The sequence below is a fragment of the Bufo bufo genome, chromosome 2 (assembly GCF_905171765.1).
Source record: "Bufo bufo chromosome 2, aBufBuf1.1, whole genome shotgun sequence".
In the NCBI taxonomy this organism is placed as follows: Eukaryota; Metazoa; Chordata; class Amphibia; order Anura; family Bufonidae; genus Bufo; species Bufo bufo.
The window spans coordinates 572,861,748-572,923,790 of NC_053390.1; the positions used below are offsets into that span (position 1 = coordinate 572,861,748).

Here is a 62,043-nt window from a genome sequence, read left to right on the forward strand (position 1 = left end):
AGGAACTCTATGATGTAATTGGTGATTGTGATGTCATCGTTAACAAGAGGTTGCCAGGTACTGGTTTGTGATGTCATCATATTTGCATATTCAGTGGATGGAAGCTGTCACTTGATTGTGATGTCATGAGATTTACATATTCAGTGGACAGAGGTCAGCAGTGAATTGTGATGTCCTGAACTCCATTTTGAAGGGAAGGGGAATGTACAAAGTCTGCGGATGAGGCAAACCAAAGCCCACTGCTAACATATCTGATCTTATGCCACTGGTTTCAAATAGGGGCAACATATAGTAACCACATGCTGGCTCACAAGACCCTGATCTTCTGAATTGATGTGTTGTAAGAGTACATAATTAACCCCTTCATCATCAGCCTGTTTTGGGCTCTATTGACCAATAGATTTTCATTTTTTTTCATTTTTCATCGTCGCTATAACTTTTTTACTTTTCTATCTATGTAGCCATATGAGTGTTTGGTTTTTGTGGGACAAGTTGCAGTTTTTAATGGCACCATTTTGAGGTACACATAACATTTACATCATAAATGTTTCTGCATTCACAAATAACATGATGCATTACACTGGCGGTAGAAGAGATGTCAGTTCTGGCAGCACAATGCATGGGCTCAAAATCTGCATCAAATCCTAATGTAACATGTGTGGATGTTGATGTCGATATAGCAGGGGTGCACTGCCAATGAGGCGAGGTGAGGCGATTGCACCAGGTAGGGACAAGATGGGGCAGCAGAAGGGCCATAGGCAATGAGCGCTTCCATTGTGAAAACACTCTCTACATATTCAACTGCATTGCTGTACTCAGGACAGCAAAACAGTTGAATTCTGCAATGGGGCACGGGAATGATGCTTCCCTGGCCCACCATCTCCTCTAATAGGCTTTAGTCCTAGTTCCTGTAGCCTATCAGAGGCCGGTGTCATCATTATTATGCTGCCTGGGGCGGGCTGCATAGCGCTCAGGGCACAAACCGTAAGAGGTCTGTGTTTTGAACTGCATCATTGACAGCAGAATGGAGTTAAGTATTTCAGTGTATTATTTTTATTTGGCAGCATGGTGTTAGGCCACAATGGGGTGGGGGGTCATTATTTTGTAACTGGAGAAAGCACTATGGAGACACTGCAGCTGTAAAAAGCAGCATTTTTGTACTGGCACACATAATAAGGGGGCCACTATGGGAACATTAGTTCCACTGGGGGCACTAAAAGGGGGTAGTTCTTTGCATTGACACATGTTATAAGGGAACATTTTTTGTTCTGGCACACATTCTGAGGTGACCACTATGGGAACATTTGTTCTACATGGGGCACTGAAAGTTTTTTTTGTACTAGCACACATCATAAGGGAACATTTTTGTATTGGCACACACAAGAGGGTATTTTTGTACTGCCACGCATTATAAGGGAGCATTTATGTACTGGCACACATTGCAAGGGAGAATTATTTTACTGGCAGACATTATAATGAGTAATTTTTTGTACTGGCACGCATTATAAGGGGGTATTTTTGTACAGGCAAACATTATAAGGGAATTATTACTAATGGGGGTACAATGGGGGCATTATTACTTCCGGGGGCAAAATGAGGGACATTATTACTATTGGGTGCACTATTATTACATAGTGCACTCTGGCAGAGAATTATTACTATTGGTGGGACTTTTGGGTGGACTGTTACATTGGGAGGCACCCTGGCACAGTATCAGCTTAGCACAATTATTTTTGGAGGACACTAAGTTTACGGCACTATAAGTTTCAGGGACACCATTTGCAGGGCACAGTTATTTTTTAGGCCACTGGGAAGAGGGGGCACAGTATTAGAGGTGGCATGATGGGGTGCTCAGAAGGTGGGGAGGAGGAAGTAAAAGTAGTTGTCAAACTCTGCAGAGACAAGAGATGACTGAAAGAAATCATCATGGCGGTCTGGTGTGAATGGAGAAGATAAAGAAAGAGAATGTCTACATCAGAGGAGACATCATTGGATGTAAGAGGTATGTGGTGCTGTATTCTCCAGTATGTTTTGAAGCACTGTATGTAATGTTTTTCAAGTATGTCTTTAACAGTAGGGCTGGAGGAAAGGGGTTAAGTTAAGAAATTGGCATGGGGGGGGGGGGGGGGGCACCGTTTCAGTTTTAGCCTCAGGGAGCAGAAAGGCTTGGGTGCACCCCTGGCCATCAATTCCAAAAATGTAGTGGCATTTATACCCTTACTCAAGGATTTCTGTGAGTTGGCCAAGCAAGTTGCACAGCTTCCTGTCAATGTAACATGGTTCAAGCTATCTCTCTGTTTGGATGGACACTTGGTTTTCTATTCCCCCAGCAGCCACTAATTTATTTTTTAAAGCGTTATTATTGTGCAAAAGTAGCAAAACAAAACAAATATATAAATTTGACATTGCTATAATAGTAAAAACCCGCAGAATAACATTAAAACAAATCCAAAAAACCCCAAAGTGGTGGCTTTCAAAATGAGGAGATGAAAAAAAATATATAACTGTGACCTAGTGGGAAAACAGAGGACCTTGTGGGAAAACTGTGGTGAATTAGGCATGATAGCAAAAGGGTTAATGAAATCTATGATTTTTAATGAATGTTGCTTGGCTAGTATTGGGGTTGTGGGTAGCTAATTCATTTGGAGAAACTACAATGCATATAAACATTTCCCTGCTGTAATGTGCTGTCAGCTATGTACATGTCAAATAGCCAGAAAATCTTAAGTCATTTTTAGTAATAAAAACTGATCTCCACATGACTATGTCAAAAGTTTCCCCAAAGTGGCTAAGTTCGGTCCTAGGAATAATTGCTGTAAATGACTGCATATTTCAGTACTTACCAGCATGAAATTCAAGGAGGAGGTGTAAAATATGAGTGATTGACACTTTAATGGTTGTACTTCTGCAACAATGAAGCAAAAGTATTGAACTGTTAAGACATGAAAGGTTACTCAGAGTCGATAGGATTTCACTTGTAGAAAGTAACATTTAAAATCACTCCCATTATCTCCAACGTTCTGAGCTCAGTGACGAAGCTGATTAATAAAGTGGTGGAAATCAACAGTAAGCCCAACCAATCAAGAGATATTACCATCACAGAGATTTATTGCATATGCTGCAAGGCCCGGAAGGAGCGGAGCGGAGGATGGGAATGGTAGTGTCTATGGCAGCAATAATTATTCACAGTGGCAATCCTCACACCGATGATCCCTATAGCCAGGTCATTGACAGGAGGGCGCACCCTTTCTTCCTTCGGGGAAAACCTTGATGTTGAGGCTGTTACCTGGTGGTAGTTTGAATACTCTTGGTGTTGTGGGTTTGGTATGGGTACAAGGCAGGAAATGAGGCAGTAACCAGGCCAGTTGTAGAAAACAGACAAGTCTCTCTTTACTAAAGTGCAGAATGGGAGTTGTAGTATATCCAATGGTATTAAACACAGTTCCAAATAATTCACAGTGGAAATCTTCCCAGATATCAATGTATGGATATAGGCCAGATGGGGATTGTAGTACTCCTTCCCTCTATCTCTCCAAAGTTTCTCTGTAGAATCTAAATCTGGCAATATTATACTTGCAATGGTGGTTGTACTTCCCAGCTGAGGGGTACACAAGATGGTTGGCTAGGGTTGTTTGTGAAATGGTGTTTTGGCAATGTTCATCTCACAGCAGTAAAGTCTCAGCCTTAACCGTCTTCCATCCCAGTGCTGTACATTAGAGATGAGCGAATCGAATTCGATTAGAATTTCAAGGAAAATTCGATTCGCAACAAATGCGAATTTCCTCTCACTTCGTGGTAACGAATCGCATTTTTTCTAAAATGCCAGCTATGCGTGTGACATGCGGCAAGGAACTCTGGGAAGGCGGGATCACTCTGATTGACATGCCTGCATGCAGCCAATCAGCAGCCAGCCAGCTCTGTATAAATACGCCAGCCATTTTAGATTCTGCCATTTTTCAGCGTTCAGAGTGCAGGGACAAATGTGTGAAGGCGCTAGGGACAGCAATTGGAAAAACCTTATTGTGGAAAAAAAAAGACAGAAAAAACTATTTATAAGGGAAAGGATAGGAAGGAATCATTTCACAGCATCTTAGTGCAGGGAGAGACGTCAGAATGTGCTAGGGACATGATAGGAAAGTGATTAACAAGTGCAGGGAACGATTATTTGGGGATCCAAATAGTCATTATACAGCTCTGTCATTCCAGCAATTTGTTCTTGGGCTGCAAGTGCTATGTTGAAAAGCCTTTAGAGGCTTATATCTTAGTATCTTATTCAGTATGACATGAAAAATATATACAGTTCAGACCAAAAGTTTGGACACACCTTCTCATTCAAAGAGTTTTCTTTATTTTCATGACTATGAAGGCATCAAAACTATGAATTAACACATGTGGAATTATATACATAACAAACAAGTGTGAAAAAACTGAAAATATGTCATATTCTAGGTTCTTCAAAGTAGCCACCTTTTGCTTTGATTACTGCTTTGCACACTCTTGGCATTCTCTTGATGAGCTTCAAGAGGTAGTCCCCTGAAATGGTTTTCACTTCACAGGTGTGCCCTGTCAGGTTTAATAAGTGGGATTTCTTGCCTTATAAATGGGGTTGGGACCATCAGTTGCGTTGAGGAGAAGTCAGGTGGATACACAGCTGATAGTCCTACTGAATAGACTGTTAGAATTTGTATTATGGCAAGAAAAAAGCAGCTAAGTAAAGAAAAACGAGTGGCCACCAAACTAAAGTTAAATAAGTAAATAAAGTAAATAAAAATTGAAAAAAATAGTGAAAAAAAGAAAAGTAGGCTCTATAAAAATATCACATGACCTAACCCCTCAGGTAAACACCGTTAAAAAAAACTAAAAAAACTTTGCTAAATAAAAAAAAAATTGGCACATTACATCACTAAAAGTGCAACACAAAGCAATCAAAACTGCGTATGACTCCCAAAATAGTACCAATGTAACCGTCACCTCATCCTGCAAAAAATGAGCACCTACCTAAGACAATCGCACAAAACATAAAACAAATATGGCTCTCAGAATATGGAGACATTAAAACCTGATTTATTTTAGTCAGTTTGAAGGGTCTCACAATCGGCCCCGAACGCAGCTGTCCGGCCCTAATGCATTCTCAGTGGAGGCGGATCCACTGAGAATGCATCAGTCTGCCAGCGTTCAGCCTCCGCTTCGCTCAGTGAGCGGACACCTGAACGCTGCTTGCAGCGTTCGGGTGTCCGCCTGGCCGTGCGGAGGCGAGCGGATCCGTCCAGACTTACAATGTAAGTCAATGGGGACGGATACGTTTGAAGATGACACTATATGGCTCAATCTTCAAACGGATCCGCCCCCATTGACTTTCAATGTAAAGTCTGAACGGATCCGCTCAGGCTACTTTCACACTTAGAAATTTTTCTAAGTTATAATGCAGACAGATCCGTTCTGAACGGATGCAAACGTCTGCATTATAGGAGCGGACCCGCTCCGAACGCTAGTGTGAAAGTAGCCTTATTGTGTAATAATAAAATACAAAAAAAAGTATACATATTAGGTATCTCCACGTCCATAATAACCAGCAGTATAAAGATATCACATGCCCTAACCCCTCAGATGAACACCGTAAAAAATTGAAAATAAAAACTGTCAAAAAAGCAATTTTTTTGACACCTTACATCACAAAATGTGTAATACCAAGTGATCAAATTTTTTGTAAATTTTATATTTTTTCAAACATGAAGTAGACATATGGGGAATGTAAAGTCATCACAATTTTTAGGGATATTACTATGTATTACATTATTGGTAAATTAGGTATTTTTTTATGCAAAAAAAAAATTTTTTTTTACTTCATTTTACCAGTGTCATGAAATACAATATGTGACGAGAAAACAATCTCATAATGGCCTGGATAAGTAAAAGCGTTTTAAAGTTACTACCACATAAGGTGACACATGTCAGATTTGCTCAAAATGGCCTGGGTAGAAAGGGGAAAAATGGCCCGGTCATTAACCCCTTAGGGACACAGCCTTATTTCACCTTAAGGACCGGCCATTTTTTTGCAAATCTGACCAGTGTCACTTTAAGTGGTGATCACTTTAAAACGCTTTGACTTATCCAGGCCATTCTGAGATTGTTTTTTTGTCACATATTGTACTTCATGACACTGGTAAAATGAAGTAAAAAAAAAATTTTTTTTTGCATAAAAAAATACCTAATTTACCAATAATTTGGAAAAATTTGCAAATTTCAAAGTTTCAGTTTCTCTACTTCTGCAATACATAGTAATATCCCTAAAAATTGTGATGACTTTACATTCCCCATATGTCTACTTCATGTTTGAATTATTTGGGGAATGATATTATTTTTTGGGGATGTTACAAGGCTTAGAAGTTTAGAAGCAAATCTTGAAATTTTTCAGAAATTTACAAAAACCCAATTTTTAGGGACCACTACAGCTCTGAAGTCACTTTGCGAGGCTTACATAATAGAAACCACCCAAAAATGACCCCATTCTATAAACTAAACCCCTCAAGGTATTCAAAACTGATTTTACAAACTTTGTTAACCCTTTAGGTGTTGCACAAGATTTAATGGAAAATAGAGATACAATTTCAAAAGTTCACTTTTTTGGCAGATTTTCTATTTTAATATTTTTTTTCCAGTTACAAAGCAAGGGTTAACAGCCAAACAAAACTCATTATTTATGGCCCTGATTCTGTAGTTTACAGAAACACCCCATATGTGGTCGTAAACTGCTGTACGGGCACACGGCAGGGCGCAGAAGGAAAGGAATGCCATACGGTTTTTGGAAGGCAGATTTTCCTGGACTGTTTTTTTTGACACCATGTCCCATTTGAAGCCCCCCTGATGCACCCCTAGAGTAGAAACTCCAAAAAAGTGACCCCATTTTAGAAACTACGGGATAGGGTGGCAGTTTTGTTGGTACTAGTTTAGGGTACATATGATTTTTGGTTGCTCTATATTACACTTTTTGTGCGGCAAGGTAACAAGAAATAGCTTTTTTGGCACAGTTTTTTTTTTGTTATTTACAACATTCATCTGACAGGTTAGATCATGTGGTAATTTTATAGAGCAGGTTGTCACGGACGCGGCGATACCTAATATGTATACAATTTCTTTTATTTATGTAAGTTTTACACAATGATTTCATTTTTAAAACAAAAAAAAGTTTTAGTGTCTCCATAGTCTAAGAGCCATAGTTTTTTCAGTTTTTAGGCGATTATCTTAAGTAGGGTCTCATTTTTTGCGGGATGAGATGATGGTTTGATTGGCACTATTTTGGGGTAAATATGACTTTTCTATCGCTTGTTTTTTCACTTTTTGTGACGTAAGATGACATAAAATGGCTTTTTTTACACCGTTTTTATTTTTATTTTTTTACGGTGGTCACCTGAGGGGTTAGGTCATGTAATATTTTTATAGAGCCGGTCGATATGGACGCGGCGATACCTAATATGTATACTTTTTTTTATTTATGTACGTTTTACACAATGATTTCATTTTTGAAACAAAAAAAATCATGTTTTAGTGTTTCCATAGTCTAAGAGCCATAGTTTTTTTCAGTTTTTGGGCGATTATCTTGGGTAGGGTATGATTTTTGCGGGATGAGATGACGGTTTGATTGTTACAATTTTGGCATACATGCAAAAAATTTTATCACTTTTATTACCTTTTTTGGGAAGTAAAGTGGGCAAAATTTCAATTTCATCATAGTTTTAAATTTTTTATTTTTATGGCGTTCACCGTTCTGGTAAAGTAACATGACCATTTTATAGATCAGGTCGTTACGGACGCGGCGATACCAAACATGTGTAGGGAATTTTATTTTTTTCATTTTTAATCAGTGATAAATGTGTTTTTTGACTTTTACTTTTTTTTCACTTTTTTTTGACCCAGACCCACTTGGTTCTTGAAGATCCAGTGGGTCTGATGTCTGTATAATACAGTACAGTATAATATATAGTGTACTGTACTGTATTTTACTTACACTTTGTCTGAACAGATCTATGCCTTTAGCACAGATCTGTTCAGCACCATGGACAGCAGGACGCCTTCTCATGGGAACCTTCCCCGTCTGCTCAGTAGTGGCCAGAACTGCGCAGACGGGGAAGGGTAAGGAGGCGGGCTGTCTGGGGGCTCTCTCCCTCTCCATCAGGGGGCTGCAAAGGCACAGCAGCCCCCGATGGGAGAGGGAGGGAGCTCCCTGAGCTGTTAACCTTTTCCATACAGCGGTCCATACGGACCGCGGTATGGAAAGGGTTAAACGGCTGACATCGCATCACAGATGTCAGCCGTTTATACCAGGGTGTCAGCAATGTGCTGACACCCTGGTATACCCACTGTACACCAACGATTATTCAAGGGGAGGCGGGCGGGGATCGCGATCACGCCTGCCGCACCGCCCGCCTCCCGCACCGCCCGCAACCCTTCCCCTGCACCTCCCGCCGCCATAAAATCATTCGGGGGTACAGGGGGGGTTGAATAAAACTATATTTTAGACATATAAAGTTTCTGATCCCCGCGGTCAGGGACCGCGGGGATCAGAAACTGCTGAAAGCGCAACAAACCGCAAGTCTGAATTGACCTGCTGTTTGTTGAGATCGCCGACATGGCGGGGTCACGGGACCCCCCCGCGCATTTAGCCGAGGTGCCTGCTCAATGATTTGAGCAGGCACCTTGTTCCGATCACAGCCGGCCGGGCGGCAGTGATCGGAACAACACATGACGTACCGGTACGTTATGTGTCCTTAAGTACCAGGACATCATGACGTACCGGTACGTCATGTGTCCTGAAGAGGTTAAGGGGTGAATTTGCATTTGTTATGAGTTCTGAGTTTTTTGTCTAAATTCTGAACATTGTGTAATTACAGGGGTTCCAGTTCCCTCTGTACGGTGCAGGCCTTCTACAGAGGATATGGTGGTGGTTGTGGTCTCAGCATTGGAGGAGGAGGAGGAGGAGGAGGGAGAGCATGCTGGACCCTAGTGGAGGTGGAGGCCGAAGAGGCTGGTCCCTCTCAGCATCCGCATTCCCCCCCCAGCTCCTAATTAGGAAGAAGAGGAGGAGTTTGTCACCAGCCCCCGCCAGGAGGGTAAATATGTGCACACAGCAATATAATTCTGTATCCATAACATGTACAGAAATAAAGGGCCAAAAATTAGGGGACATTAAAACCATTAACTAACCAACTAAATAACATTATACTCTACATAACTATCACAAACTAACCAACTAAATACAGTTATACTCTACTGAACTAGCACTAACTAACCAACTAAATAACATTATACTATACTGAACAATCACTAACTAACCAACTATATAATCATCATAAATATCATTAACCAACGCATTGTAATGTAAGATGACCGAAAGGAGTGAGTCAAATCTATTACAAATAACACTAATAGTACTATAATAGTTCAAAAATAGCATAATTTTATTCGAAAAACACAAGAGGACACTTAATTAGCACAAGTCACACAAAGACAATTAATACAAGTCACAATACATGTTAAAAACCAAGGGGACCGATGGTCAACTGCCGGTACATATGAATAAAGTGCATGTGCATAAGACTTTCCAATTGGTCATCAATAAAAGGACATGTAATAATAATGTAATTGGATATTACATGTCCTTTTATTGATGACCAATTGGAAAGTCTTATGCACATGCACTTTATTTATATGTACCGGCAGTCCACCATCGGTCCCCTTGGTTTTTAACAGGTATTGTGACCTGTATTAATTGTCTTTGTGTGACTTGTGCTAATTATGTGTCCTCTTGTGTTTTTCTAATAAAATTATGCTATTTTTGAACTATTATAGTACTATTAGTGTTATTTGTAACAGATTTGACTCACTCCTTTTGGTCGGTTTTCTATGCTTTAATTAGGGGTGGGCCCTGAACTTTGCTTGGGCTATATATAGGTTCCGCATTGTAATGTAAATCGTCAGTGCTTTAACAAATACTCCGCACAATGCACTAATTCCCTCTTAATCTTAATTGAAAGTAATTTATTATTTTTTTTAATCCTAACAGTACTCGGTAAATAAATAAAAAAATGTATGCAGCTGCAGCAGGACGACCAAAGGGCAATGCTGGAGATCAGAGCCCAGCAAAAAATAATACAGGAGCAGCAAAGGAGGTTACATCAGCAGCAGCAGCAGCATCTGGATAAGAAGGTGCATCAGCTGGAGGAGCTGCACCGTAAGGGGATCCATGAGTTGCTGGACCTCCATAATTAACTAAAAAAGTTGCCTTAAAGGCATATTTGTTCCTCAACATTGTTAATAAATATTTCTTTACATAATTTCTAACGTGTAATTTCGTTTTTAGATATTGTTATGTTTATGATTAATTCTAACCTATAAGGTTGCAGAAAGGCCCCTTTAGTCCTGGGGCAAACTCATCTGGATCAGGACAAACAGCAGCAGCAGGTAAAGGTAATAGTGGAGTAAACGGCCTACACAAAACTCAGCAGGATCAGGACAGACAGTAGCAGCAGCAGGTGCATGGTAATGGTGTAGTATAAGGCCTACACATAGCTCGTCCAAACTCATCAGGACAGACATCAGCAGGTAAATGGTAATGGTGTAGTATAAGGCCTACACATAGCTCCACCTCACTCATCAAGACAGACAACAGCAGGTAAATGGTAATAATGTACTATAAGGCCTACACATAGCTGGGCCAAACTCAGTCAGAACAGACTTGAGCCGGTTCTTTGTTTGTAGCAGAAATATGTTCCCAGGAATGGGCCCCCACCAGACCGGGGCAACCCAAAAAATAAATCTTATACACCTCTGACAGTAGTATGTTCTTTGTTGGCAGCAGGAATCTGTTCACATGCATACAAATTGCAATATATTCCTTTGACAATTTTTATTTAAAAGGATTTTTAAGATTGTAAAGCCCACAAGAAAAAAAAAAAGTTAATATACAGTTGCAAGAAAAAGTATGTGAACCCTTTGAAATGATATGGATTTCTGCACAAATTGGTCATAAAATGTGATCTGATCTTCATCTAAGTCACAACAATAGACAATCACAGTCTGCTTAAACTAATAACACACAAAGAATTAAATGCTACCATGTTTTTATTGAACACACCATGTAAACATTCACAGTGCAGGTGGAAAAAGTATGTGAACCCCTAGACTAATGACATCTCCAAGAGCTAATTGGAGTGAGGTGTCAGCCAACTGGAGTCCAATCAATGAGATAAGATTGGAGGTGTTGGTTACAGCTGCCCTGCCCTATAAAAAACACACAACAGTTCTGGGTTTGCTTTTCACAAGAAGCATTGCCTGATATGAATGATGCCTCGCACAAAGGAGCTCTCAGAAGACCTACAATTAAGAATTGTTGACTTGCATAAAGCTGGAAAGGGTTATAAAAGTAACTCCAAAAGCCTTGTTGTTCATCAGTCCACGGTAAGACAAATTGTCTATAAATGGAGAAAGCTCAGCACTGCTGCTACTCTCCCTAGGAGTGGCCGTCCTGTAAAGATGACTGCAAGAGCACAGCGCAGACGGCTCAATGAGGTGAAGAAGAATCCTAGAGTGTCAGCTAAAGACTTACAAAAGTCTCTGGCATATGCTAACATCCCTGTTAGCGAAGCTACGATACGTAAAACACTAAACAAGAATGGATTTCATGGGAGGATACCACAGAGGAAGCCACTGCTGTCCAAAAAAAACATTGCTGCACGTTTACAGTTTGCATAAGAGCACCTCGATGTTCCACATCAGTACTGGCAAAATATTCTGTGGACAGATGAAACCAAAGTTGAGTTGTTTAGAAGAAACACACAACACTATGTGTGGAGAAAAAGAGGCACAGCACACCAACATCAAAACCTCATCCCAACTGTGAAGTATGGTGGTGGGAGCATCATGGTTTGGGGCTGCTTTGCTGCGTCAGGGCCTGGACGGATTGCTATCATCGAAGGAAAAATGAATTCCCAAGTTTATCAAGACATTTTGCAGGAGAACTTAAGGCCACCTGTCCACCAGCTGAAGCTCAACAGAAGATTGGTGTTGCAACAGGACAACGACCCAAAGCATAGAAGTAAATCAACAACAGAATGGCTTAAACAGAAGAAAATACACCTTCTGGAGTGGCCCAGTCAAAGTCCTGACCTCAACCCGATTGAGATGCTGTGGCATGACCTCAAGAAAGCGATTCACACCAGACATCCCAAGAATATTGCTGAACTGAAACAGTTCTGTAAAGAGGAATGGTCAAGAACTACTCCTGACCGTTGTGCACGTCTGATCTGCAAATACAGGAAACATTTGCTTGAAGTTATTGCTGCCAAAGGAGGTTCAACCAGTTATTAAATCCAAGGGTTCACATACTTTTTCCACCTGCACTGTGAATGTTTACATGGTGTGTTCAATAAAAACATGGTACCATTTAATTATTTGTGTGTTATTAGTTTAAGCAGACTGTGATTGTCTATTGTTGTGACTTAGATGAAGATCAGATCACATTTTATGACCAATTTGTGCAGAAATCCATATCATTTCAAAGGGTTCACATACTTTTTCTTGCAACTGTATGTATATATATATATATATATCTTATATATATATATATATATATAGAAATTAGTTTTTGTCTGTCTGCGACCAAACTGGACCGATCTTCACCAAGTTTCAGCTCTCTAGGACGTACTATTTCTGAGATATTCCCAAAAAATGACCCACATTAGCCAATACAAGCCTGCAAGTCTTTCTCTTCAAATCCCAAATGCCATAAACACAGTTTTACTCCAGGTTTCCATAACAACCCAGCCATTTTTCTTTACTGCTTAAAGGGGCGGGCACTGTGGAGGTCACTGTTATTAAATGGGCGGGCACTGTGGAGGTCACGGTTATAAAAGGGGTGGTGCTATGAAGGTCCCTGTTAAAGGGGCAGGCACTGTGAAAGTCACAGTTAAAGGGGCGGTCACTATGAAAGTCACTGTTAAAGGGGCGGTTACTGTTAAAGGGGCAGTCATTGTGAAAGTCACTGTTAAAGGGGCGGTCACTGTGAAAGTCACTGTTAAAGGGGCGGTCACTGTGAAAGTCACTGTTAAAGGGGTGGTAAATGTTAAAGGGGCGGTCACTGTTGACCTCTTCAGGACACATGACGTACCGGTACGGCATGTTGTCCTGGTACTTAAGGACACATGACGTACCAGTACGTCATGTATAGTTCCGATCACTGCCGCGCGACGGGCGGTGATCGGAACCCGGTGCCTGCTCAAATCATTGAGCAGGTACCTTGACTAAATGCGCGAGGGGGGTTCGCGGCTTTTACATGTGGTTGCGGCGGCGATCGGCGGTGCCATCGGGTCCCCATGCGGCTGTAGGGGGGACCCGATGGCATGGAAGGCAGCGCAATGCCTAAGGAAGGCATTGTGCTGCCTTCCGGTGACGAGCCTGTGAGATCCAGCCCCCTGGATCTCACAGGCCGGAAGCTGTATGAGTAATACTCACTGTATTACTCATACAGCCAATGCATTCCAATACAGAAGTATTGGAATGCATTGTAAAGGATTAGACCCCCAAAAGTTCAAGTCCAAAGTGGGACAAAAAATAAAGTGGGAAAAAAAAGTTTTCCCCCAAAAAATTAAAAGTTTCAAGTAAAAATAAACAAAAACGTCATTTTCCCTAAATAAAGTAAAAAAAAAATTGGTAAAAAATAGGGGGGAAAAAAGTATACATACTGTGCTAAATAAACAATTTTTTTGTCACCTTACATCACAAAAAGTACAACAGCAAGCGATCAAAAAGGCGTTTGCCCACCAAAATAGTACCAATCTAACCGTCACCTCATCCCGCAAAAAATGAGCTCCTACCTGAGATAATCGCCCAAAAAAAAAAAAAATATGGCTCAGAATATGGAAACACTAAAACATCATTTTATTTGTTTTAAAAAAGCTGTTATTGTGTAAAACTTACATAAATAAAAAAAAGTATACATATTAGGTATCGTCGCGTCCGTATTGACCGGCTCTATAAAAATATCACATGACCTAACCCCTCAGATGAACACCGTAAAAAATAAAAAATTTAAAATTTAAAAACTGTGCTAAATAAACCATTTTTTGTCACCTTACATCACAAAAAGTGTAATAGCAAGCGATCAAAAAGTCACACGCACCCCAAAATAGTGCCAATAAAACCGTCATCTCATCCCGCAAAAATCATACCCTTCCCAAGGTAATCGCCCAAAAACTGAAAAAATTATGTCTCTCAGACTATGGAAACACTAAAACTAGTTTTTTTGTTTAAAAAAAGAAATTATTGTGTAAAACTTACATAAATTAAAAAAAAGTATACATATTAGGTATCGCCACGTCCGTGACAACCTGGTCTATAAAAATATCACATGATCTAACCTGTCAGATGAATGTTGTAAATAACAAAAAAAAAAAACGGTGCCAAAACAGCTATTTCTTGTTACCTTGCCTCACAAAAAGTGTAATATAGAGCAACCAAAAATCATATGTTCCCTAAACTAGTACCAACAAAACTTCCACCGTATCCCGTAGTTTCTAAAATGGGGTCACTTTTTTGGAGTTTCTTCTCTAGGGGTGCATCAGGGGGGCTTCAAATGGGACATGATGTAAAAAAAAATAGTCCAGCAAAACCTGCCTTCCAAAAACCGTATGGCATTCCTTTCCTTCTGCGCCCTGCAGTGTGCCTGTACAGCAGTTTACGACCACATATGGGGTGTTTCTGTAAACTACAGAATCGGGGCCATAAATATTGAGTTTTGTTTGGCTGTTAACCCTTGCTTTGTTACTGGGAAAAAAATATTTAAATGGAAAATCTGCCAAAAAAGTGAAATTTTGAAATGATATCTCTATTTTCCATTAATTCCTGTGGAACACCTAAAGGGTTAACGACGTTTGTAAAATCAGTTTTGAATACCTTGAGGGGTGTAGTTTCTAGAATGGGGTCATTTTTGGGTGGTTCCTATTATGTAAGCCTCGCAAAGTGACTTCAGACCTGTAGTGGTCCCTAAAAATTTGGTTTTTGAAAATTTCTAAAAAATTTCAAGATTTGCTTCTAAACTTCTAAGCCTTGTAACATTCCCAAAAAATAAAATATCATTCCCAAAATGATCCAAACATGAAGTAGACATATGGGGAATGTAAAGTAATACACTATTTTTGTAGGTATTACTATGTATTATAGAAGTAGAGAAATTGAAACTTGGAAATTTGCAATTTTTTTCTTTCACATTTTTGGTAAGTTTGGTATTTTTTTTATAAATAAAAATTATTTTTTTTTACTTCATTTTACCAATGTCATGAAGTACAATATGTGGCGAAAAAACAATCTCAGAACGGCCTAGATAAGTCAAAGCAATTTAAAGTTATCACCACTTAAATTGACACTGGTCAGATTTGCAAAACATGGCCTGGTCCTTAAGGTGAAATAGGGCTGTGTCCTGAAGGGGTTAATCAGTATTTTGTGGAAACAGGTATATAGAACACTACGGCCGTGCAGGGGTTCAATGCGCCGGCATCGGTGACTTCAGCAGGGGTTCCGGCTATCAGTGACTGCCGGACCCCTGCCGTGGATCGGGTGGGCGCAGCTCCTGCACCCGCCCGATCAGCGCGCTGTACATGTACATTGGTTGCTATGACGCCGTGCGCTTCCTGCTGCCGCCGCAGTACAGTAATACTCTGGTATAGATCATACCAGTGTACTATTGTACTGCGGCGGCAGCAGGAAGCGCACAGCGCCATAGCAACCAATGACGCCGTGCGCTCCTGCACTCAGAAGAAATACAGGCCGGTATCACACGGTCCGTGTTTCACGGACGTGTGCATGAGGCTTAACTCAGTGACTATAACACATTTTATGCACCTCTAGGTGCTGGTTTGAATACAGTAGAATATTATTTATGGGACAATCCCTTTAAAAAAAATAACCTCTAAATATTTCCCACCAATAACCCATCACTTATAAGCCACGCCCACGCCGCCCTAACCTTTCCAGTTGTACCACAGCAGCAGAAGGCCTGGGGGAAATGTCTGGCCTGTCAGCCACGCCCACCACGCAGCATGAGCCCGGCTACCTGCAGCCGCCCACGCAGCCCCGCCCCCTCGCGCTGCCGCCTATCGGAGGAGACCTGTGGGAGCTGTTCCCTTTCCTGTTGTCGCCGCGCGTCACTCCCTGCCTTTTCCCCAGACAGGCCGGTCACAGCGCCGCCACACGCCTAACTCTCGTCTCCTCCCCGCCGTCCTGTGGGTGCTGCCCGGTGAAGCATGGCGGCGGTGGAGAGAAGAGTGTGTGAGACGGAGCACTGCACCAGCGAGGCCAAGCTGCAATGCCCGACCTGCCTCAAGCTGGGCATCCACGGCTCGTACTTCTGCTCGCAGGTACCGCTCATTCACTGGGGCCTATGCCATCTTGTCCTGTGTGATGAATGGGTGAAGTGCCAGGCTCTCCTCCCATGTTCCCTGGTGTTGTGGGCAGAAGCACATGTCGGGTCTATAATGTATTACCGGGTAGTGGCCCAGTGTGAATGCGGTTCTGCATGATTCATATGTGGAGGATTTGGGTGTTTGGTGCAGAGGTCATCAGATCAGCTGTAAGCATCCAGTGTATGGTGGAAAGGGCTTATTGGACCTCATTCACATGTTTGAAATCGTCACATGTGACCCGTAGCACGGAGATCCAGCCAAACTGCTGAGAATCGGCCGGACACCCACCATCATGTGCCAGGGATCTGGCCGGATCCTTGCCGGACCCCCTTATAGCATTGGAGGATTCTGGCCGCTGCAGATGATGGATCTGCGACCCATCCAGAAATCTGACACGTGTGAACATGCCCTGTATATGTTGGGTGAGTGTAGAAATCAGTGCCCAACTCCCGAGAAAAATCCCTGGCACACAGTTCTTTTTCTAACAAGTCCCTTTGGCCTGTCAGCCTGTAAAATGTAGGCAGGATTGCCTGCAGCGGCCGGTGGAGTGTGCACTCCATTCATCACTGGGAGAGTTCTGGAGACAGATGAGTGCAGCAGCACATGGCATGGGATTCAGCCGCTTCTTCAGATCCGGTTGTTAAAATTAGGCTCCATTCACATGTCCGTGGTGTGTTGCGGACGTGTGAATGGAGACTTACCGTGTTACCGGCTGAATCCCGATCCGGTGCAGCGGGAGATGAGCGCTTGCATTGTGGAAGCGCTCATCTCCATACATTCTTCTGTATCACCGCTGGCACATAAGGGACACTGTGGGCATCTACTGGGGGCATTGCTGGTCCATGGGGGCATTTTGGCACATGGGGGACACTATGGGGGTTATCTTATACTGGCACATTATGGGGACACTATGGTGTTGGAGGTGGGGAAGAACACTATGGGGCATATTATACACTGATAGTTTAGCTCCTTAGGCTTTTTAAAAGTTTTGTGGTATGTAGAGCTGAAACGATTATTCAATTTAATTAATTTGACACAAAAAAATCGATGCAAAAGAGGATTCGTTTGTGTTATGTGACCACGGAGTGGGAGTGAAACGCTTGCTATTACATACCACTTTGTGGTCACCCACCGGCGCGCTGCACTTCCTGACACATCGTCAGGGCGTAGTGCATGTAAGCGCGCACTATGACCCGACACTGTGATGTCAGTGCAGCGCGCAGATAAGAAGATGGAGGAGCTGTGGAGCGGCGCCCCTACAGAAAAGGTAAGTACTGTCGCTGGGGAGATGGTGGCACTGGGGGCACGGAGCTGATGGCAATGGGGGATAGTGGAGCTGATGGCACGGGGCGGGGGGGAAACTGATGCACTTGGGCTGATCACACAGTGGGGAATGATGGCAGAGGGTCTGAAGAGTTTTTATAAAGGAAAACAGTCAATTAATTCATGTTTTCTTAGATTACTCGATTATTCATAAAAAATAATCGATAGAAGTATGTATGTGTGTGTGTGTAGTGTATACATGGTGTATCTATGTATGTGTACCATGTATTTGGTGTATTTTTGTGTGTTGCATATTTATGGTGTATGTAAACATGTTTTGTGACGCCGCGTATCTGCAGTTGAGTGGGGAACCTGTTAAAAATTTGAATCCCACCCCTGGGTACACCTGCCGCTCTGTTCATTTTGGGGGTCTCTGAGGAGTATGGGTTACCCGTTTTCAGGATTGGTGGGGTTCCCAGCAGTAGAACCACCACCGATATAATAGGGGAAAACTTGTAACAACTGGAATACCCCTTTAAGCCTTGCCTGCAGCAGGGCTTAAAGGGGTATTCCGATTATAAGAAGTTATCCCCTATCCAGAAGATAGGGATAACTATCTGATTGGTGGCAGTCCTACCGCTAGGACCCCCACCGATCACAAGAGCAGGGGCCCTGTACTCTGTGGAGCCCCCCTCCTGAAATGGACAGAGCGGCAGCCAGTCAAGATCCTCTGTACTGTAGTACTATACTATTGCAGTCTAAGATTGAATGATTGCAGGCTCAAAAATTCTTTAAGGGGAATAAAAAATAAATAAAATAACATTAAATTCAGATCACACCAATTTTATAGATAAAAATAAACATAATTGGAATCGACACGTCCAAAAATGTCACAACTATTAAAATAATAGTAAGGGAAAATAAATGCGATTTTTGAACAAAAAGTGATGTATAGCCTGCACACAAATCTATTAGACGGAAATATAAAAAGGTTATGGGTCAGCATATGGTGATGTAAAGAGAGAAAATTTTTTTTTTTTTTTTTTTTTTCTTTTTAAGCAGTAAAGGATAGTAAAATTATATAAATGCAGTATTGCTATAATTATAGGAGGCTGCGCAGTAATTTGGTCATATCATTTTTAGTGACCAGTGAGCCCTTTAAAAACCAAACCTGTCACACCCGCCACGCCCCCCCATTTTCAGGGCACATGACTGTATTTTGGGCGTGAGTCCGATCCGCATTTTTTTGCGTATCACACATGGACCCATTCATTTCTGATGGGCCACAAATAATGTGGACAGCACATGATGGTCTTCAGTGTGCTGTTCACATCCTTGTTGCTATTCTGTAAATTTTAGAACATGTCCTATTTTTGTCTGTTTTGCGGACAGGAATAGGCAGTTCTATTAGGTAAATGCGGCATGAATATGGTTGCAAAATAAACACCGTAGTGTGCATGAGGCCTTACCCAACAAGTTTCTTTCCTGTCTTTCCATACAAGATGAGGTAAATTTGGGCCATTAAACAGGTCCTCATCCGGCTATGTGAATGCAAGAAACGAAAATACAAAAAACTAAATTCGCTCGGTTCTTGAGGGGTTAAGGACCCGACAAATTTTGTCTTTTTGTTTTCTCTTTCCCACATTCCAAGAGCCATAATTTTTTTACTTTTCTGTTCACTTAGCCGGATGAAGGGCTGTTTTTGGCAGGACAAGTTTGTATTTGACACCATTTAATTTATGTATTGGAAAACGGCCCAAATTTTTTTTGTGGGATGAGAGAAAAAATACAGTTCCAATGTGTTTTTTTTTAATTGTGCGAAGTTGATTTGCATAAAACTTTGATAGAATACTGTATGGAGCGAGCTCCATGCAGTATTAGAATGTATTGGGTCAGATGAGCCGAAGTTATTACTTCACAAAGTCTCGTGAGACTTCGGGTAATAACTTCAAAAATGTATTTCTACTGTTAAAAAACTTCTCCCAAACTCTGGTTCGGTTCCAAGTGGTACCCTAAACGGCCATTAAAAACAGTCCCATTGATTTCAGTGGGGTCCATCTGGCCATGAAAACGGCCAAAAATACTGGACATGCCCTATTTGTTTTTATGGTGTGTACTGTGTTCTAAAATGACAAGTACTACTTTATTTGGTTTCACTACTTAAAAAAAAAAAAAAAATTAAACCTTTGAAAAACATGCATTGCCATATTCTGACACCTATAACTTATTTTTGTTAACGTCTACAGAGCCATATGGGGGCTTGTTTTCTACGAAGAAAGCTGTATATTTTTTTTTATTTTTTCCTTCTTTCCCCGTTAGTGTTCACTGTGAACCAAAGCTGGATGTCTGTGTAATGTCACCGATCCGATATTAATGACCCATCTTGAGAGTGGATCATTATCAGGAGCCCGGAAAACCCCTTTAAGCCTTGCTACAGGCAGGGCTTAATAGACAGTGTGCTATAGCAAGTATGGGAGCCAAGACCTCAGGCTCTGACTGGACTGCGGCATCTGAGGGTCTAGATGACTGGGATCAGAGTTCTCAGATCCCGGTCATTGTGACAAGGTGTCAGCTGTATTACACTGCCGGCACCCGATGCATATTCAGCAGGTCAGCTTGTGAGCTGGTTCCATACGCTGTTCACACATCTCATACATACACAACTAACTTCTTCTCGGACAATGATGGTCTGCTCTCGGTCAATTTCGCCAGATGAATGATCGTTTTGGTTGAAATCGTCCATTCTGATCAACTTTAGACTAATGCATTGCTCACCAAGCACAGTGTTGTACATTGTATATCAGCTGTGCTTGGTATTGCAGCTCAGCCCCATTGACAAGGGATGAGTGAATCGACTTCAGATGAAACATCCGAAGTCGATTCACATAAAACTGTTAGAATACTGTACGGAGTGAGCTCCATACAGTATTAGAATGTATTGGCTCAGATGAGCCGAAGTTATTACTTCAAAAATTTGGGTAATAACCTCAAAAATGTATTTCTACTGTTAAAAAACCTTTTCCCAAAATTGTGTTCGGTTCCAAGTAGTACTTAAATTGGCCATTAAATACAGTCCCTTTTGGTTTCAATGGGTTCCATCTGGCCATGAAAACAGCCAAAAATAGGAAATGTCCTCTTTTCCGACAGCTGCTATTCACTGGCCATAAAAAAAGAAAAAGCCATGTGAATAGCCCCATAGACTTTAATTGGTGCTAAAAATGGCTTACACGTCCGTGTGCATGTAGCCTTAGACCTTTATTGCAGACTGCTGGCAATTCATAACTTCTGGTATTTTCATTTCTGCTGCAGCTCTCTCCCTGTAATTGTCACAGCTTCTAACAGTAGATATGCCTGGTGGCATTTGGAGGATGGAACTGAGCATGTGCGACCACCTCAGCGATAGTACTGAGGTGGACTGAGAAAAGGGGAAAAGTGTGAACCGTGGATGCTGCTATGCAAGTATATTTGATTGAATAACTCAAAATTCTAAAGAGGTTGTCAGAGGAATTTTTGATATTTATAGCCTATTCTCAGTAGTATAGGTCATTAATATAACATCGACCTCCTCACAGCTTACCAAGCATAGCGCTGTCTATTGGGTAGTGGCTGTGCTTGGCATTGCTGCTTAGCCCTATTCACTTAAAGGGAACCTGTCACCGGGATTTGGGGTATCGAGCTGAGGACATAGGTTGCTAGAAGGCCGCTAGTACATCCGCAATACCCAGTCCCCATAGCTCTGTGTGCTTTTATTGTGTATAAAAACCGATTTGATACATATGCAAATTAACCTGAGATGAGTCAGAGCTTGAATATATCATTCTTCTCTGTTCACACAAGCAAGATATGACTCTTTTATGTTAATTTGCATATGTATCAAATCTTTTTTTTTTTTACACAATAAAAGCACAGAGAGCTATGGGGATTGGATATTACGAGTGTGCTAGCGGCGATCTAGCAACCCATGTCCTCAGCTCTATACCCAAAATCCCGGTGACAGGTTCCCTTTAAAGAGCCTTAGTCAGCATTATCAACCCTATTAAAGCAGGCATACTGCCCGGCAGAGTTGATCATGCCAATTAAAACAATACCTATTGTTTGTATGTTAAACAGCTGTAGAAATATCTACATTTGTATTCATATGCAGATGAGCACGTTGGAACACCAGGAGTCGGGCTGAATCGTTGGAGCACTGGTTTTGTAACACCCCTGTGTACAAACCCATAATGAAAGGCTGTAGCCTTACTATATTCAGAATATAGGCTTTCTATGCTTAGAAAGCTAATACATTATTTAGAGGTACAGTATGGCACCAGTAATATGTATTAGCTTTCTAAGCATAGAAAACCTCTATTCTCAACATGGTAAGACTAGATCTGATAATGATGACCTATCCTGAGGCTGGGTCATCAATATGAAAATCCCAGAAAACCCCTTTAACCCTTTTTCATATGAATTAATGGCACTTTAACATTAATAATGAGAAATGTACTGATCTGTAAGAAGTGAAGGGATCTCTTAAAGTAGCGCTCTCAGAATACCAATTATTGGACCTCCACAAACCATAAAGTGATAGCCTGTCCTTTTCATATGCCGTCACTTTCAAATGGGAATACCCCTTTAAAGTATTGGTTTACTAAAGCATGCTGTATCGCTGTAATTCAGGGGGCTGCACGGTCGGTGTTATAGAGTTATTCACCATGCTATACAATGTTGTCATAGACATTTCAAATTCCCCTGTACATCATGAAACCCCTTTGGCATGTGCTTGCAGCCTTAGATTTTCCAGCTTTCCATCATAGAGGTGATTCCTTGCAGAAGTCCAACGTTCACTGCTTCTCGAAGACACCGATTACATCCAAGACGAGCACATTAAATATCATGGGACCAGAGTTCAGACACAGATAAAAATAGCTTACAGCATATTAAATATAAAAAATAAAAACAGCCCAAGTGCTAAACGTCATTCATCTTTTTGTGTGTTCTCACGTCTTCCCTGTGTGCTCTTAGCTAATATCACCTCCCTAGGCAAAAATCTGAAGTTTCACACAGATATTCAGTTACATTTCCCATCCCCAGTTGTTTCTGGTCCCCACAGGACAAGAAAGTAGCTTGGTCCCATGACCTCTATGGCCAATCACAAGCCCCACATCTGATCTGATGTTCCTTTCAAGCAGGTGTGACCACAGCAGTCATAGGACCAAGCCATTTCTTTATCCAGCAGGGACTGGAAGCAACCAGGGCGGTGGTGTGGGCACACAGCTTGACCATTTTTTTTTTTTAACAAGTTAGGACCATTAGGGGTTGTTGGATTATAGTCTGGGAAATCCTTTAAAGGGGTTATCTGGGAAATGGTAATGATGACCTATCCTTGGGATAGGTCATCATTATCACATAGGCGGGGGTTCGAGTCCTGGCATCTCCACCAATCAGCTGCTCCAGTGAGCGATGCAGGCTCCCAGCAGCTTTGAGTACAGTGCCGTACATCGTATAGTGGCAGTTCTTGGTATTTCAGCTCAGCCCCATTGACTTGAATAGGGCTGAGCTGCAACTAGGCCATGTGACCGTTGTACAGTGATGTCACTGGCCTAGGAATAAACTGCAGCACTCAAAGCCTAACAGCTGATCGGCTGGGGTCCCGGGTGTCGTACCCCCACAGATCTGACACTTATGACTAGGGATGAGCGAATCGACTTCGGATGAAACATCCAAAGTCGATTCGCATAAAATTTCGTTCTAATACTGTATGGAGCAGGAGCTCTGTACAGTATTAGAATGTATTGGCTCTGATGAGCCAAAGTTTTTGCTTCGCGAAGTTTCGTGAGACTTGGCGCAATAACTTCATAAATTGATTTGTACTGTAAAAAACAATTTCCCGAACTTTGGTTTGGTTCCAAGGTACCACAAAGTTTTATTCTGTTAAGGCATTCACCGCATAGGAGATATTTTTTTATATTTTAATAGTTTGGACTTTTCGGACGTGGCCATATTTATTTATTGTTTATATATTTTATATGTAAAATTGGGAAAGGGGGTGATTTATACTTAATATTTTGGTGTGTTTTGTAGGGATCGACCGATATTGATTTTTTAGGGCCGACACCGATAATTTGTGAACTTTCAGGCCGATAGCCGATAATTTATACCGATATTCTGGGAATTTTCATTTTTGAGAAAAAAAAAAATTCCTACACAAATCTGCTGAAAATTAATATGTTTATTGTTAATGTGTATTTTTTTGTTTGTTAATGTGTATTTTTTTTTTTATAAATCTTTTTCATTTATACTTAATATTTTTTATTTATTTTTTTTACTAACTTTTAGCCCCCTTAGGGACTAGAACCATTGTCCTATTCCCCCTGATAGATCTCTATCAGGGTGAATAGGAGCTCACACTGTCCCTGCTGCTCTGTGCATAGTGCACACAGCAGCATGGAGATTACCATGGCAGCCAGGGCTTCAATAGCGCCCTGGCTGCCATGGCAACCGATCGGAGCCCCAGGCTTACACAGCTGGGGCTCCGATCGGAGGAGCAGGGGAGAGGGGATCCTGTGGCCACTGCCACCAATGAGTAATACTGGGTGGGGGGGGGGGCGCACTGCGCCACCAATGTTTTTACTATTGGCCGGGATTGGGGTGGGGGGCGCACTGCGCCACCAATGTTTTTACTATTGGCCGGGATTGGGGTGGGGGGCGCACTGCGCCACCAATGAAGATAAGTCTCTCAATCATTCATATACAGGAGGCGGGAGCTGGCTGCAGAATCACATAGCCGGCTCCCGACCTCTATGAACGGAGCTGCGATCCGCGGCACCTGAGGAGTTAACTACCGCGGATCGCAGCTGCCGCTGATAGAGGTCGGGAGCCGGCTATGTGATTCTGCAGCCAGCTCCCGCCTCCTGTATATGAATTAATGAAAGACTCATCTTCATTGGTGGCGCAGCGGCCACAGCCCCTCCCCTCCTCTTGTCTTCCGTCCTGTCATTGGCGGCAGCAGCAGCACAGGGGGAGGAGACACTGCTTCCTTCTCCCCTGTGCTGTGGAGGGAACACAGAAAGCGCTGAGAGCAGCGCGTTCTGTGTTCCCAATATGTTATCGGTATATCGGCAAAATAGATGCCGATACCGATAACGTTCAAAATCCTCAATATCGGCCGATAATATCGGCCAAACCGATAATCGGTCGATCCCTAGTGTTTTGTGTTTTTTCACTCATTATTTCATAACTATTTCCCCCCTTAGGGGCTAGAACCTTGGATCTTTTAATCCCTTGTCCTGTTCACCCTGATAGAGCTCTATTAGGGTGAATAGGACTTCACACTCTCCCTGCTGCCCTGTGCATTGTGCACACAGCATCAGGGATGTTACCATGGCAAAATAACTGAAATAAAGTGGCCTGAAATGCTCAAAAACCCCAAACACTGTGGCGTGTTTATAACCGGGGGAGCAATTCCTCCACATGTGATCCGTTGCTAGCGGCAATCCCCAGCAAAAATGCATACAATGGAGGATGTTGGCAGCGGACCACATGCACCACAATGGCATCCTTCACAAGATGGGATAATGTGTGGAAATATAAAAATACAGAAATCATTGCGAAAGATGCACCACAATGATATGTCACGTGGCCTGTTATAGGTGGGGCTTACAGCCTTCTCTCTCCCACTGCCTGAGTGATCTCACTATGGAGCTTGGCTGTAAGTTGTATCTTAGCACCTCTCAGACAGTGTTCACACACCGTAGGTAGTCTAGTGGTAGGAACCCATGCCACGCTGAGATACCTTGACGGTGGTGCAAAAGGGCTCCGATGTGTTCCTGACAGGAATACATTGGCTAAAGTCTCACCTCTTAACATCAGCTTGAGGGATTAGCCAGTGTTGTCAGTTGCATATCATTGTGCTGCACCTTTCGCAGTGATTTATAGATTACCATGGCAGCGAGGGCTTAATACTGGTGCTGTTAAGGGGGCTGCACTGTCACACCAATGTTTTTAAACTATTATTACTAATACAGGAGGCAGGTGCCGCCGGCAGAAACACATAGCCGGCACCCGACCTCTGTGACAGGGAGCTGCGATCGGTGGCAGTTAACCCCCTCAGGTGCGGCATCTGAGGAGTTTATTGCAGTGAGCTGCAATCAGCGGCAGTTGAGGTCGGGTGCCGGCTATGTGTTTCTGCAGCCGACACCCGCCGCCTGTATTTGTATTAATGAGTTACTTATATTCATTGGTGGCGCAGTGACCACAGCCCCTCCCCCGCCCCTCCTCCTCGGCGGCACAGTGGGGAGGGAGAGAGTGACTCCTTCTCTCCTGTGCTGCTGTGGTAACATGGAGCACGCTGAGAGCAGCGTGCTCCATGTTCTCTGATACTAGGCTGCGCAGTAGCGCAGCCTAGTATCGGTAAATGGCAAATCCTAGTTTCGAATCGATACCGGTACAAAAGTATCGATTGGGTATCGATAATTCGATACTCGGTGAAACCCTACTGTGATAAGGATATGACTTGTAAACGTGATCTAGACAAAATAGGAAGTGTCAGCCTGCCATGAGGTTTAGTGATCAGTGAAAAGTGCTTAATGTTAGGATTTTTATGTAGATAATGACATGATAAATCACCAGAAAGGTTTAAGAAATATATTTAACACAAAAACTTAATTTGAAAATGGGTCATTTTGTGATGCAAATTCCCTTTACTGCGCCAACACTTGTTAATTTTCTACTGAGTGCAAAATGTGATCATTCCCCCCATAGTGGCTTCCTGCTAATTACATTTCCATTATTTACTTACCATTCTATATGCTACCACAGTGGCTGCTCACTAGTTATTTTTGGCAGGCTACTATCCTAATTTGGACCCATCTCAAATAACAAATGCAGTAAGGTCCCATTTACCATCCCACGTCGTATCTGAATGAGATTGGCAAACCCCTGCCCGATAAGTGCCGTGTCGCATTTTTCAGAGGGAATTGATGAGGATTAGCCCCATTCAATGACAATGGGGCTTATCCTCATCAGGATTTGCTGCACGCTCATGGCAAATGCTGTGGATGACTTCTGAGGTTACAGCTGCTCACCAGCCATGGTTTATGAAGGCTAGGTTCACATCTGTGGCAGGGGTTTAGCCGGGGCCTCTGTGGCAGATTCCAGTAAAAAAAAAGCCGAATACCGCTGCATGTACCTGTAGTTTGCCTTGATGAAGATGACTGGTACTTCTGTAAATAAAGGTCTCTTGTCTCACAGAAGCAACGTTTTAGTATACAATCTCAGAAACCTGATGGGCCACCATTATATTTATTATGGCCCACCAGGCACAGTTCATGTCCGTCATCACTTCCATTTTTTATTTTTTTTTGGTTTCTGTACCGGAACAGGAAAACTAAAGCATAACCCTAGAAGTAAGCCTAGCCCTATTTATTCTCCTTGGCCACAGGGTTTCGTCCACAGTATAGTCCCTACATGTGGCTAGTCCCTACATATTTGTGTTGTCTATGGAAGTTGTAGTGTCTGGCTGGGAAACACTATTGGTGGATGATGGCAAACATCCTTTATACCCCTTCCCGCGTGTACAGAAGGTAATTCCTGCACTTTGAGCTCAATGTCCTACCGTCAGGGTGGCTGTGCCTCATTCACATGTCTTGTACTGTGCTTTCTCTTAGGAATGTTTCAGGGGAAGCTGGGCATCGCACAAGATGCTGCACAAGAAAGCAAGTAAGCAATTGTTCTTCTTCATCTGGAGCTGCTGTCTAATGTTTATTTTAGACTATATAGTAGATCTGAGCTTTCAAAGTCCAGTGTGAAATTTTGCTTTAGGAGCAAGGGTCTGTCAGCTGAAATGAGATTATATAGTTTTGGCCAGTGCAGCAGATAATACAGAGAGTGACCACTGTTATGTGCAGCACTAAGGACTTTTGTCACAGTTAAAAATATTTAACAAGCAGTCCGAGCTTTTGAGTCTTCCATTGGTGGTATAGGTGACGTGTACCTCTAAAAGCCTCCAGTTGGCATACGTTGCCTATAGCCTCCCATGTTAAAAGCGTATACGGTGCAGTTTTCTTTGTTGCTAGTTGCCTCCCCATGCAGTTTAAAAAACCAGCATGTGCAGCATATTTACGATTTTAGAGCTATTGGTGGGTAGTTACAGTAGAAACTAGTTAATGCAGTTAAATGTTTAACCACTTCAGCCCCCCTACCTTAAAGAGGACCTTTCATCAGAATCAAGTATGTAAACTGAATATACATACATGGAGAGCGGCGCCCAGGGACCCCCCTGCACTTACTATTATCCCCGGGCGCCGCTCCGTTCTCTGGTGATAGCCTCCGGTAAAGTCATAGTTAGGCTCCACCCATTTGAGCCTGCCGGAGTCTTTCTCCTATGCTGTAGCGCTGGCCAATCGCAGCGCTCAGCTCTTAGCAATTCTATGAGCTGAGCGCTGCGATTGGCCAGCGCTACAGCATAGGAGAAGGAGACGCCGGCAGGCTCAAATGGGTGGAGCCTAACTATGACTTTACCGGAGGCTATCACCGGAGAACGGAGCGGCGCCCGGGGATAATAGTAAGTGCAGGGGGGTCCCTGGGCGCCGCTCTCTATGTATGTATATTCAGTTTACATACTTGATTCTGATGAAAGGTCCTCTTTAAACACCCTTAATGACCAGGCCACTTTTTACACTTCTGCACTTCACTACTTTCACCGTTTATTGCTCGGTCATGCAACTTACCACCCAAATGAATTTTACCGCCTTTTCTTCTCACTAATAGAGCTTTCATTTGGTGGTATTTCATTGCTGCTGACATTTTTACTTTTTTTGTTATTAATCGCAATTTAACGATTTTTTTTGCAAAAAAATGTCATTTTTCACTTTCAGTTGTAAAATTTTGCAAAAAAACGACATCCATATATAAATTTTTCTCTAAATCTATTGTTCTACATGTCTTTGATAAAAAAAAAAGTTTGGGTAAAAAAAAAAAATGGTTTGGGTAAAAGTTATAGCGTTTACAAACTATGGTACAAAAATGTGAATTTCCGCTTTTTGAAGCAGCTCTGACTTTCTGAGCACCTGTCATGTTTCCTGAGGTTCTACAATGCCCAGACAGTACAAACACCCCACAAATGACCCAATTTTGCAAAGTAGACACCCTAAGGTATTCGCTGATGGGCATAGTGAGTTCATAGAACTTTTTATTTTTTGTCACAAGTTAGCGGAAAATGATTTTTTTTTTATTTTTTTTTTCTTACAAAGTCTCATATTCCACTAACTTGTGACAAAAAATAAAAACTTCCATGAACTCACTAAGCCCATCACGAAATACCTTGGGGTGTCTTCTTTCCAAAATGGGGTCACTTGTGGGGTAGTTATACTGCCCTGGCATTTTAGGGGCCCGAATGCGTGACAAGTAGTTTGAAATCAAAATCTGTAAAAAATGGCCGGTGAAATCCGAAAGGTGCTCTTTGGAATGTGGGCCCCTTTGCCCACCTAGGCTGCAAAAAAGTGTCACACATCTGGTATCCCCGTACTCAGGAGAAGTTGGGCAATGTGTTTTGGGGTGTCATTTTACATATACCCATGCTGGGTGAGATAAATATCTCGGTCAAATGCCAACTTTGTATAAAAAAATGGGAAAAGTTGTCTTTTGCCAAGATATTTCTCTCACCCAGCATGGGTATATGTAAAAAGACACCCCAAAACACATTGCCCAACTTCTCCTGAGTACGGGGATACCAGATGTGTGACACTTTTTTGCAGCCTAGGTGGGCAAAGGGGCCCACATTCTCAAAGAGCACCTTTCGGATTTCACCGGCCATTTTTTTTTACAGATTTTGATTTCAAACCACTTCTCACGCATTCGGCCCCTAAAATGCCAGGGCAGTATAACTACCCCACAAGTGACCCCATTTTAGAAAGAAGACACCCCAAGGTATTTCGTTATGGGCATAGTGAGTTCATGGAAGTTTTTATTTTTTGTCACAAGTTAGTGGAATATGAGACTTTGTAAGAAAAAATAAATAAATCAAAATCATCATTTTCCGCTAACTTGTAACAAAAAATAAAAAATTCGAGGAACTCGCCATGCCCCTCACGGAATACCTTGGGGTGTCTTCTTTCCAAAATGGGGTCACTTGTGGGGTAGTTATACTGCCCTGGCATTCTAGGGGCCCTAATGTGTGGTAAGTAGGTAAATGACCTGTGAAATCCGAAAGGTGCTCTTTGGAATGTGGGCCCCTTTGCCCACCTAGGCTGCAAAAAAGTGTCACACATGTGGTATCGCCGTATTCAGGAGAAGTTGTGGAATGTGTTTTGGGGTGTCATTTTACATATACCCATGCTGGGTGAGAGAAATATCTTGTTGGCATTTGACCAAGATATTTATCTCACCCAGCATGGGTATATGTAAAATGACACCCGAAAACACATTGCCCAACTTCTCCTGAGTACGGCGATACCAGATGTGTGACACTTTTTTGCAGCCTAGATGCGCATTTGGATCCCAGACTTCTTCTCACGCTTTAGGGCCCCTAAAATGCCAGGGCAGTATAAATACCCCACATGTGACCCCATTTTGGAAAGAAGACACCCCAAGGTATTCAATGAGGGGCATGGCGAGTTCATAGAATTTTTTTTTTTTTGGGCACAAGTTAGCGGAAATTTATATATATTTTTTTTCTCACAAAGTCTCCCTTTCCGCTAACTTGGGACAAAAATTTCAATCTTTCATGGACTCAATTTGCCCCTCAGCGAATACCTTGGGGTGTCTACCTTCCGAAATGGGGTCACATGTGGGGTATTTATACTGCCCTGGCATGCTAGGGGCCCTAAAGTGTGAGAAGAAGTCTGGAATATAAATGTCTAAAAAAATTTACGCATTTGGATTCCGTGAGGGGTATGGGGAGTTCATGTGAGATTTTATTTTTTGACACAAGTTAGTGGAATATGAGACTTTGTAAGAAAAAAAAAAAAAATTCTGCTAACTTGGGCCAAAAAAATGTCTGAATGGAGCCTTACAGGGGGGTGATCAATGACAGGGGGGTGATCAGGGAGTCTATATGGGGTGATCACCCTCCTGTCATTGATCACCCCCCTATAAGGCTCCATTCAGATGTCCGTATGTGTTTTGCGGATCCGATCCATGTATCAGTGGATCCGTAAAAATCATACGGACGTCTGAATGAAGCCTTACAAGGGGGTGATCAGGGAGTCTATATGGGGTGATCACCCCCCTGTAAGGCTCCATTCAGACGTCTGTATGTGTTTTGCGGATCCGATCCATGTATCCGTAAAAAACATACGGACATCTGAATGCAGCCTTACAGGGGGGTGATCAGGGAGTCTATATGGGGTGATCAGGGGTTAATAAGTGACGGGGGGGGGGGGGGTGTAGTGTGGTGATTGGTGCTACTTATTACTGAGCTACCTGTGTCCTCTGGTCGATCCAAACAAAAGGGACCACCAGAGGACCAGGTAGCAGGTATATTAGACGCTGTTATCAAAACAGCGTCTAATATACCTGTTAGGGGTTAAAAAAATCGCATCTCCAGCCTGCCAGCGAACGATCGCCACTGGCAGGTTTGAGATTCACTCGCTTACCTTCCGATCCTGTGTGCGCGTGTTCACAGGAAATCTCGCGTCTCGCGAGATGACGCATATATATGCGTGACTCTGCGCAGGGCTGCTGCCTCGAACGCGATCCTGCGTTAGGCGGTCCGGAGGCGGTTAAAGAGGTCCTTTCATCTGGAAAAACATTGTGAACGAAGTATCATGATCTGTAGAGCGGCGCCCAGGGATCTCACTGCACTTACTATTATCCCTGGGCGCCGCTCCGTTTTCCTACTATGCCCTCCGGTATGTTCGGTTACTGGGTTATAGTAGGCAGAGACTTAGGGGACTTGGTTATAGTAGGAGGAGTCTGCCCTTGTTCTCCTGGGTGTCTTCTTCTCCCAGGCTGTAGCGCTGGCCAATCGCAGCGCTCACAGCCTGGGAGTTTTTTTTTTCTCCCAGGCTGTGAGCTCTGCGCTGCGATTGGCCAGCGCTACAGCCTGGGAGAAGGAGATGCCCAGGAGAACAAGGGCATAGCAGAAGAACAGAGCGGCGCCCAGGGATAATAGTAAGTGCAGTGAGATCCCTGGGCGCCGCTGTACAGATCATGACACTTAGTTCACAATGTTTTGCCAGATGAAAGGTCCTCTTTAAGATCATATTTTAACATTTTTGGCAATGCATACTTTAATTGAAGACTCCAATTTCTCCTAGAAGATGAGAGAGTCAAAACTCAAGATTCACCATGGACAATGGAAGGAGAAATCAATACCGATCCTTGGCTAGGCTATCGGTATACTGGAAAACTCAGGCCACACTATCCATTGGTACGTATGAAGTCTCTGCAGAAGAAATGTGCTGTTAGAGTTGTGCTGACAGGACTACTGCTTTCATCTTGTCTCATCAGTCATTAATTTGTTGACCTGCTGTTTTGTGGATCATTCTTGCTGTATTTGTCTATTGTGCTGTTGACTGCGGACGTTCCACTGAGATTTCAGTTTGGTCGATTCTCCTTGTCGGCATTGTTCCCCGAGAATTAGCAGATAGGAGGATGTCACCACTGTCCATTTGTAAATAATATATTAAATTGGCCATACACATTAGATGGATGTCGGTCAAACCTGCTTCTTTGGAGGAACCACCTGGCCATCTACTATGAATAAGGCTTTCCCAACTCTTCCACCCACAATAAATGTTAGGTTCAGCATGCCTGATTTTTTGGGGGAGACTGGCATAAAAAAAGTAGCAAAGACCATGTTTGACACTTATGACAAATTTTGTCACAAGTGGCACTTTTCCACTGCCCTTGCCACTTTCCTGAAAAGGGGGTGTGGTGAGGCAGAGGCCAGCGGGCCAACACATTTCATCTTCATTTACTCCAGTTTTCTGGTGCAAATGAAGACAAACGTACGGCAGCTCCGAGCTGCTGTAAGTTTCATTCTGGCTCACGGACTGCCGGAGGATGCTCCTAATTCATGATGAACCTAGGGATGTATTACACCAACAGATTATCTGGCCAATTTCTGTCCAATCAGACCAATAGTTGGTATGAATAACCAAAGATCTGCATGTATAATTGGTCAGAAAATCTGTCAGTCCCTTAGGCACAGGTCTATTCTAAATCTCCCCTTTGTTCTCACAGGAGATAAGCCACCTGCAGGGGTAACTGGCATCAGCTTATTCCAAAACTTTCTATTAAGAGCACATGGTCCGAGCATGCCTGGGAGAAAGAGCTGCCAGCCAGCAGCTTTCTAAATTGGGCGGGTGGGAGACAGAGCTGCCAGCCAGCAGCTTTCTAAATTGGGCGGGTGGGAGACAGAGCTGCCAGCCAGCAGCTTTCTAAATTGGGCGGGTGGGAGACAGAGCTGCCAGCCAGCAGCTTTCTAAATTGGGCGGGTGGGAGACAGAGCTGCCAGCCAGCAGCTTTCTAAATTGGGCGGGTGGGAGACAGAGCTGCCAGCCAGCAGCTTTCTAAATTGGGCGGGTGGGAGACAGAGCTGCCAGCCAGCAGCTTTCTAAATTGGGCGGGTGGGAGACAGAGCTGCCAGCCAGCAGCTTTCTAAAGTTTATGGCATCCTTTATTTTACTAGCATCTGCTGTTAATCTTATGTGTGTGATCTTCAGTTGCTCTGCAGGTAAATATCTCATGTCTTTGGTCAGCTTTAAAGTCCTCTGCAGCAGAACTCGCTGCCAATACTCGGAAGAAAACAAAGTTTTGTAACCTATGGCGATATTGTCTGAATTTCTCTTGCAGATGCCAATGAGACCAGTACCAAGCTACATACAAAGGCCCGATTATGCAGATCACCCTTTAGGTAATGAGAAGCATTTCTACCAAATGTAACATTCCATCTTAATATAGAAGTACATTTTTGAGTTATGAGGTAAGCAAACTGGTTATTTGTATTTTAGGAATGTCACAATCTGAACAATCCTTGAAGGGAACCTCCCAAATTAAAGTGCTTTCTCCCGAAGAAATTGAGGGAATGCGGGTTGTATGTAAGGTAAGGCTTCATACAGAGGCCGTGCTAAATTTAAAGAGACTGTCCAATGAAAACACTTCATCTAGCCACAGGATAAGCAATAAAAAACAGATTGAGGGTGGTCTGACTGTCCACTTTCTGAGCGCTATCTACGTCATACCCATAGAAGTGAATGGAGCTGTAGACCGACGTGCTGTACTGTGCCATTCAGGGAGTGGGCTGATGCGTAACACCATAGTATAGCTGCAGCAGGAAGCTATATACTATAAATCACTGTTTCATGACTTATATAAAAAGCACTCCACCTGCTATTTTTATTTTTATTTTTCTGTCCTGGGAGTGCCTCATTGCTAATATTCTTTATAATTGACAGTAAAGTTTACATTATCCCATCGTACATACCTCAAAATGGAATCTATGAAAATGCAAGAAAAATGCAAAAATTGTCATATCGCTGTAAAAAAAAAAAAAAAACATAAAAAAATTGAAGAATTGTGGAGTTTTTCCCTTTTTTTTTTTTTTTTTTTTTAGCTTCCCTGTACATCATATGCAATAATGTTCCATTACAAAGTACAACTTGTCCCTCAAAAATAAGGCACTTAGGAAGGAAATTTGGTGTCATGATTATTTGTCCTGCCATTGACGGCCACCATTGCCTTTGTTTGCAATGGTGTCGTTAACAAGAAATCTGGCCCATTACAGACTGTAACTATATTGTGCCTAGCAAGAAATTCAGGTTCTGTTTGGAATCCGATGATGGTCTGATCCCAGCATTGGAGGCCTGGTGGTGAGCTCTTCAATCCTGCCTTTTCTATGGAGCAACAAACTGCCCGATCTCCTGGTGTGGTGATCTCAGGACCCATCACATACGACAGTCAGTCACCCTAGTATAATGGACACTAGCAGTTCAGCAATATATGCAGGACATCCTGCAGCCACACATGGTGCCTCTCACGGCAGGGCTTCCAGCTGGCATTACACACAGCAAGGGTTTTTCCAGGAATGTCTCCACAAGATTGCAACACTTCCCTGGCTGGCCCAGTCACCAGACTTACCATCTGGGATGTCAGCTTTGGCAGCCTATGAGTGTGCAGGATCTACAGGCCATCTGCAACATCTGTGGGCAAATGTTCCACAGGATACTATACGGGACCTGTGTCTTCATGTCCAACCGTATCTCATCTTGTATCCAGGCTACAGGCAGCCTAACAAGGTACTAGAGCCTCCTTTTACTTTTACAGTTTTCCCAATAAAAGTATCCCTTTACTCTAATATTCATAATCTAAAATTGATTCACGCATAGTTTCATTCGATTCCAACAACTTTCTTGGTGAGCATGTGAGGGGCTTCCTGGAAGACCAGGTGGTTGACCTATTGCCCACCCATAGAAGGGGAAGAAAGTCCCCCAGATAAGTAGATTAGTGAGTAAAAAAAGTTTTTTTAATTTGTGGGATAATGCCTTTTAAAGGAGTACTGCAGACAATTACTTTGAAGCTACTTATACATTGCGTTTTGCTATGTCTTTTGGAGGTACTGTATTTTTCGCCCTATAAGACACACTGGGCCATAAGACGCTTCTAGGTTTTAGAGGACAATAAGAAAAAAAAAATTTTCATTACACCTCAGCTCAGACCCCCAATGTTAATACCAATCTGACCTCCGATAAGAGCCCCATGCCTCTCATCAGCCCCCATATCAGCCTTTATTCCTCTCATCAGCCCCCATAATCAGCCATAATGCCTCTCATTAGCCCCCATAATCAGCCCCATTGCCTCAGATCAGCCTCATGCCAGATAAAATAAATAAACCTATTACCTCTCCTGCTCACGAACGCCGCAGCTCCTCACCTTTCTTCATCCTGCCTCCGGCTGTGCTGTGAAATGGTGCGCACAGCGTGAGGTCACAGAATGCCCTCGCGCTGTGCGCGCCAGTTCACAGCACAGCCGACTGCAGAGGACCAGGAAGCGGTGAGTACAGAGCCTTCACCGCTTCCTGGTCCTCCGGTACTAATGAGCGCTTCCATAATGGAAGAGCTCATTAGTATTCACCGAATAAGACGCACCGACATTTTTCACCCACTTTTGGGGGGGAAAATGCTTCTTATGAGGTGAAGAATACGGTATAAGTTGTGAAGATTTACTGATATCCATACAAGGACACCTGGCTCTATTGAAACAAAACATATATTGCCAATTTATTTTTATTTTTTTATAGTGGTTTATACTGAACTGATGAAGGCTAAAAGAACATAATTTTTTTTTACTTTCCTCAGGTGATTGGGGCCTACATTTGAAGAATGTGCTGAGAAAGTTAAAGGGGTTCTGCACTTTGTTTAAACTGATGATCTATCCTCTGGATAGATCAGCAGCATCTGATCGGCGGGGGTCCGACATCTGGGACCCCCGCCGATGAGCTGTTTGAGAAGGCAGCGGCGCTCCAGCAGCGCCGCGGCCTTCTCACTGTTTACCGCTGGCCCAGTGACATCGCGAATTGTATTAACTGGCCTGGGCGGGGCTAAGCCAGTGATACTAGTCATGACGTCACTGGGCCAGCGGTAAACAGTAAGAATGCCGCGGCGCTGCTGGAGCACCGCTGCCTTCTCAAACAGCTCATCGGCGGGGGTCCCCGGTGTCTGAACCCTGCCGATCAGAAGCTGATTATCTATCCAGAGGATAGATCATCAGTTTAAACAAAGTGCAGAACCCCTTTAAACGACCTTTGCAAGACAGTGAAAATAAAAACCAGTTTCACACGAGCCAGTACTTTATTCTAAGACTAACCTTCAGGCTAATTTCATGCAAGCTGGACTTCGCACTCAGTGATGGCTGCATTTCCTGGACTGAACTCTGCTCCTCTGACCGAATTCACAGCATTAAAATGACTTATGACGCTGGGAGTTCCTGCCCAACATTGAGTCTTTTGTACTGTACTTACAGAATTCAGGGAGTACAGTACAGACGACCGTCAGTCAGAGTTTATTCAGAGGAGCAGTGTTCAGCCTGGGACATGAAGCCATCACATGTAGTGTGTTTCCCAGACTGCACACTGGACCAAAGCTTATGAAAGTTTCAGAATAAGTTCAAACGATTTGTAGCTAACATAAGAATGGACCATGTTATTAACATTTTACCAGTAATAGAGGGGGTTTTCACAGTTTTGATCTGTTCCTTTTCACTTTTTAGCTAGCTAGAGAAGTGCTGGATGTGGCTGCTATGATGGTGAGGGCTGGAGTCACTACTGAAGAGATAGACCATGCTGTACATTTGGTGAGCACCCTTTGTGGAATCCTTCTTTTGCCTTGCTTTTTTCTCTGAGTGAGTAGTTCTGCAGTGTCTTTGTTCTGCTAAAACATGCACCATATGCCTTTTTAATGCTCCCCCTTATGGAACACGTTAACCGTACTGGATAACTCCGATCAGCCTCTCTTAGGCTGGCTTCACACTTGCGTTGTCCGGATCCGTCGTGCACTCCATTTGCCGGAGGTGCCCGCCGGATCCGGAAAAACGCAAGTGAACTGAAAGCATTTTAAGACTGATCCGTCTTCAAAATGCGTTCAGTGTTACTATGGCACCCAGGACGCTATTAAAGTCCTGGCTGCCATAGTAGTAGCGGGGAGCGGGGGAGCAGTATACTTACAGTCCGTGCGACTCCCGGGGCGCTCCAGAATGACGTCAGAGCGCCCCATGCGCATGGATGATGTGATCCATGCGATCACGTCATCCATGCGCGTGGGGCGCCCTGACTTCACTCTGGAGCGCCCGGGGAGCCGCTCGGACGGCAAGTATACTGCTCCCCCGCTCCCCACTACACTTTACCATGGCAAACAGGACTTTAGCGTCCTGGGAGCCATGGTAACCATTCAGAAAAAGCTAAACGTCGGATCCGGCAATGCGCCGAAACGACGTTTAGATTAAGGCCGGATCTGGATTAATGCCTTTCAATGGGCATTAATTCCGGATCCGGCCTTGCGGCAAGTCTTAAGGATTTTTGGCCGGAGCAAAAAGCGCAGCATGCTGCGGTATTTTCTCCGGCCAAAAAACGTTCCGGTCCGGAACTGAAGACATCCTGATGCATCCTGAACGGATTTCTCTCCATTCAGAATGCATTAGGATAAAACTGATCAGGATTCTTCCGGCATAGAGCCCCGACAACGGAACTCTATGCCAGAAGAAAAGAACGCAAGTGTGAAAGAGCCCTTAGTTTGTGTAGCTCTAGCGGTAGTGTTGAAGAGATCGATGAAAATCCCACCTATGGAGTGCGCAGTGTCTTATGGATATTGAAGTTCCAGTGTTTGTACTGGTATCTGTATTAAAGGGAGTCTGTCACCTACCTGACCGGTTTCAAACAGGAGACATTGTTCAGTGGGGCACAAAGACATGACACAGATGTTACCAGTGTTTAGTTCTCCAGATGCTTCAAATCGCCCAAAAAGTCGATTTTATCATATGCTATTGAGCCGTCGCAAGTGCCCAGGGGCGGAGAGTTTTCAGAAAGTGCCCAAGTTCCCCCGCCTCACTTTCGCCTAACTCCGCCCCTCAGTAAGCTCAGGCCAGCCCTGTGGCTCTGTGACATCATATTTCCCTATAGGCTGTTTGCGCATCACTGCCGGGCCCGGGCATGCGCAGTTTTCTGCCCACTGTGGGCAGAGGGACAGGGATATGGAGTGCGCATGCACCAGTTACTGGTGTGAAATTGGCGCATGCGCACTGCATATCTCTGTGCCTCTGACCACAGTGGGCAGAACAGTGTGCATGCCCGGGCCCGGCAGTGATGCGCGAACAGCCTATAGGGAAATATGATGTCACAGGGCTGGCCTGAGCTTACTGAGGGGCGGAGTTAGGCGCGAGTGAGGCGGGGGAACTTGGGCACTTTCAGAAAACTCTCCGCCCCTGGGCACTTGCGACAGCTTATTAGCATATTATAAAAACGAAACTAAACACGGGTAACATCTGTGTCCATGTCTGTGCCCCACTGAACAATGTCACCTGTTTGAAACCGGTCAGGTAGGTGACAGACTCCCTTTAAGTACAGAAGAATACATTCAGAAATACTGCAGCATATATTTAGTGCAACAGAAGTGCCAGCTGTTACATTCAGTTCAGAGCTTGGCATTCCCTTTCACCAGTTATCAAATACTTTTCATTCATATTAGCTAAAGTCATAGAGAGCCCTCTGAACACATTGGATCAGTCCTTGTATAATCCAGCCTGTCACCCTCTTTCCCTTACTACTTTCCGGTAACATTGTCCACCTTCATGTAGCCCTGCTTCCCTTCTTCCTTTTGACATTTCTCCTAATCCTCTCTTACCATCATGCTCCTTTTAATAGCAGCATGAAGACTGGGGAAGTACCTGAGCTACTACGGATTTGTATGCCAGCAATGGGATCTATACCCATCAAAAACTATAAAAGCAGCATATCAATAAAATGTTTCTTAAAAGGAACCTTATCCAATATAAGCTGCAGCAGATGCAGAGCAGATTCATTTAAAGTTTTTGGGGAAAAAGATTCAGTAAAACTTGTAATTTTCTCATTTATATTCCTGCTCATTCTGGGCTTTGAAGTCAAAGAGGAGGTCCTATCAGTGATTGACGGCTATCTCTGAATACACAGTCATAGAAGGAAGGTGGTCAATTACTGATAGGACCGCCTCCTTGACCTCAAAGCCCAGAATGAGCAGGAATTTAAGTGAATAAATGACATTTTAACAATCTTTTTCCCATAAAACTATATATCAATCTGCCCAGCTCCTCCTGCTCTAGTACATGCTGCCTTCTGCTTAGAGACCATGTTCAGTGTGACAGGTCTTTAAAAATGCCGTCCACTTGTGAGAGCAGCGGGCGCCGTAGCCTCTAGGTTTGTGCTGCTTTGTAAAGTAGACACCAGAGGCTAATTCTCTGCAATAACAGCGCCGATTGCAGGTATTTAACCCCTTAGATGCCGTGGTCAAATGTGACCATGGCATCTGAGAGTGCAAAACCCGCAAGAGCTGCACTTCCAGGCTTGGAACAGGTCCCATACGCGGTGATTGGGGAAGATGCCAGCTGGGGTCTCTGATTCCTTTCACAGTTCCATTCCAATACTCCTGCAGGTGGCAGCACTATATTACAGTATACTTAATCTTCTATTTATCAGTGGATTGGGGGCCAAAAAAGTATAAACAAGTGGAAAAAAAAAGTTTAAAAAAATATTAAAGCAAACATTTCCACTGAATAAAAATTAACAATCAAAAGATAACCATCATAGGCATTGCCATGTACGAAAATTTCCTTACTATTAAAATCTGAAAATTTGTCACATACACCTGTTTAATGGGGAAAAAACAAATCAGAAGGCCAATTCACCATATTTTATCACTTCACATACCAATTTTTTTTTTTTACGAAAAGTCATACAAACTCCAAAATGGTATAAATTAAAATTACAGATTGTCCCACAAAAAATGAGCCCTCACAAAGCTCCCTAGACGTAAAAAAGAATATAGCGATACAAAGAAAATAAAATAAAAAATTCCCCTCACCCCTGACAGCACCCATGCGTTTAGGACCTCTCATCCAGGACAGGAAACCTGAAGAGATAAAATGGTTCACACCCGCACCGCAGTTCAGGTTTACTGTCCTCCGGATAGGAGGTACCTGAGGAGTCTGGCTCCTACCGTTGCTTGGTTCTCACCTCGGGAGGCTGGGGAGATCCCGGTCTACTACACTGTAAAGGGACCTATCCTTGGCGGCGTCAGTCTCCTGGGGGAGCCGCTGCCTGAGCCTGCTCTTCCTCATGCCTTCTCCCAAGCCTCATTGGGGAGCCTCTGTGGCCGTGTTCAGGCGGCTCACGGTCCATTTCAGCGGGGTGCCCGGCGGCCTGCTTCCAAGATGGCGGCACGCGCTTCTTTGGCATCTGAGCATGCGTGCCGGGACGGCCCCTTCCGGCTCAATGATGTCAATTCCGGGCCGGAACAGGTGTGGGCATCCTCATGCTTTGGATTAGGCATTTTTGGGCCTGATGTTAAAAGGAGCCGAGGCGCGTTTTATAAATTGGCAGCAGGAGAAGGCAGCCAGCCTTGTGTGCACACAGTGCTGTACAGGATCTGGGTTTCCACCAGCATGTCAGAACCAGGTGATGCAGGATGTGCCGACCCCCTTGGAGCCCTCGAGGCTGATAAGCCTGGTATTGGTCCTGGGGAGTGGGGAAGCTTGACTCTACTACTGGTGAGATTTATCCTCTCCTAATTAATTTTGGGTGTTTTGCTTTATTGTTATAGGCAGCAACAACACCAAAGAAATCATTCGGAAAGACTAAACATAAAGAATGTGGAGGATGTAGAGTAGCCTTAGCAGCCTCTTATATTAAACCTATATGTCAAGCATGTATAGATAAGTTGGTTATGGAGGAGTCTCACAGCTTATCCAGAAATATTAAGGCCTTGGTACGGTCAGAAGTTAAATCTTCTATTAAATCACTCGGTTGGAGTCGCCCAAGGTCTACCTATAATAAGGACTCTGATTCAGATTTTTCTGGGGAGGACGAGGATAGAGAATCCAGCCAGGCCTCTTCAGATGATTTCTTCTCTTCAGATGTGGATTTAGCGGGGAGGGCTCTTTTTCCACCAGAAGATACCAAGCCTTTACTTAAAGCCGTTAAAACCACCATGCAATTAGAGGATATAAAACAACCTAAATCTATTGCTGACCAGGTTTTTGAGGGTCTCTGCCCTAAAAGGCATAGTTTTCCCCGTTCATAAAAATATGGAAGCCCTTATCAGAAAAAAATAGAAAAATCCTGATCGAAAATTTTTCATTCCTAATTCTGTAAAAAGAAAACATCCGTTTGAGGAGTCGGTAGCGGGTATCTGGGACAGAGCCCCCACGGTAGATGCCCTGGTAGCTAAAATGGCCAAAAAATCTGCTCTACCATTTGATCATTTAGGCTGCTTAGGAGATCCGTTAGATAAAAAAACAGGCGTCTATCTTAGATGTGCTTGGGAGTCTGCTTCAACAAGTCTTAGGCCGGCAATTGCCGCCTCTTAGGTCTTCAGGTCCTTAAGATATGATTAGATCAGCTGGAGTCGCATATTGAGGACAAAATACCTAGAGAGGAATTACTATCTTCCCACCCTACCTTTTCTAAAGCCGCAGACTTCCTGGCGGACTCCTCTACTGATGTGATCCGTTTTTCTGCCAGAGCAGCTGCCATGTCTAACGCAGCTAGACGAGCTATCTGGCTTAAATCATGGAAGGTGGATCAGGGTTCTAAGTCTAGACTTTGCTCTCTTCCATGTGAGGGTTCTAGGTTGTTTGGTTCCTTGCTTGATGACATCCTAGAGAGGGCCTTAGATAAGAAGAGGGGTTTCCCGATTCCTCAGATAAGAAGAGGGGTTTCCCGATTCCTCAGATAAGAAGAGGGGTTTCCCGATTCCTCAGATAAGAAGAGGGGTTTCCCGATTCCTCAGATAAGAAGGGTTTCCCGATTCCTCAGATAAGAAGAGGGGTTTCCCGATTCCTCAGATAAGAAGAGGGGTTTCCCGATTCCTCAGATAAGAAGAGGGGTTTCCCGATTCCTCAGATAAGAAGAGGGGTTTCCCGATTCCTCAGATAAGAAGAGGGGTTTCCCGATTCCTCAGAAAACTTTTTTTTTCCCGTAAATCCCAGTCCAGGTTTAAAAGACAAAGGATGCAGGGTGACAGGAGAGGCAGGGAGAAATATCCCAAAATATCTGGGGGGGGGGGGTTGTTCAAGCCTCAGGACAAAAGACCAAAGGACAAACAATAATGATGCCAGATCTCGGGTGTGGGGAAGACTGTCTCAGTTTCTCCCAGCCTGGAGGTCCATTTCCCAGAACAAATGGATCTTAAGTGTGATAGGAATTCCATCCAGAATCCATTTTCTTTCTCATCCACCAGATTTTTTTTGCCCAGACAGCTTGTCCCAAAAGTCCAGAAAGAAGAAATGCTTTGGAGTTAGGAGTTTTCTCCCTCTTGGACAAAGGGGTAGTTTGCCTGGTTCCCAAAACAGAGGGGCAAAGGGTTTTATTCTCCTCTATTCTTGGTGAAGAAACCCAATGGAACATTCAGAGTGATTTTTAAATCTAAAAAAATGAAACAAATCTCTGGTCTACAAATAATTTACTGTAAATCTCCTCTTCCAGGTTTGCTGGATGGCAAGCTTGGATCTGGAGGATGCATATTACCATGTTCCAATCCATGCTTCCTCCCAAAAGTTTTTAAGAACAGCAGTCTGGGTCCAGGGAGAGTTACTGCATCTCCAATACAAAGCGCAGCCCTTTGGGGTTTCTCAGGCTCCCAGAGTCTTTACTAAAGTAGTAGCAGAAGTAACTGCTTTTGTAAGACTGTTTGGAATTGAGTTAGTGCCCTATCTGGATGATTTTTTAATAGTCTCTCGATCAAAAGAGAGACTAGAAAAGGATATAAAATTCCTCTGCTCCAAATCTAGGATGGAAAATAAATTGAAAAAAATCATACATAATTCCTCCTCAAGCTTGCATTTTATTAGGAATTCAGCTGGACTCCCGTCTGCAATGAAGTTTTCTTCCGCTTTCAAGGAAAGAGTCAGTCAGGGAACAAGTATGGTCAGTCTTCCTTTCTTACCAGTGTACTTTCAGGGAAGCAATAGCGGCACTCGGGTAGATGACATCAGCAATTCCAGCAGTACCTTGTGCACAGATCTACTCCAGAGAGCTTCAAGCAAACATCCTAAAATGGCTCCCCTTATTCCTTGGATCAGAGTTTCCACCTTTCTTCAAAGACGAGACTCTCCCTGTTGTCGTGGACAATTCCAGAGAATCTATCGGCAGGGGTTACATAGACATTTGTAAACCCCACTATAATTACCACAGACGCCAGCCCTTGGGGTTGGGGGGCTCACTCCCAGAACAGGTGCTAGCAAGAGAGATGGGACTTGTACACGAGGAAAGCATCCTCCAATTTCAAGGAGTTAAAGGCAGTAGAGATGGCACTGAAGTTGGCTATACCGGAGGTAAAACACAGGAAGATTGTCTTCTATTCCGACAATTCTACAACAGTGGCCTACATAAACCGTCAAGGTGGAACGAGAGTCCCTTACCTTTCTCTTCTATGCCAGAAGATCTTTTATATAGCAGAGGAGAGAAGGCTTTTTCTGTCAGCAATGCATCTGAAGGGAAAGGAGAACGTCATAGCAGACTTCCTAAGTCGAGTCTCCTTAAAACAAGGAGAATGGTGTCTAAACAAAGACTTTTTTTGCAAATAGTCCAGAGGTACAGTCTTCCCACAGTGGACCTTTTTGCCTCAAGAGCCAACCGAAAATTAGAGAGGTTCTTCCCCCTCAACCATTTGGATGGCCTGTTAGCAATAGATGGGTTAGCACAGGACTGGAGCCAGGAATTAAGGGTATGCCTTCCCTCAATTTTGCCTTATTCCACAGGTATTGAAGAAAATAGAGAGAAGGCCTCTGTTATCCTGATCGCTCCAATGTGGCTAAAGAGGTCCAGGTACTCCAGTCTGCTAAAGTTGGCAGTAGAGCCTCCGTGGTCCCTTCTGTTGAGAGGATCTTCAATACCAGGGCCCGCTAGTGTTATTGCTAGATGGGTAAAGAATTCTATTTCCCTGGCTTATTCTTCCCTTAACCTGACTCCTCCTTCGAGGTTCGGGGCTCATTCCACCAGAGAGCGGATGATTCTCTGGCCCGGATATGCAGAGCTGCTACTTGGAGCTCTCCCCATACCTTTTTAGACATTACAGATAAAGATATTTTCTTTATCTTATAGTTTATTCTCACATGGGTGCCGTCATAGGTGAGGGGAAAACGAGAATTACTCTTACCATGATGGCACCCCCAAAAATTTCCCTCCGTTAAAAAAAAAAAAAACGCCAAAAAATGCCGCGTGCGTTCTGCATTTTATGGACTGTCCGGCCCATAATAGAACAGTCCGATCCTATTTTTGGGGGGGACAAGGTGACTAAACAAAATGGCGAATCGCACAGTTTTTCTTAAAATGTTTTTTTTCTGTTACGGCGTTCACCGCATAGGACTTATTTTTTGATGTTTTAATAGTTCGGACTTTTCGGACGTGGTGATATGTTTATTTATTTATTGTTTATATATTTTATATGTAAAATTGGGAAAGGGGGTGATTTATTTTGGTGTTTTTATTTTTATTTTTTTACTTTTTATGTAATAACCATTTCCCCCCTTAGGGACTAGAACTTGAGATCTTTTTTGATCCCTTGTCCTATTCACCCTTATAGAGCTCTATTAGGGTGAATAGGACTTTACACTCTCCCTGCTGCTTTGTGCGCACACAGCAGCAGGGAGCTTACCATGGCAGCCAGGGCTTCAATAGCGTCCTGGCTGCCATGGTAACCTATCGGAGCCCCAGGATTACACTGCTGGGGCTCCAATCAGAAGCTTCCACTGCACCACCAATTAGGAGGAGGGGAGGGGACCCTGTGGCCACTGCCACCAATGATTTTAATGAGGAAGGGGCGCACTGCGCCACCAATGATTTTAATACGGTGTGTTCGCACTTCCGGATCCGCACTTCCGTTCCTCAAAAAAATAGAACATGTCTTATTGTCCGCAATTGCCGACTATGTGCGGTCTGCAAAATGTGGAACGCACATTGCCGGTGTCAGTGTTTTGCGGATTCGCAAAACACATACGGACGTGTGAATGGACCCTTACGGCTATGTGAGTGGGAAAATAAAAAACATGTGGCTTCGGGAGTAAAAAATAAAAAAAAATTATCCTGGAGGGGTTAACAACATGCTAATTTTTTAATAACTTTTTTTTCCCCTCTAATTTTAGTTTGAGTTTTGAGAATTGGTTTGCTATTCTGTGCTCTTTTATTTGCCTTATTTTCTTAAGAACGGAATTGCGCTATCCTTCCCCTTGCGTTCGTGCAAGTGTCTGAGAATCGGCAGCTGTTTCAGACAGTGTGTACTTGGGTGGGATCTTGCCTACTGTGGCCAGCATGTGCTAATTTAGTGTGGAGACTCTTGCTGGAACTGCTCTCCACCCTTCCTTTAAAGTATGCAACAAAGTCAGAGGTCTGTAACTAAAGAAGGGCATTCAAATAACCAGTCCCCTACAATTAACCCTTAGCAGCCACTCTGCTAACTCCCAGTGTATTTTGACTCTGGCAGTACCACATGATGCACAAGTCTGTCCTTTACCCTTTCTCCTACTGATTGAATTTGGTCAGCCAGTTTTAAATGCCTTTCATAAATATGGAGTTTGTCACGTTTCTGGTGTATTTCATGTGATAATTCTGTCCCACAAAAGAACTATTGAGGCGTACTTACATTGCAGAATGGTGCAGCAAAGTGAAAAGAAAACTGCAATCACAAGTTTTGATTATTATTATTAAAATATGAGAGATTCTCTTTAGAGTTGTTGCGATACCAAATTTTTGATTCGGTTTCGAAACCATGAAAAAGTATTGCGATACTCGATACCATTCGATACCACGCGAAAAAAATAAACAAAAAAAGCCACGTGCATTCCTCATTTTTAAAAATGGCGAATCGCGCAGTTTTTATTTTATTTTTTCTGTTCCGGCATTCACCACCTAGATTTTTTTTTTATATTTTAATAGTTTGGACTTTTCTGACGTGGCGATGTAATATGTTTATTTATATATTTTATATGTGAAATTGGGAAAAGGGGGGTGATTTATACTTCATATTTTAGTGTTTTTTTTTTTTTTCACTTTTTATTTAATAACTATTTCCCCCCTTAGGGGCTAGAACCTGGGATCTTTCATCCCTTTTCCTATTCACCCTGATAGATCTCTATCAGGGTGAATAGGACTCCACACTGTCCCTGCTGCTCTGTGCTTTGTGCACACAGCATCAGGGAAGTTACCATGGCAACCAGGGCTTCTGTAGCGTCCTGGCTGCCATGGTAACCGATCGGAGCCCCAGGCTTACACAGCTGGGGCTCCGATCAGAAGCTGCCACTGCACCACCAATGAGGGGGAGTGGAGAGGTCCCTGTGGCCACTGCCACCAATGATTTTAATACTGGAGGGTTGAGAGGGGCCGGCGCACTGTGCCACCAATGATTTTAATGGGATGGGGGGATTGAGGGGGGGGGGCACACTGCACCACCAATGATTTTACCCCTTTATACAGGAGGCGGGTACTAGCAGATCAGCGGCAGTTAACTGCCGCTGATCGCAGCTCCCTGTCAGGGGCAGGGTGCCGGCAATGCGATTCTGCTGCCGGCACCCGCCTCCTGTATGTGTTAAAGACTGACTACTGTATATGAGTCCAGACTTTCACTATTAGGCCACACAGAGCGGCGCCCAGCGATGTCTCAGCACTCACCATTTAGTCCTGGGCGCCGCTCCGTTCGCCCGCAGTGCCCCATTACTGTCTCCTCTCCTGCTCCACATGCTGCTGATTACTATCGGAGCGATGGGAGGAGACATCAGCTTCACTAGTGGGCGTTCCTTCTCCCTGGCTGTAGCGCTGTCCAATCGCAGCGCAGGGAAAAGGAACGCCCACTAGTGAAGCTGATGTCTCCTCCCATCGCTCCGATAGTAATCCTATCATTGGTGGCGCAGTGCGCCCGCCCCTCCCCCGCCCCTCTCTTCTCATTGCCGCCCCTCCTCCGCCCCTCTCTTCTCATTGCCGCCCCTCCTCCGCCCCTCTCTTCTCATTGCCGCCCCTCCTCCGCCCCTCTCTTCTCATTGGTGGCAGCGGCAGCAGCACAGGGGGAGGGAGGACAGCTTCCTTCTCCCCGTGCTGCTGAGAGAGAACATGAGCGTGCCGATAGCAGCGCGCTCATGTTCAGAGATACTAGACTGCGCAGAAGCGCAGCCCAGTATCGAAAAAACGGAAATCCCGGTATCGTATCGATACCGGCACAAAAGTATCGATTGGGTATCGAAATTTCGATACCCGCAACAACCCTAATTCTCTTTATGTATTGTACTGGCTGGATATAGATACATTGCCATTGAGCATTACAGTACATATCCCTGATGTGCCTTTTTTTTGTATTTTTTTTCTTTTTCTGTGTTTATTTTACATGTAATTTATATTAAAGGCTACGTTTTATAACAGGAGGAACCCTGTGACTACATGGATATAGCTTTGGACAAGTCTGCTGGTCTTGAGATTCTCCCATGAAAAACCCTTACAAAGATTTGTGTGTTACAGGCGTGCATTTCAAGAAATTGCTACCCTTCCCCACTGAATTATTATAACTTCCCAAAGTCCTGCTGTACATCTGTGAATGAAGTGATCTGCCATGGGATTCCAGACAGGAGACCGCTGCAAGATGGAGACATTGTGAATGGTGGGCTATTGTTTCATGTTTTTAATTAAAGGCGCTGTCTGAGATGATTAAAAGTCTTACCCTTTCCTAAAATAAAAACTCATGTTATGCTCGCCCCTTTTTCCAGCACCTTTCTATGCAGTCTTGGTTTGGTACTGTTTGCAAGTAGCAGTGATATGCTGGTATATGGCATGCGACTGCTGCCGCCAATCACTGTCCTCAGTGCTGCTGCCTGTAAACCAGCAGCAGCAAGACGAGACCTGCACTGCAGAGAAAGGCGCTGGAGAAAGGGGTGAGTATAACCACAGAGCGATGACGTCCTCATGCTGTGTGCAGTCACAGCAGAGTTGACTATAGAGCACCCGAAGCGCTCATTAGTATTAACCCCATAAGACGCCCTGGCATTTTCCCCACATTTGGGGCGAGAAAATACGGTAATTGGCTTTTTTTTGTTTTTCTTCAGCCCTGCTGCTTCTTTACCAAGTACCTAACATAAAAAGGTCTATACACAGGTACTTTGCAGCCATTTACAGATCTTATGTACAGTGATGCTTGAAAGTTTGTGAATCCTTCAGATTTTTTTATATTTCTGCATAAATTTTGCCTAAAACTACAAGTCCTAAAAATAGGTAAAGATAACCAAATCAAACAAGAGTGGAAAACGTTAGACTTGGTTGTTCATTTTTTGAGGAAAATAATCCAGTATCACATGTCTGAGTTTGGCAAAAGTGTGTGAATCTTAGCTTTCAGTATCTGGTCATTCCAAGACTTTATTCTTTAACCATTCTTTGGTAGAACGACTTGTGTGCTAAGTCGTTGTCTGCTGCACGAATCATGCTCTCTTCAGAGTCAACTCCTTGACAGTCAACCTGATGTTTCCCTTTAGAATTTGATAGCCAGATGCAGCAAAACAGGCCCAAACCATGATACTACCCCACAGAGTTTCAAGATCAGATGAGGTTTTTAGGCTTTTCCTTCCTCCAAACTGAATGCTTCTCATTTGAATCAAAGTTATTTGGTGTCATCCATCCACAAAACATTGTTCCTGTAGCCTTCTGGTTTGTCCAGATGATCTTAAGCAAACTGCAGAAAGGTAGCTTTCTCCTTGTAACCATGCCATGCACAGCAGTATTGTTCTGTGGACTCATTAACATTATCTAATGTGAGAAAGGCCTTTAGTTGCTTAGAAGTTACCTTTGGGTTCCTTTGTGACCTTGTGAATTATTACATACCTTGCTCTTGGTGTGTTCTTTGTTGGTTTATCACTCCTGGGGAGGGTAAGAATGGTCTTAAATTTCCTCCATTTGTACACAATCTGTGGATTGGTGGAGTCTAAACTCTTTAAAGATGGGTTTTGTAACCTTTTCCAGCCTGATGAGCATCAACAACTCTACTCAGATCCTCAGACATTTCCTTTGTTTGTGCCATGATGCACTTCCACAAGCTTTAGTTGTGAAGATCAGACTCTGATAGATCCCGTTTTGTTGCATAAAACAAGCCGCCCACTCACACCTGACTCTAATTTCACCTTCAAATTATCTGCTAATCCTAAAGGTTCACGTACTTTTGCCACTCAGACATGTGATATTGAATACTGTTCCTCAAATAAATAACTAAGTCTCATATTTTTGACTCATTTGTTTGATTTGGTTATCTTTATCTACTGTTAGGACTTGTGTGAAAATCTGATGGAGTTTTAGGTCAAATTTATTCAGAAATATAGAAAAGGGTTCACAAACTGTCAAGCACCACTGTACCAGCTAACGATAGAGGTCAAGATAAAGTAAATATGGGTACCTTTATTTTCAGGAGTTAATGTAACAATGTATACAATGCACAGTTCCTATGGCTGCACACATGTGAGTGTATACAAGGCTACTTTCACACCTGCCTTAGGGTGGATCCGTCTGGTATCTACACAGACGGATCCGCACCTATAATGCAAACGCTTGTATCCGTTCAGAGCGGATCCGTTTGCATTACCATGAAGAAGAGAAAAATAAAACTTTTTTTTTTTTTTTTTTTTTTTCATGATGCAAACAGATCCGTTTTGATTTAGACTGAAAGTCAATGGGAGGCGGATCCATTTTCAATTGCACCATATTGTGTCAGTGAAAACTGATCCGTCCCCATTGACTTACATTGTGTGCCAGGATGGATCCGTTTGGCTCAGTTTCGTCTCCAAAGCGGAATGGAGACGGAACGGAGCCAAACTGATGCATTCTGAACGGATCCTTATCCATTCAGAATGCATTGGGGATAAACTGATTCGTTTTGGGCCGCTTGTGAGAGCCTTGAAACGGATCTCACAAGCGGACCCAGAAACGCCAGTATGAAAGTAGCCTAAGGCCTCATGCACTCGACACTATGTATTTTGTACTCTGCAAACAGCCGATCTGCAAAATATGGACTCTGGCCACGTGCATGCTACATTTAGAACTGCCTACTCTTGTCTTCAAAATGGACAAGAATAGGACATTTTCTATAACTTGTGAAACGGCCACAAGGTTGCGGACAGCACACGAATGACATCTGTATGCTGTCTGCATTTTTTATGGACTCCTAGAAATGGATTGGTCCATGTGCAATCTGCAAGAAATGCAGATTGGACGTGGACCCAAACAAAAAAAATAGATAGTGGTTTTGTTTTAAGACCTCATTAAAGCTGCAAAAAAGCAGATGGGACTAAAATTGAGATTTGATTTCCCTTCCTAAATTCAAACCTCAAAGGGTTTTCCAGGCTTTTTTTTTTTTTTTTTTTTAAACTACCTATTTTCAGGACAACCTAATGCTGTCAGTGTTATCCAATACATTCCAGCACTTTAAGGGTAACATAGCAGCATAAATTGATATAATGCAATGCGACCCCGTCAGTGCTGGGAGGTTAGGACGGAAGCTGCTGCATACTCGCGCATCAAGTCCGATGCGTGGAACTCGCTTGTTTGAAAGGGGCCATTGTATAGAGGCTATGCTTGGTATCGCGCTCAGCCCCATTCACTTGAATGGGACTGAGCTGCTCCTAGGCCACGTGACCGATGAACGTGACATCACTGGCCTAGGAAAAGCAGAGAGAATGCCGCGGTGCTCCTTGGAACACCACTACCTTCACAAACTGCTGATCAGCAGTGGTCCTGGGTGCCGGACTCTCACCGATCAGTGTGAGAGCCTCAAACCCCTTTAACATCTCTCTGTAGCTTACGCCACATGTATATGTTAATAAAAAAGCACTTGAAATATTTTATTCTTATGGTCTTTTTCAGTGGACATTACTGTTTACCACAATGGTTACCATGGAGATCTTAATGAATCCTTTTATGTTGGAGAAGTTGATGAGGGCGCAATACGGCTTGTTCAGACAACTTTCGAGTGTCTAATGCAAGCAATTGATGAAGGTAACTGACTGCATGTCAAAGTATTCTCTGCTACAAAATATTTGAGGTTCTCCGTCTAAACCCTGGGGCAATCTGATTTATACTGTGCCCTGAAACCCAAATCCAGCTTTATTTTTTATAATACATAATTTTTTATTTCTCAACTTAATCAAAATTTCTTAACACATTAGGCAGTATTTTAAACATTTTGATTTTACAATATTACAAAATACGACAACAAAAATAACATCCAACCAAGTATTAGAAATCAGAACAAATTTAGGTCTGCCCAACAGCTTAGCAGCGGTTTTTGTCTGGCCGATTCTTGGCATATTTGACAGGTTGCATCCGGATCTCTGCTGGTCCACATTATAGTTAATGGGGCCAGCAGGCATTCCAGTAGTGTATGGCAATTACGGATCCAGAGAGCTCTGGCAGGCTTTTCCTTCGCGGGAACAGTATGCTGGGTCACTTTACAGCTAGGGTGAAACTATACTTGGGGTACTTTCACACTAGCGTTGTTCGGATCCGGCAGGCAGTTCCGGCAACGGAACTTCCTGCCGGATCCAGCAAGCCGTATGCAAACAAATGTTTTTTCCGTATCATCCGGAATAATGGATCCGGTATTGAATATTTTTTCAAAGATCAAAAGCAAAAATAGCTCCTCCTATGGCCAGGCGCATGCGCAGACCGGAAAGCAGAATCCGGCAAAGCGGCAATTTCCGGTACACTTGGTATCGGATCCGGCATTTAATACATCGCTATGGAAAGTGCGGTAGTGTTCCGGGATTTTGTCCTGTCAAATACCGTGCAAAGGACTGAACGGAAGACATCCTGATGCATACGGATTGCTTTCCATTCAGAATGCTTTAGGACAAAACTGATGCGTTTTTTTCCCGGCGTTTAGACTCTTTACCGGATTTTAATAAAATAACGCTAGTGTGAAAGTACCCCAAGACGGGGATATTACTCTGCACGATCGGTCTTTTTCCAAGCCATTCCTTAGCAGCCAGTCAGTTCCTAGCTCATGGCTTAAAATGAGGTAAATACCTAACTGGTAGTCCAAGCCAGTATGGTAAGTAGCCTTTGTTCAGGTTCTGACTGATCGTGACTTGCCGAGGTTGTCTGGTATAGATAGACCCTTTTTTAAATCCTGTAGTTGAAAATTGAGTTAATAAACGGGGGTCCCCATTTAAGATTCTCCTCTAATAACCAGAGTACATCTTTCCTTCTCTTGTCAGACTGTTACAGCAGAGGAGATTGATTAGTAAGATACTTAAAAAGAAAAAGGCCAGCAAAGGGCTTTTGTAGACTCCTCCTCAGCTGACTCGGCCCAAAGGCTTTTTGCAGGATAAGACACAGAAATGCCTTTTATGTCTGGGAAGTAATGTGTATGAGAGGGAAGCTAAAATGGTGACCGTCTGGCCTATCTCTCTTGGTTTGATCAGCTTAGTTCAGCTACTTCACCCATTATGTTATGAAGATGGGGTTCTTGTCACATATTGGGGGTGTCTTTCCCCCCCCCCCCATTATTTTTTTCCTCCCCCATCTAAAGATATATTTATTGGTTACAGTAAAAAAAAAATGTAAAAGTGTTTTTTATTGTGCAAAAAGAGTATAACCTAAAAACCTATATAAGTTTGGTATCCTGTTAGAGATTGCAACTGTGGGAGCAGGGAACAATGCCGTCAGTGACAGCAGGGCTCCCTATAGAGAAGGCAGGGAAGACTTTTCACCATCCTTGTCTTCCACACCACTCAGAAAACGGCGCAATGCTGCTCTCTGCTCCAGTCCTGGCGGTCATGTGACTGCTGGGTGCCAGGACTCTGTGGAGCTGGCTGGGTCTTGGACCTAAATCAGCTCCGCAATGAGCTTGTACAGCCCTGTATTTTTGGAGCTTGCATATTCCCTCTAAATTTTTATACTAGAGGAACATCCTTTTATTGCATATCAGTAATGCAAATTAATTGTGACTTTTACATTGTCTCTAGACTTAAAGTTTGTTACACATTTTTTTCAATTTTTTTACAATATATTTTAGGTGCTTTTTTTTATTAAACTGTCAATGAAGTTGTCCCAAAAAATCTTTAGTGTTCAGCGCAGTACTGTACGCTGAAGACGCTCCTGGCTCACAGATCCTAGACAAGGATATCACTGATCTTAGATACTATTAAACTACTTCTACCCTGCCTCCATGACATCTGCGCTGTAAGTGGTAAGCTCTTCTGTCCTGTATCTCCCCAGTAGATGGTTGGTTATAGAGTGTCAGTGTTCAATACTGACTTTTAGCAAGCCAGAAGTGTCTTCTGTGAACAGTACTGCACTGTGCCGAACACTGAAGACTAGTTTTCCTTAGCAACTCTGTACTGTAGGACAACTTCAGAGCCAGTTTTTTAATAGAAAAATGTTATGTAAAAGTCTATTGCAAAAATATTCTTAATAGCGCCTGTCACACATTTAAAAAAAATGGCACTTTAACATAGTTTCTTTTTTGTTTTTTTTTTGTTTCCAGTGAAGCCTGGTGTTCGGTACAGAGAACTAGGAAACATTATTCAGAAACATGCTCAAGCCAATGGCTTCTCTGTTGTTCGAAGCTACTGTGGACATGGCATTCACAGGTTATTCCATACTGCTCCCAATGTGCCACACTATGCCAGTAAGTTTTGGGGGATCAGAATCTAGTCAAACCATACTTTGTTAGGACTTTTGCTGATTATGACAGCTAGGCTGTCCAAGTCCTTAAGTGGCTTTTGCATAAGCTGTACTATACTGAAAATGTTAGCAAATAAAAACCTTGACAGATAATCCTTAGGCTTCTTTTCCCAAAGCTATAATATTGCTGAATTATTTCTGTAATACCCAGATCTTCTGCTCTTCTAGGATCGAAGTCTGGTTTGGTAGGACACGAGAACTGTGACCGCTCAGCAGTGACTTAGCGCCTGAGCAGTCACATTTCTGTGTCCAGAGTGACCTGGAGGTAGTGCCCAGCAAGGGACCTGGAAAGCATGGGAACAGAAGGGGCGGGGGATGGGAGGATTTTATTTTTACACCATAAAAAAAAATGTATTCAGCCGCACACCCCCTTAAAGTATTAAAATATTTAACTGTCTGATTCATTTGCTCAAAAGTGCTGAGAGCTGATTTTTGTTTTTAAGAAAACAAGGCTGTCGGTGTGGTGAAACCGGGGCATGTGTTCACAATCGAGCCAATGATCTGTGAAGGTAAGAATGACAGCTTATCCACTTTGGCTTTGCTTAGCAAGGTTTTATCCTCAGCTGCTATGTGAGCTTTGTTCATACCCAGAGCATATCACGAAGCGTGAAATGTACAGAATATTTAAAAAAGAGATCACGCAGGAATGGCTGCTTCTGGTTATGTGGAAATTGGATTAACAAGCACTGTGTGTGCACTTACTTCATCAGGAGTTTTTCTGTTTTTTTTTATTTTATTTTTTATAGAAGATGGGACAGTTTGTCCGATGGGCTCCGTGGTCTATTATGTTCCATCGGTTTGCTAGGTAAAGATAGATGCTCTTAATTAAAAAGCTAGTGCAGATGAATTGATCATAACATCTAGTATTATAGGTTATTTAGAACATTAGGTATATGGGTAGGGGTGGGCGATATAGACTATATGCGATATAAACGATATAAATCTGGCCAACGATAGAGATTTCGTTTATATCGCCATATAGCATATCGCAGTAGAACATGGCATGCGCCGCTCTCTGCACTCACAAAGTTCTCCTGAGCCGGCACAGTGGAGAAGGAGAGTCCCTCCCTCCCCACTGTGTGCGGCTGCCGCTGAACACCAATCAGAACAGACTAGGAGGAGGAGGGGAGAGACTGTGGCCACTGCGCCACCAGTGAGAACAGAGAGGAGGAGGGGTTAATTGCGGCGGATCACGGCGCGCAGTAATAGAGGCCAGGTATGGGATATGGCCGGCATATGCAGGTAGCTACGTTTGTGTTCGGGCATTTTAACTATATTCATTGGTGGCGCAGTGGCCACAGCCCCTCCCTTCTACTCCCCCTCTTCGAAGTATTACATTAATTGCGGGTTCCCCCCTTCCACACGATTAAATCATTGGTGGCAGTGGCCCCAGGGTGGTAGCTTCTGATCGGAGCCCCAGCAGTGTAATTGCGGGGCTCCGATCGGTTACTATGGCAGCCAGGACACTACTGAAGCCTTGGCTGCCATAGTCGGCTCCCTGCTGCTGTGTGTACTATGCACAGAGCAGCAGTGAGAGTGAAGTCCTATTCACCCTAATGGAGCTCTATTAGGGTGAGTAGGACAAGGGTTCTAGCCCCTAAGGAGGCTAATAGTCATTAAATAAAAAGTAAAAAAAAAAAAAAATTAACCTCCTTCCCCCCCCCCCGAAATATAGAATATATCGCACATGCTTAAAATTATATCGCAATATAGATTTTAGGCCATATCGTCCACCCCTATATATGGTTAGCTCCTTTTTTCAGTCTGGCATATTCTTAGTGTGGTGAGACTGATCTGGATTATCCTTTCTAGAAGATGGGAGGTCTTATTGTTGGTCGTTTGTTGTAAGTTTCCCCATGGAAAGTGTGTTGCATACACCCAAATTACTTATTTTTACTATGGCTTGCTACAAACCGGATTCCAAAAAAGTTGGGACACTAAACAAATTGTGAATAAAATCGGAATGCAATGATGTGGAGATGGCAAATGTCAATATTTTATTTGTAATAGAACGTAGATGACAGATCAAACGTTTAATCCGAGTAAATGTATCATTTTAAAGGAAAAATACGTTGATTCCAATTTTCACGGTGTCAACAAATCCCCAAAAAGTTGGGACAAGTAGCAATAAGAGGCTGGAAAAAGTAAATTTTAGCATAACGAAGAGCTGGAAGACCAATTAACACTAATTAGGTCAATTGGCAACATGATTGGGTATAAAAAGAGCTTCTCAGAGTGGCAGTGTCTCTCAGAAGCCAAGATGGGTAGAGGATCACCAATTCCCACAATGTTGCGCAGAAAGATAGTGGAGCAATATCAGAAAGGTGTTACCCAGCGAAAAATTGCAAAGACTTTGTATCTATCATCATCAACTGTGCATAACATCATCCGAAGATTCAGAGAATCTGGAACAATCTCTGTTCGTAAGGGTCAAGGCCGTAAAACCATACTGGATGCCCGTGATCTCCGGGCCCTTAAACGACACTGCACCACAAACAGGAATGCTACTGTAAAGGAAATCACAGAATGGGCTCAGGAATACTTCCAGAAACCATTGTCAGTGAACACAATCCACCGTGCCATCCGCCGTTGCCAGCTGAAACTCTACAGTGCAAAGAAGAAGCCATTTCTAAGCAAGATCCACAAGCTCAGGCGTTTTCACTGGGCCAGGGATCATTTAAAATGGAGTGTGGCAAAATGGAAGACTGTTCTGTGGTCAGACGAGTCACGATTCGAAGTTCTTTTTGGAAATCTGGGACGCCATGTCATCCGGACCAAAGAGGACAAGGACAAGGACAACCCAAGTTGTTATCAACGCTCAGTTCAGAAGCCTGCATCTCTGATGGTATGGGGTTGCATGAGTGCGTGTGGCATGGGCAGCTTGCATGTCTGGAAAGGCACCATCAATGCAGAAAAATATATTCAGGTTCTAGAACAACATATGCTCCCATCCAGGCGTCATCTCTTTCAGGGAAGACCCTGCATTTTTCAACAAGATAATGCCAGACCACATTTTGCATCAATCACAACATCATGGCTGCGTAGGAGAAGGATCCGGGTACTGAAATGGCCAGTCTGCAGTCCAGATCTTTCACCTATAGAGAACATTTGGCGCATCATAAAGAGGAAGGTGCAACAAAGAATGCCCAAGACGATTGAACAGTTAGAGGCCTGTATTAGACAAGAATGGGAGAGCATTCCTATTTCTAAACTTGAGAAACTGGTCTCCTCGGTCCCCAGACATCTGTTGAGTGTTGTAAGAAGAAGGGGAGATGCCACACAGTGGTGAAAATGGCCTTGTCCCAACTTTTGGGGGATTTGTTGACACCATGAAATTCTGATTCAACATATTTTTCCCTTAAAATGGTACATTTTCTCAGTTTAAACTTTTGTTCCGTGATTTATGTTCTACTCTGAATAAAATATTAGAAGTTGGCACCTCCACATCATTGCATTCAGTTTTTATTCACGATTTGTATAGTGTCCCAACTTTTTTGGAATCCGGTTTGTATTTTGCTTGCCCCCTTCTCCCTATTGCTAATCTTTTTTTCTGTTTGTACTGTGCTGCTCAGTTATCGGGATATGTAACTGGGTATCAATTCCTTTTATGCTGTATCATGGAACCATAGGTTATTTTTTTGGCCAAGAGTGCCTTTTGGCATTCTGTAGGGCTCTCCTATAATTGTCTCCAATACTGCCAACTAATAAAAAATATACATTTTTTTTTATTTTATTTTTTCTTGTTGGAAAATAAGTCATTCAAGAGGTGGTATGCAAGAGACCTGAGTAGGCAAGTCATTATATTGATCCCAACAAAGCAAACAGCTTGTGGATGAGATTTGATTAAATCCCATCCACTTTGCCACTACTGTAAAATCTGCAGCTGAAAATCTGCAACATATATAGCTCAGCTGTCTCCAGAAGTCCTATTGAAATGAATGGAGCGGCAGTGTGCATGTTCTGTGGACAGCCAAAAGGGGCTTCTGGCATTCATGGTGTCCAGCACCAGACGAGTACAACTGGATCTCCAGTGAAAGTGATTCTATTTCTCCTCACTCTTCTCCCTATTTAACTTATTCTTAAGCCTCATGCACACGACCGTTGTTGGGTTCAGTGTCCGTTGTTCAGTTTTCCATGATTTTCTGCGGACCCATTGACTTTCAATGGGTCCGTTGAAAACTCGGAAAACGCACCGTTTGTCGTCCGTGATCCGTGTTTCCAGTCTGTGAAAAAAATGACCTGTCCTATTTTTTTCACGGACAACTGTTTGCGGACCAATTCAAGTCAATGGGTCCGTGAAAAAACAGAGGCACACAAGATTGTCATCCGCGTCCGTTATCCGTGTCCGTTTTTTTCCTATCATTTTCAAGGCAAACTTGACTTAGATTTTTTTTTTTTACTTTTCATGTCTGGTGATCCGCCAAAAATCAGGGAAGACACACGGAAAAAAAAACGTAAACGGAACCCCGTTTTGCGGACCGTGAAAAAATACTGTCGTGTGCATGAGGCCTTACTCTGTTAAATAATTTTTTTATTGAAATGCTGAATTTTCCAACACATGTTCTTCTATTGATTGACAGGAGGGTGGCAAGATGAGACCTGGCCAGATGGTTGGACTGCAGTGACAAGAGATGGAAAACGTTCAGCTCAGTTTGAGCACACTCTTTTAGTCACAGAGACTGGCTGCGAGATCTTGACCAGGAGATTGGAACACAATGGACGTCCTCATTTTATGTTTTAGCATCCCCCTTGTCGTCTTAATTAGTTGATAGAAATGGTGTGTCAACTACTTTACGCTGTGCGTTTTTACATGACAAGCGCCTGAAGGAAACGTGGGGTTTTATCACACCTTTACATATCTGTGATAGAGGAAAACGCCATACAGCTTGAAATTTAGTGTTAAGCAACTCTTGAAACGAGGAGAAAACAGGTCTTTATATATTTTTTTTTTTTCCTGCCTTTTTATTGCTGTCTGTTTTAAGAACCCCTTTCAAAATTTCTGTTCTTTGCCTTCTAAGTTTCCATGAACAGAAACACACGTTGCCTCCAAAGTGACTTTCTACTGATAATGGCTGTATTTTTACAGCTTGGGTTTTGGGCTGCTGACTTCTTCTTTTCTTCAGTATATTCTAGCTATGCATTTGTGTTGAAATGCGAGACCGAGGTCTGTTCCTCTAATTTGGCAGTCTTTATGCTGCTGCAGACAGAGTAAGGGGCAAATACATGTCTGGACTGTGTGTGTTTTGTTTTCTGCTTTAACAGATTTGGTAGGTTTTGTTTATGGCAGCCAAACCCATGGTAGCTCAGTCACTGGTAACTCCTGGCATTGAAATGTCTTTGGCTGATTGTTCTCCTCTTTTGGTAATCTTGGTGCCTTTAATCTTGGAAAGCTGATGTTCCTGAGATTGTGGAGGTTGAATTTCTGAATGACCGTTGTATTTGTCACTCCCCATAGTCAGGCTCTTAGGACATTATGTGCAATTTGCTCTGATAATATAGATGCTTACGTGACTATACATAATAAGAAGACTTGCACATCTGGTGGCCGTGCAGCATACACGCCTTCTTACAGGATGAGTAGCAAAGCTTTAGATTCCAACAAGATTTTTGTTCCTTAAAATTAATAACCGTTTGCCAAATCACGTGTATCTTTTCTGTTTCACCATTCCCCTTCATTTCTTGCCTATCTTTAACTATGTTCTTTCTCCAAGGTGACTCCCCTCAGTCATAAGGAGTGATTTGGCTGTTTATTCAAGTGCCCAGACCAAGTCCCTGCTGACATTTTATGACTCCCTAAAAAGACATCCAATTAGTAAAAAGAATTGTTGTTTATTTGTTCGACCCATAAAGACCTGTCTGCCCAAAGTTTTGATATGCTTTTCAGCCAAATATTCTTGTTAAATTAAACTATGTTGACAATGTTGAATCTATTCGTTTGTATTGCTTCTTATTTGTATTTATGGGCAATCCCTGTGTCTTTATTCAGAAGTTAAATAAGCAGATTACTATTTGAACCCATAGATTCACTTTATGCACATGGTAAGACACTAGCACTGGTATGTTGTAGTAGCCATCTACTGCCTTAAAGAGACACTAAACACATTCAAAAATAAATACATGTGTGAAATGTCCCTCTAAGGCTACTTTCACACTAGCGTTCGGGGCTCCGCTTGTGAGCTCCGTTTGAAGGGTCTCACAAGCGGCCCCGAACAGATCCGTCCAGCCCTAATGCATTCTGAGTGGATGCGGATCCGCTCAGAATGCATCAGTTTGGCACCGTTTGTCCTCCGCTCCGCTCAGCAGGCGGACCCCTGAACGCAGCTTGCAGCGTTCGGGTGTCCGCCTGGCCGTGCGGAGGCAAATGGATCCGTCCAGACTTACAATGTAAGTCAATGGGGACGGATCCGTTTGAAGTTGACACCATATGGCTCAATTTTCAAACGGATCCGTCCCCCATTGACTTTCAATGTAAAGTCAAAACGGATCCGTTTGCATTATCATGAACAAAATGCAAATGGATCCGGTAATGCAAACGGATCCGTTCTGAACGGATCTAAGCGTTTGCATTATAGGTGCGGATCCGTCTGTGCAGATACCAGACGGATCCGCACCTAACGCAGGTGTGAAAGTAGCCTTAGATATGCTTGCAGGACTGTCTGCAAGCTGGAACATCATGTGGGTTTGCTGAAAGCTTTACAGGCAGAGATTAGCCGTTTTTCACCCTCTGCTATCTTCGGCGGGAGACTGGTTGTGTGCAACAGCATGAGATCATAAAATCTTAAAGGGGTTGTCCACTTTTTTTTTACTATTGATGAAGGATCTGCAGGAGGGGACCAGAGAAGCTCCAAGACAACAATTACACCACAGATAGGCGAGTACTGTATGTTTAGATTTACTTTGTGGTCAGATCTTTTAGAATTTTTGTGTAAATGTCAACAAATCTGCTGAGAAAATGCCACTCTTAGGCCCATTTCACACGGGCGAGTATTCTGCGCGGATACAATGCGTGAGGTGAACGCATTGCACCCGCACTGAATCCTGACCCATTCATTTATATGGGGCTGTGCACACGAGCGGTGATTTTCACGCATCACTTGTGCGTTGCGTGAAAATCGCAGCATGCTCCTCTTTGAGCGTTTTTCACGTAACGCAGGCCCCATAGAAATTAATGGGGTTGCGTGAAAATCGCAAGCATCCGCAAGCGCGGATGCGGTGCGATTTTCACGTACGGTTGCTAGGAGACGATCGGGATGGGGACCCGATCATTATTATTTTCCCTTATAACATGGTTATAAGGGAAAATAATAGCATTCGGAATACAGAATGCATAGTAAAATAGGGCTGGGGGGTTAAAAAAAATAATAATTAAACTCGCCTTAATCCACTTGCTCGCGCAGTCGACATCTCTTCTGTCTTCTTTTTTGCCGTGTGCAGGAAAAGGACCTGTGGTGACGTCACTCCGGTCATCACATGGTCCGTCACATGATCTTTTACCATGATGATGGATCAGTGACGTCACCACAGGTCCTTTTCCTGCACACAGCAAAAAAGAAGACAGAAGAGATGCCAGATGCGCGAGCAAGTGGATTAAGGTGAGTTTTTTTTTTTTTTTTTTTTAACCCCTCCAGCCCTATTGTACTATGCATTCTGTATTAAGAATGCTATTATTTACCCTTATAACCATGTTATAAGGGAAAATAATACAATCTACAGAACACCGATCCCAAGCCCGAACTTCTGTGAAGAAGTTCGTGTTTGGGTACCAAACATGCGCGATTTTTCTCATGCGAGTGCAAAACGCATCACAATGTTTTGCACTCGCGCGGAAAAATCGCGCATGTTCCCGCAACACGCCTGCACCTTTTCCCGCAACGCCCGTGTGAAAGAGGCCTTAGTATTACCTTTACGTTGTGCAAACTAAGCTTTCCTGATGCCCTGATGGGCAAATGTGACTAGCTATGG

At 43.3% G+C, this 62,043-nt stretch overlaps 1 protein-coding gene across 2 annotated transcripts; it reads left to right on the plus strand.

Annotated features, from left to right (window-relative positions):
- Positions 1-16,162: 16,162 nt before the first annotated feature.
- METAP1 (methionyl aminopeptidase 1) lies at positions 16,163-60,011 on the plus strand. Of its 2 annotated transcripts, none has more exons than XM_040418184.1 (11): positions 16,163-16,406; positions 27,365-27,416; positions 31,955-32,067; positions 33,495-33,555; positions 33,653-33,744; positions 36,906-36,989; positions 47,881-48,019; positions 51,259-51,390; positions 53,882-54,025; positions 54,525-54,590; positions 58,662-60,011. In XM_040418184.1, the coding sequence occupies exons 1-11, from the start codon at positions 16,293-16,295 to the stop codon at positions 58,820-58,822; spliced, it is 1,158 nt and encodes a 385-aa protein (XP_040274118.1). In that variant the 5' UTR covers positions 16,163-16,292; the 3' UTR covers positions 58,823-60,011. The 2 variants fall into 2 exon arrangements, with proteins under 2 accessions (XP_040274118.1, XP_040274119.1); XM_040418185.1 differs by having other exon boundaries at positions 16,165-16,406; positions 31,958-32,067.
- Positions 60,012-62,043: the final 2,032 nt, after the last annotated feature.

What these genes read in the sequence shown, in the direction of transcription:
- METAP1 (XM_040418184.1), top strand. Translation starts at nt 16,293, where the DNA reads ATGGCGGCGGTGGAGAGAAGAGTGTGTGAGACGGAGCACTGCACCAGC. An exon ending in GATGCTGCACAAGAAAGCAA is followed by an intron (nt 27,417 to 31,954) that starts GTAAGCAATTGT and finishes AATTTCTCCTAG; the next exon opens with AAGATGAGAGAGTCAAAACT. An exon ending in GAATGCGGGTTGTATGTAAG is followed by an intron (nt 33,745 to 36,905) that starts GTAAGGCTTCAT and finishes TTCACTTTTTAG; the next exon opens with CTAGCTAGAGAAGTGCTGGA.